Here is a 72,089-nt window from a genome sequence, read left to right on the forward strand (position 1 = left end):
TTAAAGGCAAAATGTATCAAGAGTTGTTATTTCTAATTGTATCAATCTAGACCAATCCTAGCCATTTAAAAAATAATAACTGCAATTTAGTGTATAGGCTTAGACTAAAAAGCCTGCAAAATCACTTGCCGGAAAGACATAATGAATTTATAGCATTTGTGCCTTTTTTTTCTTTGTTTCTAGTTATTCATTTACTGCTTTTTTTTTTAACTAGACCGTCCATGAAAACATTTCATAACTTGTGATATTATCATTTTAAAATAATATGATACTCACCCATGAATGATGAGATAGTTTAATTCATAAAATGTTTCAAAAATTGTAAAAATTTAGTATTCCCTTAATAAGAATCACATGACTTCGAAATAGTTCATTTGGTCCTTGCATTCATTAGCTACTGTGCTAGTGCTCTTCAGTTGAGAAGATGAATGGGATTAATTACTTTGAACTTCCCAAACTTGAATCTCTTTCTTCTTCCACTCTATTTCAAGCCTTCACCCCATCAACTTATTATCGATGGACTGTTTTTAATTTTGACCTGCACATGTGATACAGAACCTGAGGATGATAGCCAATTAGCCATGAAATAAATTACATAAGGTCGTTTGATATTAATTGCCACTAGCATTTGGAATTCATTTCCGTTTTCAGTTATCTGATCATTTTTTAGAAACACATATGCAATGTGGTTTCTGTTTTAGTTAAATTTTAAATTATTCATGGAGTAGTACTTAAAAAGAAAGTAACTTTGAGAAGAATGGACAATTATGGTAATTCTGTTATCACTCTAATTCTCAATTTATAATCACATAATTATAGGCTTAATTTGTCTCCTAGCCGTTGGAGTCAATCGTGCAGCTGTAAATGAGATAATTCACTTTCCATACAAGGTTACGATGGCTGATTTTTTGCCAGACTTGGTTATAACATTTTTCAAAATCCAGGAGTGATTGATGCAAAATTTAATATCATTGATTCTGAAAATCCTCTAGGATGTTTCTCTTTATATAGAACACTTGTATAAAATAAAAATTATTCACCTGCACTGGACACAAAGATAGTTAAAAAATGAGCATGAAATTCTTAGGTATACAAATTGCAGTAGCCATTTACATTTACGTTCTCACCTTGACCAGCAAAATTAATGGCTTTAGAATTGAGCTCACCCCAAGAACCTCCATTGATTCGGCTTTGTTTCCCAAAGACCTTTCTCCAGAAGAAATACATCACAGAATTGCTCAACTCTCCAGAGTTCGCGCTCTTCAACTCGGATCCAAGCAAGAACCCGAAACACTAAAACCACCTGTTTATCCTTCTCCTTTTGCTAACACCAATATATACATAACAAAGATATCCATCGGCTCGACACAGTTCTCACCTTACTTGGTAGTGGATACCGGTAGTGATGATACATGGCTTCAATGTGAGGGTTGCACAAGTTGCTTTCCAATCAAGGGAGGAAGCTTTCCTGTCAAGGAAGCTTTATGTCCCCAAATTGTGTAGTAAAGGTCTATGCTCATACGATTGGAAGTACAAAGAAGGCAGTGCAATTAAGGGTGTGCTTTCATCCGAAAGTTTCACTTTTCCTGGGGATAAAAATACAAGCCTAGCATTTGCAAATGTAACCTTTGGTTGTGGCTATGACAATCAGAACGTATCATTTGGTGGATACATGGGAAGTGACTGTTTAAGGAATTAAATAGAGCGACCATGATCTCCTCCAAGTGAAAGTGAGCAAATGGTTGAGCAGGTCACCTTGACCAGGTAGTATGAGCTTGAGCAGATCACCTCGACCAGGTACAATGAGGTTGAGTAGATCGCCTTGACCAGGTGGTGTGAGCTTGAGCAGATCGCCTTGACCAGGTGGTGTGAGCTTGAGCAGATGACCATGTGGTATGAGCTTGAGCAAATCACCTCGACCAGGTGCTATGAGCTTGAGCAGATCACATCGAACAGGTGCTATGAGATGGAGCAGATCACCTCGACCAGGTGCTATGAGGTGGAGCAGATCACCTCAACCAGGTGCTATGAGCCTGAGCAGATCACATCGATCAGGTGCTATGAGTTGGAGCAGACCACCTCGACCAGGTGCTATGAGCTCGAGCAGATCACCTCGACCAGGTGCTATGAGCTCGAGCAGATCACCTCGACCAGGTGTTATGAGCTCGAGCAGATCACCTCGACCATGTGCTATGAGCTTGACCAGATCACCTCGACCAGGTGATGACCAGGAATAAAGACTCAGTTAAAATAAACCACCACAAAGCTCATCCGAAAAAGCAGGGCACGAATTTGATCAATTAATGGTTATTGTCACGATCTAAGGTCGTGGGTGTGAGGTGTTTTATAAAGACCCCGAGAAAACCACGCGGAGGGGAGGGCTCTTTTTCTCTTGATCTGACTGAGAAATTCTTTCTGGAGACTCTACTTTACTTTTCTGCAAATTATTCATAAAGCTTTTGGTTTTAAGGAAATATTTATTAAGCCATATGAGAAATGGCATATTTGGTTTTTCCTATAAACCCCATAACTGACTTGAGCGTCGGAGGGTTTACGCCGGAAAAACTTTCGGCACCTCTTACCATTCTCTGTAATTTCAGGTGCTTATTGATCGTCAGCTTGAAGATTATATGCTCATGAATGTTATGCTCATAGTCAGAGAATATTCTCGGAGATCGACCAGCAGCTTCCCACCAACAAATTTAATGCTGATGCAGGGATCTGAAACTGAGTCACTAACCAATTGGTTCAGATTTCGGCATCAACAGTGACAATATAATTGCAGGGGTGTTTGGTTTAGGGGCAGGGCAACGATCAATCCTGAGGCAATTGGAGCCTGAGACCAACCTACGTTTCTCTTACTGTCTTCGCTTGTACCCCACAACAGACGGGAGTAACACTACTTACTTGTGATTTGGCCCTGATGCTCAGATAAAAGGAGACGAAAAACGAAAAGTTCAGACAATAAAAATGAACCCCAGCCTACCCGGGTATTATGTGAATGTTACAGGTATTAGCATTGAAGGAAAACGACTAGAAATAAACCCAGCTTTGTTTCAGCTGAAACAAGGAGGCTCTGGTGGATTTGCTATTGATTCAGGTGTTGGACCCACTCTTCTTGTTCCTGAGGCATATGAAGTCTTGAAACTAGAAATCCTCGAATTCTATTTGGCGCGAGGCTTTCATCCTGTAAAAGTATTGCATGTGCCGTATGATCTTTGCTATGCTATTACACCCAGTGGCGGACCTACACGTGGGCTAGACCGGGCTGTAGCCCGGTCTAGTCCTGACAAAATCTTTTATACCCCTTATTTTTTTATCAATTTAGTAAAATAATAGAGTTTTAATTTTATTTTCATATATGTCCCTAACTCAATTACCCTTATATTTTCATCAATTTAGTATAACAATAGAGTTTTTATTTTATATTCAAATATGTCCCTAACCCAATTACCCTTATGTTTTCATCAATTTTATATAACAATAGAGTTTTTATTTTATTTACAAATATGTCCCTTATTCAATTATATTATTTTCAATTGAAATTAGTGACTTATTTTATAAAATGATTAAATCATATATTTATTGAATAGATTGAAAACATTAGGGAGCTAAAATTTTATTACTACTTTAATTTATTTTAAAAAACTTCTAATTGAAAAAAAATATGTCAATGTAATATAACATTGTCACTAGTATTAAAAGTACTTACAGAAACAACATGCAGTAACAATTATTAATATTTTGTAAATTTTTATCTGAATTTTCAGATTTTATTTATTAGTTATATTAACTAAGAGAGCAAGTTAGAAAATAAAATTTGAGTATTTTAAGGAGTTTTTTTATAGAAGAATTATCAACATCTAGTTTTTTAAAGAGAGCTAGAGCGCCTAACAAAGAAACAACTGCACCAAAATACATTTTTGCTGAATTGAGTTTAGTTTATTATTGAAACTTTTGACTAATAATACCTTTACAATTTGAAAGGATGAATAAATTTTAATTGTTTAATTTATTAAGTTTGGTAAATTAGTACTTCACTTCAAATATAAAAGTTTTACTTGTAATTTTTAATTGATTGTAACTACATGTATTGATCTATTTTAATTTGAAATTCTTAATTGATTTTTAATCCTTATATAATTATATATTATTATAGGCTGCAATGTCAGATTCTATAATTGAAAAATAGTGTTTTCATATTCAAGTTGCCTTTTATTTTTTACTCTTTTTCTATAATTATTTTTGTTTATAGTTCATATTTAGAGAGATAAGATTTTTGGTATTCCTCCTTATTTAATATACTTATTTTTATATATAAATTTTTATGTTCGTTTCAAAATATAAATTTTAAAATTTAGCCCAGGATAATATTAAATCCTGGATCCGCCCCTGAATTTACACCTGCAGCTAATGTTGATGCTAGTGTTTTCTTCCCGTCAATGGTATCCATTTCGAAGGGGCTGACCTTTTTCTGGATGATACTGCTGTGATGGGGTTCGTTGCTCCTCAATTGTTCTGTTTGATTTTCTTGCCTACGCATCCATCCGGACCGAATCTTCTGGGGGCATTTCAGCAAGAAAATCAAAGGTTTTTGTTTGATGTTGGAAAATCTACTGTGTCATTTGTTTCTGAGACATGTAATGAGCAAGAATAAGATTATGTGAGTCTAAAAAAATTGCAGGCTTTTCAAATTCTTTTTTTTTTCTTTTTCATCCCAGATTGTCAGCTTCTTTGGATTCAGGTCCTGCAATTGTAAAGGCCTGATCAGTACTCAATTTTAGACATAGCAGGTGTTAAAAATGAGACTGGTGCAATATTTAATTACGAATTCTCCAAAATTTGAACCCTACGTAAGCTTGATTTAGATAATCATGATGTAAGAAACAATACGTAAAATTTTATCATTAATTCTAACAAACCAAGGGAAAAATTAGAAGAAAAAGATTTATTTTAGGGTTAACTACACCTGGATGACACACATTTTAATAAATTTCAAAATAATTACACATGTTTTAAAAATACTTGATTAGTTGACAATCCATTAACTTTTACTATAAATTCTAATGGACCAAAGATAAAATTAAAAACAATATTATTTTATTTATTTTTTCATTTTTCTCTCTCCCCTTCTTCCTTCCTCTTCTCTAGTTTTTTTTTCTCCTTTCTTCATCTTCTTCAGTTCATTTCCTTCTCTTTTTCTCCTTTCTTTCATCTTTTTCAGTTCGTCTATTTTTTCTCCCTCTTTCTCTCCTTCTTTCTTTGTCTTCTCTAAGCATCTTCTCCACAGCCATGGCACAATAGTAGCCATGAGTTCCTAAGGTTGACTCAACAAGAATTTTAAAAAAAAAAAAATAGTTTGATTTAACCCAAAAAAAATCCTTGTTAGTTAGACTGACCTAGATTCAATTATAAGTAAGTAGGTATAGAAACACCATTTTGTAACTAATTGTCGGGACAAAAATATTATTTTCTTATTAATTGACTAATTCCTTTAGTTAACAGATTACTCTCTAATAGAGTATTTTTTAATGATGTAACACGTTTTTTAAATGTCAAAACAAGTGTCACTAATGGTAATTAACTCTAAAATAAATCTTGTTTTTATTCAACTTTACCCTTGATCCGTTAGAATTAACAATAAAAATCATTAGATTGTATGATTGTATATTTTTTTAAAATGTGTCATTATTTTAAAATTTGTCAAAACATATGTCATTCAAATGTAATTAATCCTTTTATAATCATCTATTAGTTGTAATGGCTTGTCTTAATTTTCTGAGGGCACATGGGCGCCATGTTCATTCAATAGATAGAAAATTGGTCTATTGATCAGGTGTTCCGTGCCGTTTTTGTCTTGAGAACTGAAAATCAGCCTCAACCTGAAGGCGTGTTGGCTTTGAAAAAAAAAAGAAAAAAAACACATTATTTTTATTTCCATTGCTTGACTGGACAAAATATACAAGAATTTAATTTCTATTAAAATTTAATATCCATCATAATGTAGAATTTTAATTTCAACCAATGAATGAAAAATTTAAATTTCTCTTATGTTGAAAACTAAAGATTCCAAAATTACCTTTCAACTTTTTAACTTGTTTAATGCCATTAATAATTATTATTTATAATTTTATTTTATCAATGTAATACTATAAATAATTTTATATTAATAAAATTTAATAAATGATTTAAGAAATTTAACAAAATAAATGAACTTATTTATTTTATTTATTTAATGCAAAAATATAGAAATATAAATTAACTATCGCCAAAAGTCCACTGGAATTCATGTGGATTGTTGCCCTACCACCACTCGAACGCTGATGTATGTATGTATATATATAATTCTAATAAATCATGAATTGTTTTAGAACTTTTTGACATTAAAAATGTTTGGTATTGATATTAAATTATATTTCATTACTAATGTAGATAGTTTAGTATTTAAGGTAAATGATAAATTTGTCCAAAGAAAAATTTTACGATTCTCCTTCCCTAAACCCTAAACCCTAAACCCTAAACCCTAAATAATAAATTTTAATTTCACTATTCTCCTTCACTCATTTTTTCTTCCTTCCCCTCCATTCAATTCTTTTCCTCTCTTTCCTTTTCTTCAAACCAAACATGACCTTAGTATAATTTGGCTCGCATAGAAGGAAAATTGCGCAGGCAAGGGAAATTTTCTCTATTAATTTTTTTTTCTAATGAAATAAACCATCCATATTAAATTCTGAATTTGATAGTAATAACCTAACTAATTTTTTTCACAACATTTAGAAAAATATGAGAGGGTAAAATAATAATAATAATAATAATAAAAGAATCATAATCTATAATGCACAGGTTGTCGCAATGACTCGTGAGTCGTGTGTCGTTTTTCGAGGGTGGGTGACTTGGATTTGGCCACATATGTCACTGCTCGCGTCATCTGAATTTCTCTTTCATTTCCCATACATAATAACAGCGATTAATTAAGAAGCACTGAAGCACAAAGCCGCAAACCAGATTTGTCATCAAACCTAGTGATTGCAGATTACAAAGCTTGTACCAACAACCAAAAATGAGCTGGTGGTGGGCAGGGGCAATTGGCGCTGCCAAGGTAAAGACTTATAATTAGATCAGCTCTTTCAATTGCTGTGCTTGAAAATTTTATTCTTATTAGTTCATACTTTTAAAATCTTGAGTTTAATTTTCATTTTAAATTACAGAAGAAATTCGAAGAAAATGAGCGACCACCGCAACCTCAAGACTACCAGCACGTGGGACTCCTGATAGGCGTAACGGGAATTGTGGGAAACAGCCTAGCTGAGATTTTGCCCCGACAGGATACTCCCGGGGGCCCGTGGAAGGTCTACGGAGTGGCCCGACGCCCCAGGCCCGACTGGAACGCCGATCACCCGATCGAATACATCCAATGCGACGTTTCCGACCAGGACGACACGCAGGCCAAGCTCACAAAACTCACCGACGTCACCCACATCTTCTACGTGACGTGGGCCAGCCGTCCCACGGAAGCCGAGAACTGCGAGGTCAACGGCGCCATGCTTCGCAACGTGCTCCGTTCCGTTATCCCGAATGCGCCAAATCTCCGCCACGTCTGCCTCCAAACAGGAGCGAAACACTACTTGGGACCGTCCGAGTCGTTCGGCAAGGTACGGCCTCACGACACGCCTTTCAGCGAAGACCTGCCAAGACTGAATGTGCCAAACTTTTATTACACTCAAGAAGACATACTGTTTGAAGAAGTTGAAAAAAGAAAGGGGCCGTTGCCATTGACTTGGTCCGTACACCGGCCTCATTTAATATTTGGGTTTTCACCGTACAGTTTGATGAATGTTGGGGGCACTCTGTGTGTGTATGCGGCTATATGTAAGCATGAAGGGGTTCGTTTACTGTTTCCAGGGAGTAAAGATTGTTGGGAGGGCTACTCGGTTGCTTCGGACGCGGATTTGATTGCGGAGCAACAGATTTGGGCGGCGGTGGATCCGTATGCCAGAAACGAAGCTTTTAACTGCAGCAATGGGGATGTTTTTAAGTGGAAGCATTTGTGGAAAGTGTTGGCTGAGCAGTTTGAGATTGAGAATTATGGGTTACCACAGGAGGGCGAGAGAGTGAGATTGGAGGAAATTATGAAAGGTAAAGAAGGCGTGTGGGAGGAGATTGTGAGAGAGAATCAGCTGCAGCCCACAAAGTTGAGTGAGGTGGCTGTCTGGGGGTTTGCAGATATGATGTTAGATGGAGGGTTTTTGTGGTTGGGTAGTATGAATAAGAGCAAGGAGCACGGATTCTTGGGCTTCAGGAATTCTAAGAATTCTTTCGTTAATTGGATTGACAAGATGAAAACTTACAGGATTGTGCCTTAGAGGAGTGATATTCTGTGAAGGTTGTAATTGTTATTTGGTGAGTATATGGTTATTATGTTTCCTTATCATGATTCATGTAACTATTTGAAAAATCAATAGTTTTTGGTCTGAGGATGGAAAATCTGCAGTCTGTTGTCGCATCTGTTTAATAAAAATAAATCGGAGGCTTTTTAATTTCTGTTTCTTTGTGTTCATTAGTTCATCCCAGCTTTTCTTTCATCTTCCTTGGTATCACCAACCAGTTGTAATAATTGCACAACAAAACTGATAGTGTTACAGAGATCTATTTATGGCTATGCTTTGGTTAATGAAAAAACTAATGTATACGTCATAATTTGTGGCAGTGGGGGCCTGCGTTCGCGCGGCCCCCTCCCCAACTCATTTAAAAGTTTTAACTATTTTTGTGCGCAATTGTCTCAACGGCTGTCTCTCAACTGACAATTATTGTAAGCGAGTTTCATTAATCCTGATCAGAACTGAAAATCCATTGTACATTGTCGTCTGCTGAAGTCAAGGCGTATCTTACTATACTTACCTAATAAGATCCTAATTAAGGTTTATTTTATTATTTAAAAAAAACTGAATAATTATATTTGCTCACCTAAACGTTAGGCCCCATCTTAATATATAGTTCCACTAAAAAATTAGTTTTTCTTTATTTTCTTGTTTAAAATGTAGGATTTTAATATTTTTCAATTATTTAACATTAAATCTTGATCGAATTTAGACCTCACTGAGATTTAGTTAATGACACAGGAGTGTTTAGGGACCTATCATGTTTGGAGGTTAACAATGAAGATGAATGTGGACATTTGGAAAGGATAGTCAAAGTGGGAAGCAATGGTCAAAATTAACAGCTCACTTGTTCGAATTAACTGTACCGTTCTAGAAATAGATAAATTATGTATAATATATGATTGTAAAGATAATTTTGTCTAGTTTTTAAGGAATTTTACGGAATCAAATTTGAATTTCTCTTCTTAAAGAAATTCAAGATTTAGTCAGCCAAAGTCACAGCTGTCAGAGTTCTGCACAAGGCCGCAAGTTGTGAATTTACTGGCATCAATGCGTCCAGTTATATCCAGCAAGTCTCATATCACTGGAAAGCTTTTTGAGTCAGGAGTTTAATAAATTTTATGGTATTCGATTTGGAATTTTCTACATCAAGATATGATTAAATGAGTGTTGACTGCTCATATTTGCTGATCAAACTGACCTAGTAGTCAAATTGAGATTTGCTTTGTTCTCTTCACAACTATGACTTTTAATTCAGGTTTGATTTGAATTCTAAATAAAAGAAATCTTATCCTAAGCTTGGAGGGATCTTCCAAGTTACCTATATAAATATATTAGGTTGTAACTTTTAAGAAGAGAGAGTGAGTGACTGAGAATATAGCCTAGAAGAGTTCTCTTTTGAGTTCCTTCTTTAAACTCTATATCTTTTGGGTGGATTCCTTCGAGTGGTGAGTTGAGAGGCCCTGTATCTCTTGTAGGATATCATTGTCGTTAGGTGGTGAATGTCTATATCCCTTTGTAACCCTCTTGAGTGGTGAGCTTTGTTAGATAATAATAAAAAGTTTACTTTAAAATTCTGCCGGTATCAGTTAAGGATTATTCTCTATTTTGAAAGTTAAATTTCCATCAAATAAGGTTGTTTAATGATTTCTACTTTTAAAAAAAATCAAGGCACTTAAAAATTATTATGTAGAAAATTTGTTAAGGATTTATATTTTAAAAAAAATCATACATATTTATCATAAAAATTTCAATCAATCTCATGTTAACTTTTTTTTAAAAATAAAAAATTTACCTAAGACCTAAAATTTAATTGCGCTGACCCTAACCCACAGTTTAGGATGGATAGATTATGTTGATTTTTTTTACCATATGACGGTATTAAGATTGTGGATACATGCCTTAACTGGACTTAGACCCTTATTACCCTACGACGTGTATCGCCTAAATTGACTATAAATAAAATAAGGCTGGAAATGTATTTAATATTCTAAAAGCTTGTCCGAAATTGGCTAGAAATAAAATAAGAGCAGAAATGTAGTTAACATACTGAAGTTGGTAGCAGCATCTAACACTTTCCAACGGCTAGTCTTCTATGTCTAACATTCAAGACCCTGCTCAAGAATGATAGCATTTACCAATCACACGCTCATTCAATAAATCATCTTACCAAATGCACTTTCATTTTTGTAATAATACAATTTTATTATTGTATATTAAATTAAGTGCAAAAACTAAAAAAATATCAGTTATTGGGAGATTATGGACCCTTGGAGATCCATTGTTATTATTCAGAGAGAGGATGAAAATCCCTCAAGCAATTCTGACGGAGACAGGAACATATGCGGAATATTGGGAACGGGTACATGGATTTCGATATCATCTTCTCCTCTCCCCATTACCATTTAAGGTTTAAACGATAAAGGAAGCATGTTGATTTTATCATGATTAAGTAAGTACGCGTGTCACACGTGCAATCAAGCTTTGAAAAATCAATTGTAATGGTTTGATGTTGGAAAACCTTCGTTCTGCCATCTCTTTTGTTACTTGTTATGAGCAAAAATTACTTGGAAACCCTTGTACTACCCAAATAGAAGTCATGTTTGTTGGTTAGATTTCCAGCGATGTATTACTTTGTTGTTTGTTAATAGCAAATAAATAATTAAACGTGTTTGGGGAATTAAATAAGGTGACCATGATCTCCTCCAATTAAAAGTGAGCAAATGGATGAGCAGAACACCTCAATCAGGTGGTAATTCTTGAGACTATGAGCAGACCACCCCAACCAGATGGTAATTCTTGAGACCATGAGCAGACCACCCCGACTAGACAGTAATTCTTGAGATCATGAGTTGACCATCTCGACCAGGAGGCCATTCAAGTGACTGTGAGCAGATGGGTTTGAGGAGACCAGAAACAGGTCGGTCCACAGACCTCAATTAAGTTTTACTGACGAGTTCCTTTTGAAAAGTCGGGCATAACGTCCATGCATGCCCAGTTGTTATAATTACAGCTCAATAACTACTATGTAACGGGCACATTAACTCATGATTCAAGCGCCGCATTCAACCCAGTAACACCAACGCATTGAAGATGGTACGATAATTTTGAATGCCTATAAAAGTACTAAAAAATCCAAAGGGAGGGGGACTTTTTTCTCTCTATGATATTTTTTACTCTTTTCAGAGTCTTCATTCATCTTTAGAGAAAAATAAAAAACAGTTTATTTTATTTATTTTTATTCTGGTAAACCCATAAATTGACTTGAGCATTGGAGGGTTCATGCTGTAAAAGCTTATGGTGCCTCTTACCGTTCTCTGTGTTTTCAGGTGTTCGCGGATTATTTACGAGTGGTTGCAATGCATTCTTGATAATTGACCAGCCGATTTTCCACCTAATAAATTTAATGCTAGTGTAAAAGTCTAGTATTTAGTCGCTATTCAACTCAATTGGATTTCAACATCAACAAAACGATTTTACGTCATTCTCAAACTTCAATAAAATTGAGCACCTATACAAAATAAAACTGACCAATATTTCAAATTTCGAGGATCAACATTATCTATCATAGACAGCAGCTAGCAATACATAAAGGCAGCTACCAATGTATAAGAGGATGAGATCGATCAACTAAGATTTAAAAATCAGAAGGGTGGGGTTCCACGAGGGCCAGGTCTCCCGCCGACCATTGGTCCACAGCAGCTCTAAAACATGCAGCAGTAGCGCAACACATAAATACTACCACAATAATTAATAATGCCCTAAATAAGTACCCAAAAAAAATAAAGACTTTTTTTGTAGGGATAGCGAGGGCTCGGTTCGATTTGGTTTGCTTCTGGATCGAACTAAACTGATCAATTGTTGTCCAATCTAACAATAATTAATAATGCCCTAAATAAGTACCCAAAAAAAATAAAGACTTTTTTTGTAGGGATAGCGAGGGCTCGGTTCGATTTGGTTTGCTTCTGGATCGAACTAAACTGATCAATTTTTGTCCAAACTATAAACCAAATTGAATTGATTCGGTTTGATTTTTATAGTTTTGAACCGTAAATTCTTTTCCATTTTGTAGTTTTTTCAGTTTCGATTTTTTTAACCAATAGGTTTTTCTTAATTTTTTAAATCAAACCGAATTAGAACCAAATCACGGTTTGATTCAATTTTTATTGGCATCAGTTTTTATACCCGCCCCTAATTTTTTGTATCACCCAATTCAATTAAAGTTACCATAAAGAAATAAAACGGAAAATACCACCAAAAAAAAAATATTCAAAGTAACCATACTCGGCCCTCCTAACAGCGAACCCCAGCTTAGCGGCATCTTCTTATCTCTCCCTAATTAGAAATGCAATGGCAAGGATATATATACGCTGATGGTTATTGATCAAGCTGATGTAGAAAATATATAGTGATGTGTGTGCGCGCGCGTGCGTGCGCGTGTAGATTCAAAAAAGCTTAATGGTTATGGATTAGAACTGTGGACTAGCAAATGGGGAAGGTAAATGGAATTTGTTTAAATGTATATGCTAGAGAACTTTAATTTATACAGCCTGATGTTCCACATCGATAATGAAAGACTAGTAAGTAGAAAGAACCATTTATATATATAACCTAGTGCTCGAAGTTCAAATTGTTCATGACACTTCGATAGGAACAGGTGAGTCAAGTTGATGAAAAGGTGAACGAAAGAATGTAAAACAAAATGTAAATTCAAATTTCTCGGTTTTCGCTTCATATATGCATTAAACACAGAACACTTCTATGTTGATTGTATGTTAATATTTGCAACCAATCACTTTGTCAACAATTAAATGGCTCTTTATATATATTAATATTATTCGAAGAATTCAAGTTTCTCTGTTGCAAACAATAATGTTTGGCAAACCTAGGATTAATTAGAATGCTCTATTTATATTTATTTGTGGGATGATTTATAATAAGAGATTTATTATATATATTTTAGCTTTCCTTTTGCTATTGTAGCTGTCTAAATATGTTGAGGGGTAAGGCTCACTATGTCTCCGCTAACTAGGTAGAAAATATTTTTGGTTTTTAGTAAGATTACCTCGCTAGCCAAGTTTCATTAAGAAAAAAATTATCCATTTGTTTATTTTTTAATGTTAGGAGGTCCCTCAAAAGTTAAATCGATCTTTTTAACCCCTATCTCTCCAAACAATTTAAAAGTTCAGGACTTTAATTCTAACATATCTTGATAATATAATATGAGTAATAAATTGACACTTCCTTGACAATTTATTTAATTATTAAAAGATGTCACACGATTAGCATTTTGATGATTGATAAACCACAAAGTTAAACAACACTATACACATCATAATTAATGATATGTGAAACAATGATTTGAGACAAACTACATAAACCCTAGTTACGTAAATGTAATAGAATAAATTATTATTGTACATTATATTTCGAATCCATCCTTTACACGTTAAGATTGAATTAAAAAGTATCAAATAAATTAATGGTTAATTAGCATAATTTTCATCCGATTAAACTTTCATACAATAACAATGAACAAAACCATCCAATAACTCATAGATAATAAATCATAATTAACTATCTCAAACAAATTCCTTAACAATTAAAACTACCGTCTTCATTACATAAACAACATCGGGGTAAAAGTAAAGCAGCAAACAGAATTCTTATGACAAGTGGCAACTGGCATGCAAGATGATCACGGAGGTGGTGGGCCGAGATCAGTTGGACCAGGAGGTCCAGGCGGGCCCATTGGACCACCAAAGCAGCCTTGTAGCAACCAGCAGCGGCACAGAAAGCTCAAGCTGTCATAACAATTAACAAACCCAACGACAAGCAATCAAAAACCAGTATTAGCTTTTCCGCCACTGAGAATTTTTTTTGTCAATGTGTCAATTTTTTTGTGATTGTTCAGTTGCATCTTAAGTTCCCATTTTAACACGTGCAACTGTATCTTACACTACATGATGTGTCAACGATGCTTACTTGGAGCACTTCAACAATGAATGGGACTAACAGAACAACACATGGAGAATTTTGAAACCCTCAACACCTAAATTCGATGTTTAATTACTTACCATGAACCGATGACGTCACAAAAGCCACCGAAAAAGTCCGGCGGTCCAAGCAGTGGTGGACCCCAACGAGGTGGCCCTCCAGGTCCTCCCGGTGCCATTGCTATTTGCTAATTACTGTTACCCGCTCTTTAAGCAAAATTAGTATACGCCAAGGAAATTACCAAGAGACTTTCACAATGTTTTCATGTTATATTGACGTGGTACAAGTGCCAGAAGGTTTCTTGTGTTTATAGAAAGTGCATGCTTAGGATTTAAGCATCCATCTTTGTTGTCACATTTGCATATAACACTTTCCAACTGGCTAGTCTTCTATATCTAACATTCAAGACCCTGCTCAAGAGTGATTGCATTTACCAATCACACGCTCATTCAATAAATCATCTTACCAAATGCACTTTCATTTTTGTAATTAACAATCGCAACAGTGATTTTGATAATTCAAGTGATAATCTCTGTAGTTAAAACCCATTTAACAACCTATGGAGGATTTGTGCCCACAAATGTGACCGAATGGTTTTTAAATAATTTTATTTAATTGGCTACCCAACTTCAAATCTTAATAGAAATAAGGGATTTAAACAAAATGAATATGGGCTTTGCTCACCGCATTGAAAAAAAAAAAAAACTACAGAAGGTTTATCGACATGAGTCTTCAGTGATAAGCAATTAGATCATATTTTACTTTCCAAAAAATGGCATGTCTCAAAGAAGTTTAAGCCAAGAAATTTCCAAAACGCAACAACAGATGAACGGGTGTGATTAGAAAGTGCCACAGAGAAATGAAAAGAATACTATAACTAATACATCTATAAGTCTCATTTCCATGATGATATTATAGCAGTGGGTTACCAAACCCAATTGAATTATATATATATATATATATATTTACTCGAAAATTAGGTTAGAGGGCAAAATGATTACACAAATTCTATAGAAAAATGGCCAAGAAAGCTGCCTTTTGCCTCTGTATATGTGAGCTAACTGTTAACTAGTATTGTCTTCCAGATTATTCATCCATATACAACTCTGCAAATCACAAGAATCCTTCACAAAATGGCCGCCAGTCCAATAGATTCCCCCTCTTCAGTTCTGTTTTCTGGGGCATTATCTGAGCTGCGTGGCCTTGCTGAAAAGAGAATGCAACAGACTAGTAAGTAGACTGCATTTGGAGAATTGCAGATTCGCTTGAATTGAAAATAAAAATTAAGAATGGCTCCTAGAACCGCTTAAGGGCTAGTATGGCCAGATTAGTAAAAGGATGGAAGAGAAATTATGCAAGAATGCTTACTTGAAACATTTGTGATAACATTAACTCTTTTCTGAGCAGCAAGAGCTTTCAACTTGTTCTCAGTACCTAATACAAGCAAGCTCCTCATATGTTGCTTTTGTACCCTAGGACTAGTTGTCTTTGTTATTTGGATATTCTCACTTCCTCTCTTTTGAAAAAGGGAAAAAAGAAAACTTGATTAGCGAAGCTCAATTACTGCTGTTAATAGTCTAGCCATTTAACAAACTTATGCCCATCGTTTGGAAAACCAAAAAAATACAATTATTTTTCCAAGAATATAAGCATGAAGAAAACTGAAATTAAGAATGAAATTAGAGAGGTTCGAAAGGCATATACACGAATTAAACTGAAGCTGATTATAATAAGGGCTAATATCACCATTTGCAAAGCAAAATAACCAAAATAAGAAGCCAATTTAAAGTTTCTTAACAACTAGCTCTAAAGAAAGACAAGTGCAGCAAATTAAAGATGTTTAATTAAGCCTCTCTAATCTTAAACATAAGTAGTTGAGGTGCCGAATATGCTTGGATCGATCCAGTACCGTAAGTAACAAGGCAGCTTCTTCTAATTAAGCATATCGACCCGTCTGGTTATTTCCGTTTGCCAGAACGTAACCTCACCCATGATCACATGATTATCCTCAATGAAACAATCGTTGTGAAGGTCATAATCAAGCCATCATCAGACAGTCCGTGCTCTCCACGGACGGCAGCAGCTATAACCTCGTGATAAATCCATAACATTGCAACAACATTTTCCATCAAGAAACGATGTGCGGGACGCAAATCTGCACTACGAAAAGCATCACGAAAGAAGTTGAGCAGCAAAGGTATGTAAATCGAGAGAATAAAATAATACACATTGATGCTTAAAGAGAGCAGAACGCCGGCCCGCCTGCTTTGTGTGCAGAGATGAGATAAAGCTACTACGTATTGTGCCCAGTAAAAGATCGAAGAAGCTGAGTCGATTCTGATGCTGAATCCCCAGACCAAGACTAAGGTTGGAGCAAGGGTTGCTATGCCTGCATATTCAGAGCCCAACACCTCCGCGAACAAGATCATCCAGCTGTTTAAGTTTGTGATGAGCATCATTGTTAACAAAGATGACATGTCGGGAAGAAGCTCATGATTGTGGGTTGGCCAAATGGGCATTTTCCCTCTCTTTTGTAATTTTTTTTCTCGGTATTGTATGTAACTTGTCTGTTTGGCTTCTGGGAAAACAAATATGAGAGGAGAAAGTGATTGGAGAAAATTAAGCTGAATTACGGGATGAGGGTTGAGGCAGTCCAAACCATGTGCTTCTACTCTGTTAGTGCATTTACCTATCACATATAACAAATGGAAATGGCAGAGAATTCAAATTAAAGCTTCACAAAATGGGAAACTTAGGTATAAAGTGCTGGGTGGAAGTGACAAATTAAGGAATTTTGAAGGTCATAGTCATCTCAATTTATAGACTTCATTAATGCCAATATCTTATTAATTTCTGAAGTTGAAAATTAACATATCGTTGACTATGTTGAGCTGTACAAAGCTCGTTACTCATTCCAGTCACTTTATTTCTCAAATTTATGATCTTTCAAAATCTTCTCAACTCCCACTGTTATTGCTGGCTTTTCTGTTGATCAATTAACATTCATGTCTTCTGTTTGTATGCAGGCACGTTTATTTTTCATCAATTTTTTTTTTATTTACGCATATCTATATTTGAGTACTTGTAAAAAATTATGTATCATACATAGGAATTAAGAATTATTGTTACGTTATTAACCAAATTCTCAGTATTTTAAATGCAGTGGAAAGTTTTGTACGTTTCAATATTATTTTTATCAATATTTTTTGGAGAAATAATTGTTGAAAAAATAAAATAAAATCAGAGAGCGAGAAACTTTTGCCAAAAATTGAAAGGAAACTTGTACTCCAAGTTATTGCTGTACGCCCACACATAACACAAGCATAACATATATCTCCATAATGAAATGATGAATGAGTGAGTATTCACGTCTCTTGTAGAAGATGAAAAATTCAAGAACAGACAAATAAGTCTGAAAGAAGAAATATTAATTAGATATGAAGATGATTAGTGTGAACTTAACGTGTTATTGAATTGTTTGAAATCTTGTGCTGCGAAGATGGATAAAATATTGAAGCTAATCACATCGATGAGTGAACATGATAAAATAATCAACGTTCAAGACCATTTGAGCATAAAATAATCAGCGTTCAAGACCATTTGAGCATTTTACAGTTTAAATGCATAGTGAAATTGTATGATGGATGGAGTGATGTTGCGACAGAGGCATTGATTAATAAATTAAGGTTACTTAATTTTAACCTAAAAAATACTTACTTGCCTTTTGAACTTTGTAACACGCTAATATTTACATTTAATTTTCTCCAATATTTTAATAGTACATTTGTCTATATTGTTTATCATGAATATGGATTTTAAAATCGTAACAACCATGCTTTTATAATGAAAAAAAGAGAGAAAATAAAGAAAACAACAAACAACAGAAATAGATAATGAACACATATTCTTTAAAAAAAATAAATAATTTATTTCTAAAACAATATCTATCTTAACAAGATTATGTTCTTTTTACCTACTCACAATCAATAATTTTATGCATTCTAATAAAATAGTAATAATTAAATGAAATAAAAATAATATAAGTTTATGATCAACACCAACTACCAACAGATACAACAAATATTTTGTGACAGACTGTGGACAAAATAACGTATATCATAAAAGCATGCGCACTCGTGATGGAATTACAGTTTATGAAGGATTAATGACCAACTTTGTGATAGAATTATTGACAATCATGAACTTAAGATATGGTCAAGACAAAAAATTATATTAACTATTATTTAAAAATAAGAAATGAAACGGTGCGTTTACAAAGTGCTTGAGTAAAGACACTCCGGCATTTTCCAAGTCTAAACACAGTCATCCTCACGGTAACGTGTCACAGCCTCACCGTTAAATCAGAAAATCAAACCCTCACTCGATCATTCAAATTTCTACGACGTCACTGCGTATATTACAAAGCAAAGAGAGTTACCATATTGCTATCGTTCAGACCTCACGTTGCCGCCGTTGTCCCAATAATCTATCGGAGTTCTTGGCGAAGAGTAGTCGGGATTTTCTCCCCGGTCGCTGGAGGCCCCAACGCTGGTGAGATTCGATGTGACACAGTGGAATTAGCTGTGAAGCGATGAGTTAGTGGTGGCCAGGGTTTCACTTTCGTTTCCCCAAAACCAGTTTTCTTCCCAATTCCCCATGCGCCTCATGTAGTATCATATTATTAATCTATGGTTCATGCTCTTTCATTTCTATTTCATAAAAAATTGCTTTTAAATTTATAATTTAACTTGGTAATTAAATATTTATTCGTTTAATTGTTGCAAGTTGAGCAGGATTATGAGCTGATGTGTTCCCTCGATGAGAATTCAACTCAGTCTCTTGATCAACTATGGGACCTCACAGTAATGCCAACTATTCAACCTTTTTTTTTGTCCATAATTTATGACATTTCTGCTAACCTCCCCGTTCAATTTGACATTTCTGTTAAAACCTGGATTTTATTAATTTTTATTATTTGTATATGTGCCCTATGGTAGAGTTACTAAAGTGCTGAAAGGCAGTTGTTAGAAAACAAAAAATTAATATTCAATTCGTTAGTTCATCCTTGACTTGGCTTCCATGGCTTTTTGCACAAACCATGCTTGACTGTTGAAATCAAGGAATTAGCTTGGATAATGCTTAAACAGTCAATAATTAGCCAAATAAGACGAGTAATATCCGTTGATGGATGATGATTGATTACCGGGTGGGTTATTTTAATAATAGTGCCTTTGATATTAGGTGTACTTTCTTATTTGTTTTGGACTCATCCAGGGACCAGAAAGCAGAGGCTGAGACTCAGCCCTTATGAAACACTCTCTCTCCTAGGTTAATATTGGCACTATTGTGCCGAGTAAGTAGCATTAGTTTCTTTCACCCTTTGTGTTTTTGATCCCTTGATCAGTTTTCGATTATGCAAAGCACTGACCTTAAATTTCTGTGATTGTGTGGTACACTTAAAGGAGGTTGACTTGAGTGGAAATTTGCTTTCAAATTAGAAGGTTTGCGTTCGTACATTTTACAATTTGTAAGAGCTGCTTCAAAAATGTTTTGATCTGTACTCTCTCTTTCGCCTTTGTCTTTCTTGTCATACATAAGCACAAAAGTTATTATCATCTATGTGCATTAAAGGAGCTTTAGCTTTAAATTTATTAGCTACAAAACCTGCATTTGCTGCTAGATAACCTTTTAAAATCACGGTCATACTTAGCATGGCATGGATGCACATAATTGGCTTTATCTTTCAATAAATTCTAAATTTCTCAAAGTTAAATGCAATAGGTGATCTTTTGTTTGTTTGATTTTCTCTGATCAAACTTACTCTCTTTTTTACTGTAAAGTGGAAATGGAAAATCTCTGAGTGCATTGAGATTTCCTATAATTGGGCTCTTAGGTCAAAGCTTTTTGAATGAAATGAAATTTGCTACTGCTGCAGTGCATGCCAGAACAAATAATCCTACTTTTACTCTTTCGTGGTGTATCTGCTGAAGTTTCATTATTAATTATAGTGGAGAGTTGAGACAAATTGGCTGAAAATATATCTATAATTTCTCAGCAACGTTTTGGTTCATGCATTGATATTTTCATTTGTTTGGTATATTTCATGAGATTACTATTATTAATATATTATTAAATCATGTTGATTATTGCTATAAACTACTATTTGAGTATACATTAAGGGGTTAATGCTATAAAAGTGTTTTTTGTTTAAAAGAAATGATAGTTTATACAAGCATTTTTTTAATTAAAAAATTGTATATGATCATTATGGTTTAATTATGAATTTTTTGGATGATGATACTCTGATGGTTTTTGGAGTTACAATTTTTAATTTGTATTATGTTTTTTTTAGGTACTGTGAATTTGGATTGTCTTGCTGCACGAGAATTTTAGTGTTGGAATAATGGAATTTGGTGGACATTGATTTTTGGCACAGGTACTTCGCTCCTGGTGATTACTTATATTAGGAAATGGGGTTGATGTATTTTGAAAATACTTCAAAATACATGTATTTTGTTGTTTATTTTTATAGGGGGCAACACCATAATATAAAAAAAAAATTATAAGATTTTGCATAATATCAAACTTTGTTTATAAAATTAATCCACCAAAGATAATTTTTCCAAAAATTAATAGGAAATTTATTTTTAAGTGGGTTCAATTGCCCCTGCACCCTTAAATATAGATCCATCCTGGTGACAATGATGTAGACGAAGGATAGATTGTTTGTCACGCACCCCATTTTATGATAATTATTTTCCGTCATCTAATGTCTATTTTCTTGTAATGCTTGTTAATTTAAGAATCATACAACTAACTTTGAATGTGCCCGTTTGCATCTGTGCAAAATTTTTGCTATTTCATGGCTTAGCTAGAGAAAAAAAATTTATTGACTTTTTTTTTTAATTTCCCTTAAATTCATCCATCGTTTTCATTAGACTCCATTTGGTATAGCTTTATAAATAGAGCTTATTTACCCTTAAGTATAACTTTTGTTAGTAGAGCTTTCACCAAAACAATTTTAGTTGTTTGGTTATTAATGAGAACTTTTATTAAAAAATATAAAATTACTTTAATATGTAAGTTTTTTTAAAGTTATATTATGAAATGAATGAAATAAGATTATCAAAAGCCTAAAATTTGAGCTATGCGAGTAAAGACAAAGTAGCTTATTTCATCTTTGAAAGTTCTACCCTTAAATAAGCAATATCAAACAGACACTTAGAATTTTATTCATTATAAGAAGTCATAACATTAAAATTAAAAGTCCTGAAATTCCCTTGAACCCGCCCTCGATACACATTATTTGTTGTGGTTCGATTATCGAAATATTACATTGATTTTGACTTAGGGACGGTTCAAATTAAACAATGTGATAGCAGGAATATTTGGTTTAGGAGATAAATGATTTGGAAAATTGCAAAAAAAATTATTACACTTTCAAGTAGTTTTTTTTTTTAATTTTTAACTGTTCAGCAATTAATTCTGACCTTTTGGACTTTCCAGAAAGTTGAATGCTTTTTAACTCTTCCATTCTATAAATTTCCTTAACCAATGCACATGCACTGGCCATCACTCTCTATAAATCACAAGGCTGTTTTCATGGGAATTAATTCCATGGAATTTGTATGCTTCTGTCAACATGATGAATTGTATTTTTTTCTACGAGTATGATGAGTTTCTTGTCTGCTTGAACGCGGCCATGCTCCCTACTCTAAACCAAGGCTCAATGGGAGACTGCATCGTTTACTTTCCTATCTTTCGTAACAGTAGCAATGTTTCTTGGAATGCAAGCTATCCTTTTGAAATCAGTAGCTATGTTTTGGATTATGATTTAGTTTCTGGTTTCATTTTTATAATGAAGAATACGAAACATTGGAAAAGCTTGCTTGTTGAGGTCACTGATAGAGATAGTACTCTTATTGGACGGCCTTCGTGGCTTTTTGATTGGCACAAAGACAACAAATGCGGTGTCTGGTTTACCTCTGGAGGAAATCACACTATAGATGATGTTTCTGTTCCTTAAATTGTTGGAGCGGCCATTTCCGAATATAATCACGAGTCTTGGCTTATTGACTGGACTTATTACCGTTTGGTTGTGCTTAATTTTGACCTGCAGACAAGGTTCACAGCCCTGAGGATGATAGACATGATTTAATTTGCATTAGGTTGTTTGACGTTTCCATTAGCATTTGGATTATTTTTCTGTTTTCGTTATGTGGTCAATTTTGAGAAGCATATCTACAAAATCTGCTCTAATGAAAAATGCATGCTTTCAATTTTGGTTTCTTCTTTTGATCAGGGATTTTAAGCTTATTGTGTGTTCTGGTCAAAATGTAATTATCATTCCTTGGAAGATGCATTTGAGGAAGATAGAAAAATGGATCTGACTTGCAATCCCGTTCATTTTATTATTAAATGGGAATAGGTCCTCATTCATGAAAGAAAAGATAATTGAATATATTTAGTTAAATTTAAGATTCAACCACAACGATGGTGTACCTGTACAGATTGCCTTGAGACGTCCTAAGTAAAGCTAAGAATGAAAGTGTTCGAAGTGGCGACATGTTGGATGAAATGCCGCAGAGAGATGAAAGGTGAGTAATGCCGAAATAGGAGAGGATTTCTTCATGATCTAATTTTCTCTTGAACAAAATGTAGATATATAATCGGTAATTAATAAATATAAATATAAATATAAATATAATTAAATCTTAACCATAAACTATAAATTAATACTAAAAAACATGCGATGCAAGATTTTTAAAAATTTAGAAGAGCTCAGTTAAGAGAGGATCATAACTCAAGAAAAGAATTGTAAGGCAACTTTCAAAGAATTGTGAGGCACCATTTGATGATAAATCTAATTATATGATCCATAAATACCAAGCCACTATCATCAACTTTTTTTTTTTTTTTTCAATTAAGAAATTAATGAATTCCAGCTGCCATCCAGAGTTCCCCAAAACACTTCAGTGAAGGATTGTAAGAGAACCCTAGTGAAGTGGTTAGGGGAACTCGAGGGGACAGCTAAAGAAATAAAACTACTCCTCTCTCTTGTTCTCTACTTGCACGTTGGCATTGAGATTATTCAGCAGGCCCTGCTACTTATACAGTATTCGCAATAGTGGCCTTTGCTTTGCCCGTAAGCATCAGAGATTCGAGTGAACAAGTTCACAGTTCACTATAAGTTGCCGTGAGTTGAACCTGGTCAGAATTTGGAAAAGCTCTTTAACCTCTACTCCCAAAAACTCAAATTTTGGGCTTTTCCTAGTAGAGGTAAATTAGCTTATTTAAGCTAAAAAAACTCTACTAAAAAAATAACCAAACACCATAAAAAAATTTAAAAAATGCTTATGAAATTAAATAAGCATTTATGGCTCTTAAATAAGCCATACCAAACAGGCTCTAAGATCTCTATATAACTATCCAAATTTTGGACGTAGGGAATTAGCAAAAGGATCAGGTAATAGAAGTTATCATGTAAAGGTAAATGCGTCAATGAATTTGAGTGGTCAATGTTGGTGTCATAATTCATTAGGAATCAATCTTAGGAGCCAGCGGAGTTATTCTCAGAGATTTCAGTGTGGATGGTAGAAATTGAAATAGGTGTGGCCCAGTTATTGAGATTATATTCTAGTACCACCTGTGCAACATAATAAGATCCTTTGGTTTTCATCCCTGAAGAAATTTGAAAATGAGAGGCTTGATCCATTCAAACATTAAAGCTTGAATCTGCACATGGCCAATCATCTACACGGCTACACCATCATTTTATTCTCCTTATGCATATCACCCGAAGTTGCATCTATTTTCACTGCCATAATTTTATAACTGTAACAAGGCAATCAGGAAACTCAACACATGATGCAATTCTCATACAAGAGAGGGCTGGTGGTAGTCTTAACATACACATGCCCGAGAATTCCTTTAAACAGTTCACTGGGTACTCATTTTAGAGTATTTTTACCTCCTGCAGGCCTTAACATGGTTTCGCCACTGTCAAAACCTGAAATTTTGCATTCTATTGCGGTATTTTTTTTTAAAGATAATTTTTTGAATTCTTTTCTGCATAAATCCAACTCAGCTTCTTTATTTGGGTAATTTTTAGGGACCTCCCCTGAGGTTTAGCGTATTAACACATAGAGAGAATGTATTCATGTAATTACAAGTACCTCCCCTGCTGTTAGTATCTAAATACATATGGTATCAGTATATGAGGGTAAATATGTAAAAATATATTTAAAATTAAAAAAAAAATCAAAAGTGCAGCTTTATGTTTCTTGATGTTCGAGAAAATCTAGAAAACTGTAAGGATTTACTCCATTAACCAATGCTATGTAATTACCATTGGACAAAAGCAAACTAAAATTTTCACAAATATTGCACTTGGCTTTCTCTTTCACGCAAACATCACCCAACACCGTCTTCATCTTTATGGAGCTGCACTTCACAGCCCTTCAAAGGAGCCAAGATCACCGATTCACTCCACATGACCATTCAAACCGCCGACCTCATCGAGACCCTCACCGCTCTGGGCGCCGAAGTCCGCTAGTGCTCCTGCAACATCTTCTCAACCCAAGAGCACGCGGCTACCGCCATCGCACGTGACTCCGCCTTCGTCTTCGCCTGGAAGGGCGAGACCCTCCAGGAGTACTGGTGGTGCACAAAGAAAGCCCTAGACTGGGGTCCCGGCGACGGCCCAGATCTCATCGTCAATGACGATGGTGATGCCACGTTGTTGATCCATGAGGGAGTCAAAGTCGTTGTTGTTTGCGATTATTGTGATGTTGGCAAGGGTTGTGCTACTGCTTTGAAGTAAGTCGGTGCTCATGTAATTGTTACCGAGATTGATTTGTACTAGGATGATCTGTACGAGGATGTTAGGTTTAAATTTCGTAGGAGTGTGTGTTTGGGTGGTGGGAAAGTTGGAGGAAAGAAACAGATTAGTTTCAGTTGATTGAAGACCATTTGGGATTTGAATATTGTTTTGGATGGGGCTATGTGGATTATTTTGTATTTGATGCAATTTTAAAGTTCTGCTTGCTTTGCTACATCTTGTTATCTTATTGTTTACTGATGAATGATTAAAAAAATAAAAGAATTTTTTTCCCGATTTCATATCTACATCAAAAATCATTATGAAAAATTAAGGCCAGTTCGACCATTTATGATCATTTTACAATATAAGGCTCTAAGCTCTTTGCTTGGGATATTTTACGATCATTTTACCATTACAATTCACAGTCTAATCAGTACTTAAAGTCCTATTTTATAATTTATTATTCTGATGGAAAGGGTATTTTTGTAATTTCAATAATCTGTTAACATTCAAATTAACTGAATACTAACGGCAGGGGAGGTGCTTGTAATTACGTGGATACATTCTCTCTATATGTTAATACGTTAAACCTCAGGGGAGGTCCCTAAAAATTACCCTTCTTTATTTTACCAGTAAATATAATAAAAAAATAAGGTAAAAGAAATGTGTATTCGGACTAATTAACTAGCTACAATCTGCCCCGCTGTAACTAATAATTTCTTGTAGACGCATGATTGCTGCAACTTCAAAATCTAACTAACACTTTGCTTTTTATTGTCAACAAAGTGATGAACAGAAATTAAGTGTCAACGGGGTGACACATTTGAAAGAGTAACCTCATTAACAGAGCAAACTTCGGCACCCGATGAGAATTGACCTGGCCTTGCAACATTTCGGCCTACAGAAAATGCAGGTTCGGTTGGTTGAGGAAGTGTTACAGTATCGCTTGCTAACATGACAACCACAGAAGACATGGTAGGTCTGTCTGCTGAGTCTGCTTGAACACACAATAATCCAATATGGATAAATTTCAAAAGTTCAGCTGCAACGCATGACTGCTTGAGTACTGGATCCATCAGCTCCAGTGCTTCTCCTTCACACCATAGTTTCCATGTCTATAGTATTGTTATTCAAGTCATAAACAAAGATGAGACTCAAAATCATTGGAAATTATTCTCCAGAAAGAAAGGATAGAGAAAGTTACTCACATAAGAAAGGAGCCTTTGACCAAGTTCTGATAGATAAAATCCACTGTTCTTTTTTCCACTGATGATTTCTAGCAGAAGAACTCCAAAACTGAAAACATCTGATTTTACGGAAAATAATCCTTCCATAGCATACTCTGGAGCCATGTATCCACTGTTTGAAAATAGAACAACATAAGATGAAATGCCATAGAAAAGCTAATGACCTATGTGACCTCCGTATTTTGAATCTGGTGACATGATCATAAGGTCACATGTTCAAACCAAATGCAATAGAATACTGTTAGCGCATTTAATTATTGGAAACAGAGAAAACAGAGAGAGATGGGAATGAAATGGACTTACTATGTTCCAACAATTCGGTTGGTGTTAGCTTCACTTTGGTTTCCACCAAATATCCTAGCCATCCCAAAGTCTGATATCTTCGGGTTCATCTCGTGATCGAGTAAAACATTACTAGCTTTGAGATCACGATGAATAATTCTGAGTCGAGAATCCTCGTGTAAATACAAAAGACCCCGAGCAATTCCATGAATGATGCTTATGCGTCATTTCCAGTCCAGTTGTACACTTCTCGCTGAATCTGATAATGAATTGGACACAACGTTTAACTTGATTAGCTACTTTGTCATCCACTCTTCTATGGCAAGGAAGCAGGGAAAATAATAGGAAATGGAAAGACTTGGGTACAATTGCCATAGTGCCCAGTCGTGGGCACACAATGTGCAAACCATATAACAGGGCCACTCAATTATACAAGCTGGAATTAAACCAAAACAACCAGAGGTTCTGTTTTTATTTGCACAACTTAACAACTAGCAATTAAGGAAATAGAATGTCTGAGAAACAAACCAAAGAGGAAGACATCAAGGCTTTTATTGGGCATGTACTCATATATAAGCAGTGATTCATTTTCCTCTAAGCAGCAGCCCAACAGCCTCACAAGATTTTTATGTTGCAATTTGGCGATTAGAGTAACTTCATTCTTGAACTCTTGTAGGCCTTGCCCAGATGTTCTTGAGAGTCTCTTCACTGCTATTTCCTTCCCATCTGCTAATTTACCCTGCAAGCAACTTTCCATTTATTGTTACCACGAAAGTTTTGTATGCGTACGGAAAACGCAATTTTCCGCTGACATGAACTCATTTCCAAATACTGCATTCGGTGAATACTTGGATATATTTAAACAAGCGTACACTAAAAATGGATTGGTATGATTAATAATTACTTAAACAGCGCTAAAGTATTTAGTAAATACTAACTTCGATGACTGGGAAACTAAGTTAATTTAATCTCATACTTATATGATGAAAAAATTATAATTTCTTTTACAATTTTTGTCAAAATTATTATTTAAAAGTCATTTATACTTTTTAAAACTTATAATTTTTTTTCTTTTTACAGTAGTTATAACTTCAATAATATAACACCTTGATACCAAATAGGACCTTAAGTATCCCTTTATAATTACCTTGTAAACAGGGCCAAATCCGCCTTCTCCAAGCTTATTTTCATCAGAGAAATGCTGCGTAGCCTGAACTGCGAGATGTAACGGAAACAAAGGGAACTCTTGAGATTCTTCCTGCTGCTTCTGTCCTCGTAAAACGTCATACGAATAGTCGTTGGCAATTCTACCATCTGCTAGATGTAGCAATTGTGTCTCTTGACTATTTGCTTTCTCCTCTGCAAAACAACTGATTAACTAACTTCGTAAACTATGAATAAGAACAAGGAAGTGGTCGAGTATATATAGCTTTTTAATGCCAAACATTACCTTTGACTCTTTCCTTTCTTCTCTTTATACGCCAAAGTAAAAAACTAGATAGCACAAGTACTATAATTGATGATGCCGTGGCGCCGATTGCAATCCATGTTCTGCTTTCCTTCGTTTTCTTCTTTCCCGAACCTAAAATATAGCCAAGTTAAAGAATCTCTGAGGAAAATTCTTTCTATATCTTATGCTATGTTTATATAGAATTAAGGAACCTGAGATTTACAAACTCACCATCGGAGCTACCATTCTTCTTATTAGGTGGAGAGATGGGAGCTGTAGCGGAGCTACCATTCTTCTTATTAGGTGGAGAGATGGGAGCAAAGAAAGGGTACCGCTCGTATCTTATGTTACAACTTGGCGTAAGAACTCTACCACCTTGCTTTCCGGAGCAACAAGCTGGAATTTGAGCAAGAGCCCCGGGCAGGCAAACATTGCAGTCTGGTTTAGACAGGTATGGTATGCACTGCACCAGAGTATAAAGTTTAACAAAGCTAGAGGCGTTAACCGTTTGGGCTGCAGCTGGATACTTAGAGTTAGAATGCCTTGAGGTTACATTTTGAATTAGATCACTGAAGGACTGACCCACAATATTAGAGAACTTATAACGGTCAGTAACGTTCATTATGTTCCATGCGTATACAGTTGGCGCTGTCTCGAGCGAAAGGGCAAAAGAACTGTTAGAGAAGCGCACCATACATTGATCATACCATACAATAGCCTCCTTGGCGCCAGTACAATTTGTCACAATGGTATTGATTGCAACTGTTATGCAATTTTGGCAGACCTCATTAGAAACGCGGAAATAACAATGATAAAGACCACAAACTTTGTTCGGGTCAACCCCTTCAGTTGCGTTGTAGTATAAGTAGCGGCCAGCTTCATTGTAGAGCTTTCCTCTGAAGAGAGCGCCAACATTATACATGAATAAGCCGCCGGCAGCGGGATTGTTTTCTGGTGGACAGAAATGGTAGACATAATTGGAGTCACTTTTAGCCGCCTCTGACGAATTTTGTAACAAAACTAAAGATAGAAATGAAAAATAGTGAAGCAAGCTAACTATGTTTCTAGTTCTAGGGCCAAATAATATGAGCAGAATCGGCATCGGCCCCCTTGCTCTTCAACTCTGAAAATTTTGAGTTCCAATGTGAAGGGACTGAACTAACACACAAGTATCCAACTAGAAGTAAACAGTATTAAGGGTGAATACAAGACGAGTTAAGATAATAGAAAAATCGTGGGTTCCAACCCCATTCACATAACTCGTATTGGGATTGGATTTTCATTAAGCTACATAATTAAAAAGGATAATACAAAAATCAATGAAATTGAAAGTCAAACAAAGGATCATTAATGAAGTCTAGAAAACCCCTATGAAGTCTGTACAACGCGGACCATCGACAGTTTCCAGGCATGTTCACATCGGAGACTAATAACAGGTGACGTTTTTTTTTTTTAAATAAATCCTTAAAAATGAATATTTTCTAACTTAAAAAAGGTTTGAAAACTAATTGAATACAACTTTTTAATATTCTAAATTAGTATATATTAATTAATTTTATTGTAATTTATAATATTTTTGTATAAAAAATATTCATAAAAAATTATACAGATAAATAATGAAACAAGCATAATAGAGTCTTGCGCCGCATGCATGCCTGTGGAGGAAGTCGTCTACTTAACTATTTGATGAGAAATATCAATGAAAATGAAAGGAGTACCATTTCAAGGCTGCTCAACGCGGACCAATCAGGCTTTTCGAAGACGCGAAACAGCACGGAACTAGTCTGAGGAAGTCGTCCGCCGTTAATGCATGTATGACGTATGCTTTTATTGATTTAATTCAGGCATAGCGCAAGCTGATTTACTAGAGCCGTGGGGATAAAAGTAGACGTGACCAGGTCACAATATAATTTTAGTATTTAAATAGGATATGAATAGACCAACAAAGTGTTGGCTCCACTGCCAATAGGGTCCCTTAAGTGGTTTGACTGGGTTTGCTCTCCAGTTCGAGTCGCAGAGAAGTCGTCTTTGTTGGGAGAACTTATGCATCTCGGTTCGAGTAGGGACTTCTCATTTGGGTTGTGGTATGGACTTAAAGGTGCCTCCCACAGTTGGAGCTCTCCTCAAGATACCTCGTGGTTAAGACAAAAAAAAAAAAAAAGATATGAATAGAAAGGGTTTTCGGAAGGATAGTAGATTGAACTTGAAAAGGGCTTGTAAAGTGAGTCCAAGAGAAAGAAGGGCGTGGGCTGAATTGAATATCCAATTAGCTTCATTCTCTTCTAATTGACTGAGTCCACTCGAAGCTTATTATATACACCCGATTAGTTGTTTACAAACATGTAGCCCTGTACTAGGGATGACAAAATCCGGGTCCGGGTCCGAGTTTAGCCTTTCCAGATCCGGACCTGGATGCCATTTTCTCCTCCCGGATCCAGATTTTAACCGTGCTTTTTTCACCCGGGTCCGGGTATGGGTTCAACTCGGAAAAATTTGGGTTTCCAGATTCTGGGTTTTAAACTCGGATTAATGAATCAGTTTCTAAAATTCTAAAAATAAAAAATTAATACATTTCCAAGTGTAACAACAATCTATTAAAGCATAAACCATTTCGAATCTTTTAACTATAACAACAATAATTCAAGCATAAATAAAATCAAATAACAGAGTACAATGAAATCAAAACGAAAGGATAGCAACCTGGATCGTTGTTTGGAGTTGCAAGAACCCGAGGCTGCGACGGTCGTGAACCCGAGAGTACGAGTTGTAACAGCGACAGTGGCGAACCCAAGCTTGTGACGGTGGCGAACCGCGAACCCGAGCTTGCGACGGTAAAAACCTAGATCGTTGTTTGGAGCTGCAATAAGCCAAGGCTGCGACGGTCATGAATGGCGAACCTGAGAGTACGAGTTGCGACGAACGACGGTGGCAAACCCAAGCTTCTGAGTTCTGTCGGTGGCGAATCGCGAAGGCTGCAAGAAGCTAAGTAACCTAGATAAAATTAGGGTTTTTTTAATGTTTGTATTTATATTAATCAATAAAATTAATTAAAAAATAATATTAAAATAAGAAATTTGGGTCTGGGTTCCCGATATCCGGGTTAGCCTAAACCCGGAACCGGGCCCGGATATATCCGGGTTATAAAAATCCATTTCGGATCCGGATTATTTTACACTCCAGTATGGGTTCAACCCGCCCCAGATTATTTGGGTTCATCCGAGTCTGGATAAATCTGCCATCCCTACTAAATTCGATCAAGATTTAATGTTAAATAATTGAAAATTATTAAAATCCTACATCTTAAACAAGAAAATAAAGAAAAACTAATTTTTTAATGGAACTATATATTAAGATGGGGCACAATGTTTAGGTGAGCAAATATAATTATTTAGTTTTTTTTTCAATTTTTAAATAATAAAATAAACCTGAATTAGGATCTTATTAGGTAAGTACACTAAGATACGCCTTGACTTTGGCCAGAGATCTGATTGTGACACCCTTAGGGCACTAGTCACAACCAGACGACAATGTACAATCGATTTTTAGGCTGATCAGGATTATGAAACTCGCTTAGAATATAATTGTAAGTTGACAGACAGCCGTTGAGACAATGTCACACAAAGGTAGTTAAATTTTGACTTGAGTTGGGGAGGGGGCCGCGCGTGTGTTTTCAACCATGAATTTCTAAACTTCTCTTCTTTCTCTGCAAATGAAGTTCTAAAGAAAGAAAAAGAATAAAGAATTAAATTTGTTCATTTTGAAACCTAAGGAAGTATGCTCTGCACTTGCCTTATTGCAAGGATCCTGTGCATCAGAAAACTTTTGATCGTTTTCTTATCTGGTTTGGTACCATGTTTTAGACTAAAGGAAAGTCTGTTTTGGGTTATATAACCCGAGATGAAAAATGTTTTAGAAGTTTTTCTGATTCCCCATTTGAGTATATCGACGGGAAACCGACGACGTAAATTCCATAGGTGATCCTGAATAGGCACTAGTCTGGTCTGCACTGTCGGATAACAAGTCACGTACCCTAAACGCAGGCCCCACTGCCACAAATTATGACGTAGGCTCAACCACTTTGGGCTGACCTTAGGCGAGTGCACCTCCCAACCATCATTATTTATAGCTGTTGTCGTAGCTGCAATCCCATACTGCTCCGATGTGGGATGAATTCGATTTTTCATTAACCAACACCAAGCCATAAATAGATCTCTGTAACACTATCAAGTGGATCAAATCATACAAGATGGCAACAATTGTTCATCAGTCAATGTCATCACGATGAGCTCTGTCCTGACAGATATTTATACTATTGTTTCCATGAAAGCAAATAAAAACCTGAGAAATTCAACCAACAAAATATACCATGTAAATCGACTGATGAAAACCTTGAGTAGTTCCTTTAATAAAAATAAAAGAGTGGCAGTTATTTCCAACCATCTGACCATTCAGCTTCATCAGCAAGACGTGGTGGAGTTTCCGTAACCTCTTTAGCTTGAAATGATTGGCCCCACGAACCTGAGTTCGAGGAATACGTATCATCTGCTCAGTCTTGTCTGTCAGGACCAGGAAGAGTTATTGTCACAACAATGCCACAAAGGCTTGTTCCAATAAGGTTCCTTCATTCAAAAAAACCATAAATCATTAATTTTCTCAACTGCCGAATGTATCATGCATACCTCGGCAAGATTAATATTTCAGAAAATCTGAAAGACATCTCTTCAAGACTTCAAGTAGTTGTGGAATGGTGATCAATAAAATATGGCAATCCCTAAGTTACGTTTAACGTAACATACAATCAGCTAATTTTAAACTATCAGATATCTTGAATTTGAATCCAACGGATATTATTAAATTTATGCAAAAATAGTTGGAAATGGCAAACTGGCTGAATTGGTTAATTGAAGAGACGAGCTACCGGATGAAACGATTTGAATGTTTTTTTGCAAACCCAGGCGATTGATTGCTCTGCTGCCATTGAATTACAGAAGGGCTCTGCTGTCGTTGAATTACAGAAGGGCAGGAAAGCCAGAGAAAAGGAGAAGAGTGAGAGGGGGATGCAATTACAAGGGTAGAAAGTGGAAGAATTGTCGATAGCAGGCCACGAGACTTGCATTATTTCCCCTCTCTCGATTTATCATTCGATATTGGACAATGCCATTCTCGAGCCATCTCTCAAAATTTCCTCTTTATCTCCCACGCCCACATGGATCACGTTCTTAGTTCTCTTTCTCGTTTCTTTTTATTATTTTTATTTTTTTAATTAACTTTGTTTGGTCAATAAATTATTTCATACAAGTAAAGTAATAGCTCTTGAACACTTTTGATTACTTGTTGTCAGATTGATTAATAAGTAGTTTTAAAATATTATTAGCTTTAAGATAGTCGGTCAATGGAAGTTCACTTAGCTACGTTCTTAAAATTTGCATTTGAGTAGTTATACATGGAATTTTTCTTTTCGACAATTGTTCAATTTTTTTCCTTTTATTTTATTTTTAATTTGCTGGGACTGCCTTCTTAATTATTATTGAAAAATTCATTTAATGCCTACATTTACAGGGAGGATTGCCCATGTATGTTGCTACTAGAGGCCTGTACCGCATGAAGCCCCCCACTATTATTGTTCCCTCTTGTATTAAAGAAGATGTGGAACAACTCTTTGAGATTCATAGAAGGTTGGATCATTCTGAGCTGAGGCATACACTGGTTGGCTTGGATGTGGGCAATGTTTAACCTTTACTTCGAATAAAAATTGTATGACCTTGTTTGATACTTTCGCTTCTCCTTTGTTTAATTCAACTTCACATTTTTGCACGGGAAGAGTTTTGCTTGAGAAAGGACCTTTTTGAGCTTTCAAAACTCACCATGTTATAGATAGCCAGGTAAACTTCATTCTGTTGTCATATTTTTTTTACGTTGGTTTCCCATGAAGACTTGTTTGATTTAATTATATGGCTTTGTTAGAATCTACTTTGAGCTGTGTTATACTTTCCTGACTGGCTTCATTCCTGACACATTGCAGGGTTATGTAATTTACTCTGTGAAGTAGAAACTTAAGCAAGAGCAGCTTGGCCTTCCTAGTGATGAGATTAAGAAATTGAAGTCGCCAGACATGGAGATCTTGTATTTTGTCTGCAAATCGTTTATGTTTTTCTCCCCACAGTTTCGTCCTCGATGCATAATTCATTCTTTTCCTTTTTTTTCAAAATTTTATTTACATCTACTTCATTTTCTATGCCATCTAGAGGATGTTTGTTGGTTTAAAATGACATTATATTTTAGGTCAAATCTTGAAGTTTTTTGGGATTTTGGATTATATTTTAACTTTGTATCTTTTAATTTCCGTTTATTGCTTCCTCAAGGTTGAGTTTTCATGTTGGTAGATTACATATACTATGCGAAACCTGAAATTGCTTTTACGGGAGACCCAATGTCTGACTTTATCTTGGATAGGGATGGCAATGGGGAGGGGACCAATCTTCCCGTACCCATCCCCGATATTTTGCGTATGTCCCCGTCCCCTCCCCGTCCCCGTCAGAATTACTTGAGAGAATTCTCATCCCCTCCCCGAATAATAACAGGGGATCCCCGAGGGTCCCCGATCCCCGAATAACTAATACATTTTTTTTGTTTTTGATTTTGAGTTAATCATATTAAAATAAAAAATTCAAATAAAAGTAAAGTTCAAAATATATCTTACATTAATATCCATTACAAAAGTCATATACATTAAATTAGTAAGTAACGCATCATGCAAAGGATACAAACTTCTTTTACAAACTATCATGAACAAATTAATAGTCTAATACAAAATTGTTACAAATAAAATCGAATTTAGATTCAAAATTAACTTTTTCAATGGTGGCGTGGGCACTTTATAAATGTGGACTATTCCATTTACAACACAATAGTTAAATCGGAGCAAATCAAGAGCAAATATTAGATTAGATTAGATTAGATATTAAAATTGTGATTCGCTGTGGGCAATTATAACATCTAAAAATAAATAAAAAATAGATTTAAGTTTAAAATATTTAAAGAATATTAAAATTAAAAAATTTTTGGGCTAATAGAATCTACTCGGTCTTTTTAATGTCCTAAATAAAAATTTAGGACTTTAATTAGTTAATTAGGCCTAAAAGTTTAATAATATAAATATTTTGACATTTTTTATTTTTACCAATATTTATAATTTTATAATTTAAATTTTATTATTTATTTACTAGTAATTTTAAAAAATTAAAATAAAATTAAAAATTAAAATAGAGAAATGGGTAGGGGATGGGGATTCCACCTCATCCCTGTCCCCTCTCCGAATAAGAAATTGGGTAAAAAAATTTCCCGTCCCTTCCCCGAATAAGAAATTGGGTATGAAATTATCCTCATACCCTCTCCGAATGAGAAAAATCCCCAAAGGTACCCGTCCCTGTGGGGATTTTTGCCATCCCTAATCTTGGATGAAGCTAATATTGATGTTTTGAGGGCAAGAATTCTAGTTATGGAGGTGAAAACCTCATTTTGTTGGAAATTACAACTTTGGAAATGGTTATCTTGGCTTTTTATGTTGAATGCAATGCTATCAAATATAGATATTATGAGCCACTCGGCCTTTGGCCGAGTTGGAGGGCAGCAGTTCGAACCCCCACAAAAGCATTGTGGGGGTATTTCCTTCCTCAATTAAAAATTGAGTGAAGGCAGTCCTCTTCTTTACCCATGAGTGAGGAGTGGACATCTCTCGAATATTTGTGAGGGTTAAAATCTGGGCAGAGCTCCATTAGCATTGATGTAAGTTGGTCCCAGTAATAGTCTGATTTGTAAATATCAGTTATACTCTCATGTAATATGAGTTATAATCTGAGCAATAGTCTGATGTAATAAATATATATATATATATTATGACTGGTTTTCTATCTTGTTTCTTGTCTTCTCTCATGCAAAGCGCCTATAATGAAAAAATTCTGATTAATAATATATAAAATCATGAAAACATAGGTCCAGTTGTTTTGCTGGTTCTAACAGTATATTGTATTTAAACAATAGATATTCTCATAATAGCCTATGATAATTTTTTTTGTTTTTTTTATACCAGCTTTTAAGAATAGGCTGGGACACTTGTTTAATTTTAAATCGTTCAGTAACTTGTCTGGATCAGTTAAAATTGATGCTTCGTAGTATAATAACATATATTTGCTAAACTCTCCCTGATAAGATTATCAGTGTGTAGCTTTAATTAATCTCAAAAATGTTTTGCCCTGTTCACATTGAATGGATTTGTTGTACTCCATCAATATGTCTATTGAAATTAACTTTTTAATTTTATTACTGGAGGCTCTTACAATTGTTAGGGCCGCACAAGAGTTTAGAAGATTTGTTTTACTGAATAGTTGTTGCGTGTGTATGCTATTGTCCACGGTTAAAAGGCAACAAAAATTTTTGCAAGTAAAGTATGGTGGCATTGAAGATGAGATGCATGATGATGAGGAAGATGATAAGGAAGGAAAAAATACAGATTTATGGGGTGGGATAAAGGACCAGTATTATGTTTTATTGGCCACAGATTGTTCAATTTGTTTGATGTTTTTCCTTATTACAATATGTATTCAAATTATAATTATTTGTATTTTTAGGGTCATTTTTTTTTTGCTTGGATGAATTCGTTTCCTTTTTTTCATCAAGGGGGGAAGTGTGAGTTCAATTTCAATGGTGGAGGATTGAATTTTGAGGACGATTAAGTTGGATGCGATGGGTAATTTGATGGTGAAAACGACGTCGTTACGCCAGTTAAGACCGGCTGTAGAAGGGAATATCTCGCGTTGCTTGTTTTTGGTGACCGGTTTCAACCGCTTAAACCAATTTAATTTTATCACTTATATATCCACTTGGCAAGCGTTTATTGACCAACCGGTTATTTCACTGATTGTATGTTACAATAAAAGTAACTTTGAGGGATCCATAAAATATTGGTTAATGGGTGGACAACGTAAATGGCCTCAATAGACTCTTATTATGGCAAAAAGTGGAATGCGCTTCAAAGAATCGGCTGATAAAGAACGTACAGCATTTAATGCCGCAGATCTGCTTCTTTCATATATTCTTCTGAAATTTTTCCAAACCACTTCATAATTTAAATGATCTGGCAATTGTAATAGTTCGATAAGCAAGCATATTAAATTATGCATTAGCAAAGAATGTGTAACTACCGGACAGACTATGTGAGGTTCCCAACAATATTAACCAGTGATGTGGCGCGAGTAATTGCAACATTAAATCTCCTTGGATTGCTAAGAAATCCGAGACATGAAGTTTTGTCAAATTCATTATGATTGACTGTTGATCTGACAGTCGACACACTCATATCATTGAAATTGTTCAACAGTCCCTACCTTAACATCCGACATATCCCATGTTTCAAGTACTTTCTTGATTTTGAGGACCTGCTGGCGGTAAGGTGTTGTAACCCCAATGTCTGTCTCATCAAGCTCTGTATTTTCAAGTACTTAATAAGTTATACTACGTATTCTATATTTTTTCATCTTCTCAAACGAAAAAAGCAGAATATTTTGTCACAAGAATACCACAAAAGCTTGATTCTGCCTTATTGATCATTCGGTTATGCAATTGAATAGCTAGATTCATTGTAATTAAATAATTATGCATGCCACACACATCTGAGAGTTTCTATCAACGATCAATGATGTATATATCTTTGATTAGAAACATTTTTCAAGCATAGGACGACATGTCTCCATTATTTGTTTCATTTATTTAGGGCCTTGGTATACATAGTAGGAGAGATGTAAAATATAGAGCTAGAAAGCTAGGGGTAGGGATGAATTGTACACCTGTCCGATAAAAGTATTTTTCTAAAATCTCAGTTTTGTTGTGCAATTATTACAAGTGATTGGTGATGCCAAGGAAGATGAAAGAAAAGCCGGGATGAACCGATGAACACAAAGAAACAGAAATTAACAAGTCCCCCAATTTTATTTTTATAAAACAGATGTGACAAGAGACTGTAGATTTTCCAATGTCAGACAAAAAAACCATTGATTCATGATTGAGGAAACATAATAACCATTTTACTCACCAAACAACAATTACAACCTTCACAGAATATCACTCCTCTAAGGGACAATCCTGTAAGTTTTCATCTTGTCAATCCAATTAACGAAAGAATTCTTAGAATTCCTGAACCCCAAGAATCCGTGCTCCTTGCTCTTATTCATACTATCCAACAACAAAAACCCTCCATCTAACATCAAATCTGCAAACCACCAGACAGCCACCTCACTCAACTTTGTGGGCTGCAGCTGATTCTCTCTCACAATCTCCTCCCACACACCTTCTTTACCTTTCATAATTTCCTCCAATCTCACTCTGTCGCCCTCCTCTGGTAACCCATAATTCTCAATCTCAAACTGCTCAGCCAATACTTTCCACAAATGCTTCCACTTAAAAACATCCCCATTGCTGCAGTTAAAAGCTTCGTTTCTGGCATACGGATCCACCGCCGCCCAAATCTGTTGCTCCGCAATCAAATCCGCGTCCGAAGCAACCGAGTAGCCCTCCCAACAATCTTTACTCCCTGGAAACAGTAAACGAACCCCTTCATGCTTACATATAGCCGCATACACACACAGAGTGCCCCCAACATTCATCAAACTGTACGGTGAAAACCCAAATATTAAATGAGGCCGGTGTACGGACCAAGTCAATGGCAACGGCCCCTTTCTTTTTTCAACTTCTTCAAACAGTATGTCTTCTTGAGTGTAATAAAAGTTTGGCACATTCAGTCTTGGCAGGTCTTCGCTGAAAGGCGTGTCGTGAGGCCGTACCTTGCCGAACGACTCGGACGGTCCCAAGTAGTGTTTCGCTCCTGTTTGGAGGCAGACGTGGCGGAGATTTGGCGCGTTCGGGATAACGGAACGGAGCACGTTGCGAAGCATGGCGCCGTTAACCTCGCAGTTCTCGGCTTCCGTGGGACGGCTGGCCCACGTCACGTAGAAGATGTGGGTGACGTCGGTGAGTTTTGTGAGCTTGGCTTGCGTGTCGTCTTCGTCGGAAACGTCGCATTGGATGTACTCGATCGGGTGATCGGCGTTCCAGTCGGGCCGGGGGCGTCGGGCCACTCCGTAGACCTTCCACGGGCCCCCGGGAGTATCCTGTCGGGGCAAAATCTCAGCTAGGCTGTTTCCCACAATTCCCGTAACGCCTATCACGAGTCCCACGTGCTGGTAGTCTTGAGGTTGCGGTGGTCGCTCATTTTCTTCGAATTTCTTCTGTAATTTAAAATGAAAATTAAACTCAAGATTTTAAAAGTATGAACTAATAAGAATAAAATTTTCAAGCACAGCAATTGAAAGAGCTGATCTAATTATAAGTCTTTACCTTGTCAGCGCCAATTGCCCCTGCCCACCACCAGCTCATTTTTGGTTGTTGGTACAAGCTTTGTAATCTGCAATTACTAGGTTTGAGGACAAATCTGGTTCGCGGCTTTCTGCTTCAGTGCTTCTAAATTAATCGCTGTTATTATGTATGGGAAATGAAAGAGAAATGAAAGAGAAATTCAGATGACGCGAGCAGTGACATATGAGGCTAAATCCAAGTCAACCACCCACGAAAAACGACACGACTCACGAGTCATTGAGATAACCTGTGCAATATAGATTATGATTATTTTATTATTATTATTATTGTTGTTGTTGTTATTGTTGTTGTATTTATTATTTTACTCTCTCATATTTTTCTAAATGTAGTGAAAAAATTAATTAAGTTATTAATATCAAATTCAAAATTTAATGCCGATAATTTAATTTATTAGAAAAAAATTAATAGAGAAAAACCATTTTGTTGGGGGGGGGGGGGGGGGATAATCCATTTGCAATATTCCTTTTGCGCTCTAAGAGCCAAATTATAGCAAGGCCTTGTTTGGTTTAAAGAAAGGGGAATAGAGAAAAATAATAGAATGGAGGGTAAGGGATAAGAAATGAGTGAATGAGAATAGTAAAATTAAATTTCATTATTAAGTTTGACATAAAATTTAATAAGAAGAGGAATTACAATTCTTTTTTTTGCACAAATTTATCTTTTACTTTAAATATTAAACTACCTTATATTAGTAATGAAATATAATTTAATAGCAATACCAAACTTTTTTAATGTCAAAAAATCCTAAAACAATTTATGATTTATTAGAATTACGCACACACACACAACGGCGTTCCGGCGACAGTCAACGGCAATAGTTCACATGAATTCCAGTAAAATTTCAGCGATAATTAATTTGTATTTCTATATTTTTACATTAAATAAACAAAATAAATAAGTTCATTTATTTTATTAAGTTTCTTAAATCACTCATTAAATTTTATTAATATAAAATTATTTATAATATTACATTGATAAAATAAAATTATAAATAATGATTATTAATGGCATTAAACAAGTTAAAAAGTTGAAGGGTAATTTTAAAAACTTTAGTTTCCAACATAAGAGAAATTTAAATTATTTACCCCTTGGTATGAAATTCAAATTTTTCATTACGATGGATATTAAATTTTAATAAAAATTAATTTTTTATATATTTTATCTAAATAAATAATAAAAACAAAAATAAAATCAGCTTGAAAATGATGTGCCGTTTTTCTCGGTTTTTGTTTTTTTAAGCTAACTCCTTCCGGTTGAGGCTGATTTTCAATTCTCAAGACAAAAACGGAACGGAACACCTGATCCGACTATTCTTGTCACTTTGTCAACCTTCAGCCTGATCATGATATTTTTTTATACAATATTCGCTTAGAAGTTAGAAAATAGACCAATTTTCTATCAATTGAATGAACATGACGTCTTTTTTATACAATATTCGGTTAGTAGTTAGAGAATTGATCAAATTTCTATCAATTGAATGAACATGGCGCCCATGTGCCTTCAGAAAATTAAGACAAGCCATTACAACTAATAGATGATTATAAAAGGGTTAATTACATTTGAATGACATATGTTTTGATAAATTTTATAATAATGACACATTTTTTAAAAATATTTGATTATATAATCTATTAATTTTTATTGTTAATTCTAACAGATCAAGGGTAAAATTGAAAAAAAAATATTTTATAATTAATTACCATCAATGACACTTATTTTGACGTATTTAAAAAAAAGTGATATATATTTAAAAAATACGCGATTAGAGAATAATCCATTAACTTAGAGGTTATTTGTTTTGGAACTTATGTCTGATTTTCAGACATTTACATCTGAATAAAAAAAGTAAACTTTTATGACTTTTATCTGAATGGAAAAATATCTGAATGACAAGTAAATATTATATTCTAAAAATATCTCTGTAAAATAACTTATTTCCTAAACTATAAAATCTAATCCTCTTTTTTTGTTTTAATTTATAAGGACATAAATGTCAAATAACCAAATTTAAGGTTTTTTTATTATAAAAACAAACAAGATGCCACATATATTCAGATATTAAAAAAAAACATGTCATTTAAATTTTTGTATTCAGACCCATTCAAACTTTAGATAAATTCAAATCCATTTAGATTTCAGACAAAAAAACAAACGCTACTTTATATTGTTAACTAACGGAAGAAGTCAATTAATAAGAAAATAATATTTTTGTACCTATTTACGTATAATTGAATTTAGGTCAGTCGAACTAACAATGATTTTTTTGGATTAAATCAAACGAGTTTTTTTTAAAAAAATTCTTATTGAGTCAACCTTAGGAACTCATGGCTACTATTGTGCCATGGCTGTTGAGAAGACACTTAGAGAAGACAAAGAAAGGAGAGAAAGAGGGAGAAAAAAAAATGAACTGAAAAGGATGAAAAAAAGGAGAAAATGAGATGAAAATGAACTGAAGAAGATGAAGAAAGACGAAAAAAACTAGAGAAGAGGAAGGAAGAAGGGGAGAGAGAAAAATGAAAAAATAAATAAAATAATTTTTTTTTTAATTTTATCTTTGGTCCATTAGAATTAATAGTAAAATTTAATGGATTGTCACCTAATCAAGTATTTTTAAAACATGTGTAATTATTTTGAAATTTATTAAAATGTGTGTCATCCAGGTATAGTTAACCCTAAAATAAATCTTTTTCTTCTAATTTTTTCCTTGGTTTGTTAGAATTAATGATAAAATTTTATGTATTGTTACTTGATCGAGTATTTTTAAATTGTGTCACTATTTTAAAATTTATCAAAATATATATCACCCAAATATAATTAACTCGATCATAAAAAACCCCATTGATGTTTTTTTATTTCTTCTTCCCATATGCCTTACTACTAGTCCACACTTCTTTATTTTCTTTTGAATCATACTAGTCCACAATTTTTCCCCTTTTCCTTTTAAAATTTAGTAGTCCTCACTTCTAATCCTTAACCATTAAGCTCTCTTGAATCTACATATTACACCCCACTTTGGCCCCGTTACGTTTAAGTGCACCAATCAAGAAAACTGTGGTGACGGTACACCAACAGTGACAAGAAGATAGGTTGCTCAAAATTTCAATCATTATTTGATGGTAAAACAAAAACTCATATGATGATGATGACAGTATTGTTGCATAGTTAAGACGAGCGAGAATTTTAATGGTCACGTAACTGTGTAAATGATGTGTTTTATGAATTATAATTTTAATAATGAAATATATCTACATAAATATATTTGTAAGTATGTTTCATTTAATTAATGTTCAATTTACTAAATTGCCCCTCTCGTAGTCCAAGAATTTTACAAATATATGATGGAATGCTGTGGAGTTGGATAAATTATTGATTCAACCTCAACCGAAATATTGTAGTCTAAGAGTTAGCCTCTGGAATTTTGTCATACATATCTTATATATGTTCATGCAGATAACTCTAATTATTCTGTTTGATAACCTTGTAATCTACCTAGCCATTACATTTGTCAGGAATAAATGACAAAATAAATTGCTAACATCAAACAAGAAATGGTTGTTTGCCCGCTGAAAAGCCCCTAATAGATTTGGTCCATTGGGATGGCTGGAGATAACATTCATTCATAAGGGATCACCAACTTTCTGAGACACAGCATTAGGCTCCAGAACAAGATCAGCTTCTTCAAAATGGATTGTCATTGATGGTTTTGAATCATTAATGCCAGTTGGTGTGACCCAAAAGCAGAAGTCATATGGAATTTTCTTTGAATTCTCTGCCTCTACGAGATGCCAGCCATTTTATATAACAACATGCTTGATCATCTCAGCTTTCAAACTTTATATGCAGCAGGAACCTGAATTATCAGTCCAACGCGTGAATCAATAGCAAACCCCCCCTGAACTGCCACGGTTTAGCTCAAACAATGCCAGTCAATGTCTAATCAATCTTTCAGATTTAAGCTACATATAGCCCACTATCAGTATCCATAACCAGGTAAGGTGAGAATTGTCTTGAACCAATTAACTCGATCCTTTGTTACATATATATTAGCAAAAGGAAAAGAAAATTTTGGTGGTTGCATCCACTGATCAGGCTCGGGTGTGCTTTGTTTTGGGGAGGATTTGGCAGAATTCATGGAACTGAGATGATGAGTATGAGTTCTCGAAAGTGAGGCAATTCTATGATGTGTTTCTTCATGAGTAAGGTGTTTGGGGAAAAGATTTGAATCAATGGAGGTTCTTGGAATGAGGTCAATTCTGAAGCTATAAGTTGTACTGATGAACTTGGTGAGGATGTAAATGTAAAGGGCAGCTACAGCCACCCCTTGTAACTGTAAATCAAAGGGTTTCATGGCCATTATCTCTTTGTTTTGTGAGTAGCAAGAACATTGTCGCATCGTTCGTAATTCTGTATGGATATACAGAAGAACAAATGGCTTTTGAGGAATTGGTGCAGATTTTGCATTTAAATGCTCTCTACTCCTTTTGAAATTGCATTCACGTTTTACTATTTAAGATATTGTACAACTAATCATGTTATCAGTGTTTCAAGTTTCAATATTATTGCACAAATGATAAATGTTTATACACCACCAATCATGTATCTTGTTACTGTTTTCATTTCAAAAGGATTTTTTTTAAAATGTAATAATTGTACATTTATTATTATTATTATTAGGCTTAATAGTAATTTACTCCCTTTCCCACTCATGTGAGCGGCAATCAAATCTATACCTTTTGATTTAAATGCTTTTTATTCTATAGAATTTCATTAATGTTTTATCATTAAAAGTATCGTACAACTAATCATGATGAGAATAACAACTCTCTTTTGTAAGTAACAAACCCATGGTCCATTTTGAAGTATAACAATAATCGGACGGCAAAATTACTCATTAGAGAATTGCATGGGTGATGAGTCGGGTGCCCGGCTAGCAGCTAACTTCCCCATCACTTATGTTTAGGGGCGGGATCCATTTTGAATCTTAATTTTTACCTCTCAAATATGCGCAATCAAACTGTCATCCACCGTCAGATTCATCAGTGAAATACATATAACGAAACTTTTCAAAGTAGTCATCTTAATCCGTGGATAAGTACGCACTATGTAGTAGGCTTTGATAATTTGATAGTTGATAATTAATTTTAATACTGAAAAATGTATTGTATAATTATTACTAAAGGGGAATTTCATTTGATTGAGTTTCTTTGCCTTGTTTTGAATCTGTTCATTTGATTAAGTTTCGCCGGTGAATAATTTAAAAATCTTGAGCACTAGAATGGTCAATGGGTTTTTTCTGTCACATAACTATTTAATCAAGTAGGGACTCCACAGACATGCAGCTCCACATATGTGACATCAATGTTATTATTTAGCACTGCAGGTATTTAATACTCTCCCCACCTATGTGACAGACTGACAGGGATTTGAACTCGAACTTTATATATATATATATATATATATATATATATATATATGAACACAAAAGAATTTTACAATCTTAATTAGATGGCAGTCATCCATCACTATAACTCACCATTTTGATGAAATTATTTATTTATATTAGAATGCTATATTCCAATTTTTTTTCCAGAAATTCGTGTTTAATTAATCTAACGTATGTTAAAGTTGCATGATATTTCATAACGATGACTAATCTTCGATGTGAAGAATGAAGATGCCTAGAAACTGCCAGTTATGACTGGAGGAATAATCTTAGGAACTGCCAATTAAGAATTGTTAAAGATATTTTTTGGAGATTTTGAGTGAAACCCTAACCCCAAGTGTAAAGAGAACTTAAAGAGTTAAAAAAAAAAAAAATTGAACAATTGTAAAGAGGAAGAAGAATAAAGCTCTGTCTATGTGTCGCAGAAACGACAGCGTCTTTTCTATGTGTTGTTTTGTTTCGTCTCGTGCGTGCGACAGTGAGAGTTATTCGTGAGCGGAAGAGCGACCACCAGAGAGTGAAGGACAGCTCAGGGCTGACAAGATTGACCACGATTCATGTATATAATTACAATCTGTGCCCGTACAGGCCGACCTCACTGAGATTTAGTTAAGGGTTATTCTCTATTTTGAAAGTTAAATTTCCATCAAATAATAAGGAATTGTTTGATGATTTCTACTTCAAAAAAAAAAAAAAATTCAAGGCAATTAAAAATTATTATGTAGAAAATCTGTTAACGGTTTATATATGAAAAAAATTAATCATACATATTTATCATAAAAATTTCAACCAATCTCATGTTAACTTTCTTTTAAATAAAAATTTTGCCTAAGACCTAAAATTTTATTGCGCCAACCTTAACCCATAGTTTAGGATGGATAGATTTTGTTGACTTTTTAACCATAGGTACAATATGAGTGTCTTAACTGACTTGGATCCTTATTATCCTACTACGTGTATGGCCTAAATTGACTATAAATAAAATGAGACTGGAAATGTATTTAATATTCTAAAAGCTTGTCCGAAATTGGCTACACATAAAATAAGAGCAGAAATGTAGTTAATATTCTGAAGTTGGTACCAACAAAGTGTTGGCTCCACTGGCAATGGAGTTCCCTTAAGTGATTTGACTGGGTTTGCTCCCCAGTTCGAGTCGCAGGGAAGTCACCTTTGTTGGGAGAACTCGTGCCTCTCGATTCGAGCGGGGACTTCTGTTGGGAAAATATGCTCTTTAAAAGCATATGTGTTTATTTAATTGTAATAAACTATTTTTCTGATTAATAAAATAAATGAGATATTTTATTCAAATATCTTAATTGCATTAATACTTGTATTAAAGTCCATTTAATCATATTATATGTATTTATGTGATCACCGTGTGGATTCACAGAAGACATAAATACAAGTTATCTTATGATTAAATAAATTTAGTTCGCAGTTGATAAATAAAGTTGGGCACTTTATTTAGGTATAGACTGTAATAAATTCATTGAATGATTTGTCTTAATCATGTATGAATTTATTGATGTAGTACGACTACATTGAACAGGATCACATATGAGATTTAATTAACTTTGTAATAACTGTCAGACTTATTAAATCTCATAGGCGTTGATTTTACTGTAATCTTAATCTTGAGTTAATTATGATTTCATGATTGTAATTGTTATTCCATTTGAGTTACCAATGGGCACGACACAGCCTTGTGGTCAAGATTACCCGGTATCTTGGTGGGAGCAATTATGAGTATTGGAGTTATGGATTAACAATATAGAATTTGTACAACACATCTCTTGATGGGTTTTCGGCACTTGATCATAGAATTCTCTGGCCAGAGTGTGTCAACATATTTAGTATGTTGAAAATGATCATTAGAGAAAACCAGTAAGGTTCAAGGAATAAGATGTTATTAAATTGATTGGACAGTTGAGATATCAATTTAATTAACGATGTGGTACAAAGGATTGTGCAGTAAAGAAATCAATGTGGCTTGGGGCGAATTATTATTCGAGCATACAATTATGGAAGTCAGTTCCAATCTTTTAGTGGAGTAGATTTGGAATTAAATAATTGGGCTAGTTTAATTACAGGCCTAATTATTGTAGCCACTATTGTATGTTCCCAAATGATCCCCGGGTTAGCTCATTTAATTGATTGCACCACTACTGGACTAATAAGTAAGATAACTAGCAATTTGGGTCAAAAGCCTAAATATATCATTTAGTGGGAGGCTCCATTTAATTAGTTTTTGTATAAGGGGCCTTATGTTATTTTACAAGGTGGGTCCCCTATTGAAAAAGCAAATAACGTGGGTTTTGATTTTTCATTATTTGGAGCCTAGGGTTTTCACTAAAGGGAGATATATAAGGCTTATTTTTCTCAACAGAAAAAAACGGAAGCCACTTTATACAGATCAGAGAAAAAGATTTTTCTCTCTATTTATTGAGAGAAAAATTTTCTCGTGCTAGTTGTTTTGGTAGTGATAAAGGCGCCCACACGTCAAGTGCAGATCGAACCTGAGTCATAACCTGGAAGATCATTGGTGACAGTTCGTGATCTAGCAAGCGTGGTGGCGACGGATCGTGATCTAACAGGAGTGGTGGTGGCAGATCGTGATCTAGGAGCCTAAATCACTTCAGCGGAAAAAGCCAACTCGGATTTTCAAGGTACGATTTCTAGAATACGAATTCTTATATATTATATGAGAGCGATCTTCAAAAGGTTTTATAAAAATTTTAAAAACCTAATTTTTCCCCAACAACTTCTAGTCTGGGTTGTGGTACGGGCTTAAAGGTGCCTCCCACAGTTGGGGCCCTCCCCAGGATACCTCGTGGTCAAAACAAAAATATATATATATATATATTCTGAAGTTGGTAGTTGATTACAATTTTAATCAATCATTGTTCTCTTTATTATCATAATTTCTCTCGCCCAATGAAAAAAGAATGTATAATCGGGTCCATTTAGGTGATGTCGGGATTCAGGAAAGATATTTTATATTTTATCTCAAACGATGTGTTATTTATTAAATAGTTAATAAATTAATGAATATCACATTAATTATAATAATTTTTGGGATAAAAAATTTAAAATATATAACATTAATCTTTTTATGCGGAGATGGAAGCTTGCAATTTATTATGTTCCAATCTTGAAGACCATGGAAGAACGTGGACAAAGATTGAAAAAACAATTGTCACTTTGTACCCAAAAAATAATTCTAAAGTTTGTTTAAATGATCATACAACACTTAGTTTCATAAATGGTTACATAAATATTTTATTATTATTATGTATTATACTTTTTTGCAACTATACCCAAAATTGGTATAGTAAATACAAAATGTCATTTTCTATGGGGAGATATTTGAGGATCGCAAAAAAAATGATGCCGACCTGTCGACCACCTAAAAAATATAGGTACGAAAACTATATTTATTAGAATACTATATTTAATTATTTTTAATTTGTATTTTAATCTTTGTATATAGTATATTGGCTTTTCAATTCAACCAGTCTACGAGTTTCTTTGAGATTGAGGATGAGTGCTATAAGTAGCTTATTTTATAAGTTTTTACAAAAATAATATTTGGTAAATTTTCTAAAAACTGCTCATTTAAGAAGTTTCTATATTTTAACAACAGCTTTTAAAAGTATATATGAGATTGCACATAAACTTTTCCTGTTTTGATTTCTTATCTTTTTTATAAGTAACTTATTAGACAAGTCATCACAACTAATATTAATATTTTAACAAAATAACAATTCTGTCTTGTTTTTAAATAAATCCTAATATATAAATAAAAGACAGTTTAAACTAACATTTATTTCAATCTTTATATAATAAAACAATCGTTTCACAATAAAATTTAACAATTACATATATTCTACTTTTCAATCTTATAGCAACTACAACAATACAGTAAATTAAACACGAAACTACTTAATCAGCAACTTATTTCTAGTTGCTTATCAGCCACTGCAATCTCATAACTGGTGCTAAGCCATTGTAATAATTCACCTACAACAATCAAAACTCTGATAGGAACTAGGCAACAACATCGTTTATTAATTAGTATATATTAACAATCAATGAAAATAATAAGTCTTGGGTCATGACTGATAACCCGCTTTAAACAATTTTCATAAAACCCCCAAAAGTCAAAACATAGAGGCATGAGTGTTGTTGAATCGTGGAGTGAAAAAAACTATCGAATTCATCTTTTCGAGCTAAAAATCCAAACAAATGCCGAGGGCAGAACTAAGAATTTATGGTGCGTTTACTTCAATGAGGTGGAATAATAATGAGAATGGACTAGAATGAAAATGAGAAATGTGAATGAATTCAAATGTTTACGTGGCAAAAATAAATGGGAATGAGAATGTGCTGGAATGTCATTAATGTATTCCCTTGACAAAATAAATGAGAATGAGGAATGAGAATAAGAAATGAAAATGAGGAATGGGGATGAAAATTAATTTACCAGAATACCCATAACATTAAATAATGTAATTTTCATTAACTAAATACATGTATAAATATTATTATAAAAATAATATTAATAAAAAAATAAAATTAATAATAATAAATGTTAATAACGATAATATTAATAATAATTATTATTATTATTAACTAAAATAATAAAGTTAATAAAATCTGATAATAATAATGACATTTAAAATAATAAAATTAATTGTGATTTGAACGAAAGTAATTCAAGAAATATGAAAAAAAATTAGAAGGTTACAAAAGTCAGTTCAAGGAATGAGAGTCCACATTACCAACCCCCCATGAGAATGAGATTTTTATTTCTTATTTTCAAAATGTGTGGGACCTACACATTTTATTCTCATTCTCAAATTACATTTTGCCAAGTAATACATAAGTTTCATTTCTATTCCTTCATTCTCATTCTCTAAACTCTCAAGTAAACACACTATTAATTTAACCGGAGTCATAATAGAGGAATTAAAAAATTGACTAGGTTATAGCATAAAATTTATAAAATTGAATAGGCATTAAAATGGAGATTACAATAGTTAAATTTAAATCATAAAATTTAGTATACCATAAAAAAAAGGTCTAAGATATATATTTTTTTAAAACATGCATGCATCCATGGTTCCGCCACGGTCATACCCTAACGCAAACTTAAGACAGGTCTTAACAACGCCAAGTTTTTAAAGGGAGATGGAGGAAAGAAAGAAATACTCACTTGACTTGACTCATGAATCAATAGTTGCAAGTGATCGCGTGGAAATTGTCAACTTGCTGGGCTAATTATGCAATAATCGTTACGTGTTGTTATAAACTTATAGTCAACGCAAATAGCCAAATATGTTGTTGTTTCAGTTAACAAATTATTCTAATTAATTTTAAGAAAATATTTACATCCGAAATTGTTTCATAATTTGAATGGGTCATCATCAACTAGCAAATAATTAAGAGTCATCAATATTTGAAATGGTAAGATGTTAATAGCGATAAAACCGAGCACGGTTAATATTAAAAAAAAAAGCACATAACATGATGGACAATAATGCCAGCGAGAAAGATCAATTATCTCAGATTATTATAATAAAATCAGGAAGGTGGTGGCCCAGCAGGCCCAATTGGCCGACCGAACTTTGGACCGCAGCAGGTCAGCTCGGTTGAAGGATAAAGACGGGAGTATCAAAATGAAGTGACTGCCCGAGATTTCATTTAGCCATGATCCTGATTAGGGAGACAATTAAATATAATTAAGTGGGATATGTATAAATGGTTAAGGATTAGAAAGTATGGACTGGTAAGCAAAGGCAAATGAAAAGAAGAAATTGAGAAGAAACATCAACGTCGATGTACAATTATGTATTAATTGTCGTAGATGGCTTATCTTTATTTCTTTTTTCTCTCCCCCACCTCCTAAAGTCGGAAAACGCCAACATTATGCATGGTGTGCACATGGACTCCATGTCTCTTTCATGTTTTGTTTAAGAAAGAAACTCAAATGAGGACATCCACATGAGTATGACAAGTTATTTATGAGATAATCGAGACATTGTCAAGTCAGTATCTTTCATGCCGGTTAAGTCAGATATTGAACGGTACGACATCAATTATTTGTAAGGCTATAGTTATCTTTGAGTTAGCTCCATCGTGGAGTATTCCTTCACAATCACATAATTAAAATAATAAATAATAAAAAGCGCATAATAATTTAGTTGTGTGGTCGTGAAAGAGTGCTTTACGGTAGAGTAACTCCAACATAATCAGAACCTATTTGTAAATATCATGTGTAAATAATATTTTTTAAATTTAACATATTTGTGTTAAATGTATGAAATTTAAAATTTTATTAATTTTAGAATTTTTTCTAAAAAAAATTATTTATTTTTCATAACTTATGTTTGATTTTTAGACATTTGTATCTAAATATAAAAAAAAACTTTTGTGACTTTTATTTGAATAGAAAAATATTTAAACGAGAAGTAAATATTATATTTTAAAAATATTTTTATAAAATATGATTAAATTAAGTGCGAAAACAAAAAATGATATTAGTTATTTAGGGACCATAAACCCTTAGAGATCCCTTGTTATTATTTATGAAAGGGACGTATATTTCTCGAGCAATTCTGACAGGGACGGAAACATATACAAGATATCAGGAATGGGTACGAAAATATCGATTTTCTCTTCTCCTCTCCCCATTACAATTTTAAGGTTTATACGATAAAGGAAGCATGCCGTTTTTATCATGATTAAGTAAGGACGCGTGTCACACGCGCGATCAAGCTTTGGAAAATCAAATGTGTTGGTTTGGTCTTGGAAAACCTTCGTTCTACCCTCTCTTTTGTTTCAAAGACTTGTAACGAGCAAAAATTACTTGGAAACCCTTGCACTACAAAAATAGAAGTCATGTTTGTTGGTTAGATTTCCAGCTATGTATTGAAATGTTGTTTGTTAATAGCAAATAAATAATTAAACGACTTTACGTCATTCTCAAACTTCAATAAAATTGAGCACGTATACAAAATAAAACTAATCAATATTTCAAATTTCGAAAATCAACATGATCTATAATACATAGCAACTAGCAATACATAAAGGTCCTCAAGGGTGTGGTTGGGTTGGTTGCAGTGCAGCTGTAACCTCTATCAAAACCCGAGTTTCAATTCTTGGGGGTGGTAAGGAGGGTAAAGCATTGTATTTGGACTTGCCCACCCTCTTTACCTTTTTTTTTTAAAAAAAAAGCAATACATACAGGCAACTACCAATACATAAGAGATCGATGAACTAAGATTTAAAAATCAGAAGGGTGGGGTTCCACTTGGGCTAGGTGGCCCACCGACCATTGGTCCGCAGTAGCTCTAAAAAATGCTACACATAAATACTACCACAATAATTAATAATGCCCAAAATAAGTACCAAAAAAAATCAAAACTTCTTTTTGTAGGGATAGCAACGGATCGGTTCGGTTTGGTTTGCTTCTGTATTGAACTAAACCGATCAGTTTTTGCCCAATATATAAACCAAATTGAATTGGTTCGGTTTGATTTTTACAATTCTTTTATATTTTTAGTTTTTTTAGCTTTTGATTTTTTTTAACCAATAAGTTTTTATTAATTTTTTAAATCAAACCAAATCGGATTGAACCAAATCACTGATTCGATTCAATTTTTTCTTGGCATCAGTTTTTATACCCACCCCTAATTTTTTGTATCACCCAATTCAATTAAAGTTACCATAAAGAAATAAGACGGGGAATACCACCAAAAAATAAAAATAAAAAAGCAAAGTCTCGGCCCTCCTGACAACCTAGAGCTTTCTTTCTTTAATTGTATGATTATGAAGGAGTGTTCTACCATGGAGCAGTTCCAACATAGCCGGACTCATCTTGATAATATAATTAGAAAATAGAACTGTGTTTCACGCGGCTTTAAAAAAAGAATTTAGTATTATCATTTTTTCTTACTTTACACTTGATGAAATTGATAAAAAATATGAATTGATTTTTTTTAAGATGAGGCAGCCTTATAAAAAATAAAAAAAAAGTTATTAGCAAACAATACAAATAAAAAAGCAACGCAAGATAAATAATAAAATGAGAGAATATATTATAGAGTGATTTTATTCATTCCAATTGTGTGTTTACAAAACAAAAAGAGGAGCTCTCCTTTTATAGTTGCATAATCACTCCATGAAATTAATGAAAAATTATGGATCATAATTTCTTGTGAGATAGTGGGAGTTATAGGGAAATTAAAGGTTGCTAATGGGAGATAGTAGGGAGACTAAGAGATATATGTTATGAACATCTACATTTATTTTAATAAATTCATAACACCCTTGGATGTTGATTATAAAGAATATGCCTCATTAAAAATTTACATAATTGTTATAATAACAATCAAATTAATTATGAGAAGATGAAAAGCCAAATTTAAAAGAAAATTTATCTATTTATTAGATAATAGAGAATATACAAAGATGAGAAATGGTGATGCCACATCACCTCCTCAAGTCCCAGCTTTATATATATACTAGGAAATAGAACCGCACTTCGTGCGGCTTTAAAAAAAATTAGTATTATTTTTTTATTACTTTACAATTGATGAAACTAATAAAAAATATGAATTATTTTTTTTAAAGATGACGCAGTCTTATAAAACTAATGTTATTTATGAAAGTTAATTATTTTTTTGTTAACATTAAAAATATATATTAATGTGTATAGTTAAGTGTACACAACCTTTTCATCAATAAAAATTATGTTCACACTAATCAACTCTCCATTTTTTTTAGTATTAACAGACTCTCACATCTTACAAAGTCTAACCTTTATTATCCAACTATTTTTATCATTGTTTAACTCATGAAGAAAATAGTACTCCATGAAGCATACAATACTAAAAATTTAAATAAGTCAAAAAATAAAAACACAAAAACATTTCTAAAGAGGATGTTGGTTAAATAAAAAAAAACTCAAATATAACAAATCTTAAATGCTTAATATTTATAGAGCTTGAAGAAGCCAAAAGATACTAAATAAAATGTTGCATAATTAAATATAAGATTATGACATTAAAATTAGGTCATAAGGCATTGGTGAGGGAAGAGGAAGGAACATTCCTTCCTATATTAATTAGTTGATGTATTTTAAACACTAAAGTTTATTTGTTGGCTTAATAAAATAAATGAATGTTTCAAAACTTATAATTAATTTATTATTAATGGTTATATATTGTTAAATTTAAATAGAAAGAGGGAGAGACATGTAATCTTTTGTAATCTATTAATTATTTTATATTTTTAATATTTTGTAATGTAATTATTTTTTAATCTCAACCAATATATTAGATAATAGATAATATAAAAAGATGAGAAATAATAATACCACAAATCTTAACTACTTAATATTTATAGAGTTTGAAGAAGTCAAAAGGTACTAAACAAAAGGTTGCATAATTAAATATGAGATTATGGCATTAAAATTAGACCCTAATGGCATTATTGAGGGAAGATGAAGGAACATTCCTTCCTATATTAATTAATTGATATATTTAAGCCACTAAAATTTAATTGTTGGCATAATAAAATAAATAAATGTTTCAAGATTTATAATTAATTATTATTAATGGTTACATATTATTGAATTTAAATAGAAAGAGGAAGAGACATGTAATCTTTTATAATCTAATAATTATTTTTATTTTTAATATTTTATAATATAATTATTTTTTTAATATCAACCAATTTATTAGATAATAGAGAATACAAGAAAGATGAGAAATAGTGATGTCACATCACCTCGTCTAGTCCCAACTTTATATATATATATAGATTTTTAATATTTTGTAATGTAATTATTTTTTAATCTCAACCAATATATTAGATAATAGAGAATAAAAAAAGATGAGAAATAATGATGCCACAAATCTTAAATATTTAATGTTTATGGAGTTTGAAGAAGCCAAAAGGTACTAAACAAAAGATTGAATAATTAAATATGAGATTATGACATTAAAATTAGACTCTAATGACATTGTTGAGGGAAGATGAAGGAACCTTCCTTCCTATATTAATTAATTAATGTATTTTAAGCCACTAAAATTTAATTGTTGGCATAATAAAATAAATGAATGTTTAAGACTTATAATTAATTATTATTAATGGTTACATATTGTTGAATTTAAATAGAAAGAGGAAAAGACATGTAATCATTTATAATATAATAATTATTTTCTACTTTAATATTTTGTAATGTAATTATTTTTTAATTTCAACCAATTTATTAGATAATAGAGAATATGAAATGATGAGAAATGGTGATGCCACATCACCTCTTGTAGTCCCAACTTTATATATATATATATATAATTCATGTATTTTATGCCACTAAAGTTTAATTGCTAGCATAATAATGCCACATCACCTCTTGTAGTCCCAACTTTATATATATAATTCATGTATTTTATGCCACTAAAGTTTAATTGCTAGCATAATAAAATAAATAAATGTTTCAAAAGACTTATAATTAATATTATTAATGATTACATATTGTTGAATTTAAATAGAAAGAGAAAAAATTACAAAAAATATTTACCAATATTTTAGATATTTTAAATAATAGAAAATATAAAAAGATGAGGAATGATATATATTAATAAAGTTACTATTTATTAAATGAGTTAAATACAATTAAATTAATTATGAGAAGATGAAAAGCCAAATCTAAAAAAAAAACTCTATTTATTAGATAATAGAGAATATACAAAGAAGTAAAATGGTGATGTCACATCACCTCCTCAAGTCCCAGCTTTATATATATACTAGGAAATAGAACCGCACTTCGTGCGGCTTTAAAAAAATAATTTAGTATTATCTTTTTTTATTACTTTACACTTGATGAAACTGATAAAAAAATATTAATTATTTCTTTTAAGATGACGCAGCCTTATAAAACTAATGTTATTTATGAAAGTTAATTATTTTTTTGTTAACATTAAAAATATATATTAATGTGTATAGTTTAGTGTACACAACCTTTTCATTAATAAAAATTATGTTCACACTAATCAACTCTCTATTTTTCTTGGTATTAACAGACTCCCACATCTTACAAAACCTAACCCTTATCATCCAATTATCTTTATCATTATTTAACTCATGAAGAAAAGAGTACTCCATGAAGCACACAATACTAAAAATTTAAATAAGTCAAAAAATAAAAACACAAGAACATTTCTAAAAAGGATGTTGGTTAAATAAAAAAAAATCCAAACATAATAAATCTTAAATGCTTAATATTTATAGAGTTTGAAGAAGCCAAAAGACACTAAATAAAAGGTTGCATAATTAAATTTGGGATTATGACATTAAAATTAGGTCCTAGTGGCATTGGTTAGGGAAGACGAATGAACCTTCCTTCCTATATTAATTAGTTGATGTATTTTAAACCACTAAAGTTTAGATGTTGACTTAATAAAATAAGTGAATGTTTCAAAACTTATAATTAATTTATTATTAATGGTTACATATTGTTGAATTTAAATAGAAAGAGGAAGGGACATGTAATCTTTTGTAATCTATTAATTATTTTCTATTTTTAATATTTTGTAATGTAATTATTTTTTAATCTCAACCAATATATTAGATAATAGAGAATATAAAAATATGAAAAATAATAATGCCACAAATCTTAACTACTTAATATTTAGAGAGTTTGAAGAAGCCAAAAGGCACTAAACAAAAGGTTGCATAATTAAATATGAGATTATAGCATTAAAATTAGACCCTAATGGCATTGTTGGGGGAAGATGAAGGAACATTCATTCCTATATTAATTAATTGATATATTTAAGCCACTAAAGTTTAATTGTTGGCATAATAAAATAAATAAATTTTTCAAGATTTATAATTAATTATTATTAATGGTTAAATATTATTGAATTTAAATAGAAAGAGGAAGAGACATGTAATCTTTTATAATCTAATAATTATTTTTTTATTTTTAATATTTTGTAATGTAATTATTTTTTTAATATCAACCAATTATTAGATAATAGAGAATACAAGAAGATGAGAAATAGTGATGCCACATCACCTCTTCTAGTCCCAACTTTATATATAGATAGATAGATTAGGTGATGTATTTTAAGGCACTAAAGTTTAATTGATAGTATAATAAATTTTGAAGAAGTCAAAAGACACTCAACAAAAGGTTGCATAATTAAATATGGGATTATGGCATTAAAATTAGGCCTTAGTGGCATTGTTGAGGGAAAATGAAAGAACCTCTCTTCTTATGTTAATTAATTCATGTATTTTAATCCACTAAAGTTTAATTGCTAGCATAATAAAATAAATAAATGTTTCAAAAGGCTTATAATTAATTATTATTAATGATTACATATTGTTGAATTTAAATAGAAAGAGAAAAAAAGTACAAAGAATATCCACCAATATTTTAGATATTTTAGATAATAGAAAATATAAAAAGATGATGAATGATATATATTAATAAAGTTACTATTTATTAAATGTGTTAAATACAATCAAATTAATTATAAGAAGATGAAAAGCCAAATCTAAAAAAAAAAATCTCTATTTATTAGATAATAGAGAATATACAAAGAAGCAAAATGGTGATGCCACATCACCTCCTCAAGTCCTAGCTTTATATATATATATAGATTGTTGAATTTAAATAGAAAGAGAAAAAAAGTACAAAGAATATCCACCAATATTTTAGATATTTTAGATAATAGAAAATATAAAAAGATGATGAATGATATATATTAATATAGTTACTATTTATTAAATGTGTTAAATACAATCAAATTAATTATAAGAAGATGAAAAGCCAAATCTAAAAAAAAAATCTCTATTTATTAGATAATAGAGAATATACAAAGAAGCAAAATGGTGATGCCACATCACATCCTCAAGTCCTAGCTTTATATATATATATAGATATATATATAGATATAGATATGAGTAATAAATTGACACTTACTTGGCAATTAATTTAATTATTAAAAGATGTCACACGATTAGCATTTTGATGATTGACAAACCACAAAGTTAAACAACACTATACACATCATAATTAATGACACGTGAAACAATGATTTGAGACAAACTATATAAACCCCAGTTACGTAAATGTAATATGATGAATTATTATTGTGGGAGTGCCTAAGTTACGATCAATGTATCTTACGCTTTTCGTCTTTTTCTTCTTTGGTTAATTTCTTTTGGGTCCTTTTATTTTTTAACTTTTACAATTGTGGATGTATTTGACTTCTTCCATCCCTTCTACACCTATTTCTCATTCTTTCTAAGGTTTTGTTTATTTCTTTAAATAACATTAAATGGTTATCAAATTCATATAAATCTATAATTTCAGAGTAGATTTCTGGTCCTAAATTTATTATTCCTATTCTTTCTTGTTCTAGTAATTCTATTTTCTGATTTATTAGATTTATGTATGTATTTAATATGTTTTCCCATCCTAAAATCATATGATCTATACAATCTGCTAATTCATTTATTATATTAAATGCATGTTGATTATGATTCATAATGCTTCCTTCTTATACCAATATACTAGAAATTTTATAAGTTCATCTATAAACTTCATTTTCTTTTCTATCAATATTTCTCCTCCTGTTGTGTCTATATGCCTTTCTCTAAATTCTTCTGTTAATTAGAGTTCTATGTTTCTTATATTATTTTTATCAATTTTTAAAGCCATTATGAGATTTTTTATTTCTTCTTTGTTATATACTTTTAAAGTATATAAGCTGTTAACTATTGTTTGTATCGGATCCATTGATTAATTTTATATGAAATAAAATATTATCAAGATTTTAATTCGTAAGAGTTATGATTCTGGTTATGGCTCTGATACCATCTTGTTTCGGTGAAACTAAAATTTAAACTAAATATAATAATTGAACAATGACTGAATATTACTAAAAGATATATTTCACTTATTATGTATATGTCAAAACTATTTATAGTATATATCTATCATATCCTGTACCACTATTATTTTTTAAAAATACGGCTATAACTTGTCTCCATCAATTATTCTAGGGATTGGATTAGGAAGAGTAGGAACATATAAGTCATAATAACTATTATTAGTTTCTAAAATATATGTAGGATTAAGTGTTTGATTTAAACTTCCTGTTTTATCTTCTGAATAAAATATTTCCACTTTTATAAAATATATATTATTGTTTATTATACTAGTGTAATATCTGATTTCATTATAAGTTTCCATGATTACGAGTTATATTGATTATAGGTACGTGGCTTGTTATCCCAAAGTACAGAGGATACTAACGCCCAGTCGGGATCGTCTATCCAATTTACGTCATGGGTTGCTCGCCTATATACCTTATAATCCTTATAGTATATATTTTATAGTTCAAGTTCTTCATTATCTGAATTTTCTAAGTAATTTATGTATGATGGTCCGATTTCTCTACTTCCATGTTTTACATATGCCATGGCTATATCAATTCCTTGTTCTACAGTTAACATAATTATGTTATGCTTTAAAGTGTCTATTTCTATATGGTTTATAATTTTTCTTTTTATTTCCTTTGGTAATTCAAGCTTATATACTGCTTGTAGTTCTTATGTTCTAACAAGTTCGTCTTTATTTAAAAGATAAGAGCTTTGTTTAAATGATCCTAGATTGAAATCTATTATCATTGTATAATCATTATATGTTATCCTAGTTGTTGGGTTTATCATATGTTCCTTAGAACTTCCTAATAAGATATCGTTATTCATTAAAATATTTCACTTCAAGAAATTAGCTCTTCCTCCATAAATCTCCTCATCATTAATCATCAACAAACTCCCACCAACAGATAAGAATTGAGAATTAGTACCCAAGTTATTCTTGTTCCTTTGCCTTTCAATCTTCTCCAGTGACCTGCAACCTGGTTGTCCTTATTCCCTCAACGGCCTCCTTGCCTCAACAGGATCAGCGGACTCGAGTGGCCTTACTGTATGGAATACGATTGTTGTGCTTAGGAATGTTGAATAAATTTAGGTTTCTCTTTCCTTTCTATGGTGATTTTTTGTTTTTGATTAGTGATGTATTGATTTAGGATTCTGAGCTGAGAAGGGGTTTAGCTGTTCATTTGAGAATGAAGATAATGAAAGATAATGGAGTTATGGCTGAATGATAAGCCCTTAGAGCTTATTGCATTTATTTATATTCGAAGTTACTTCGAGTTTATGATTACATTTTTGCCCTTCTATTATTGGGCTTTTACATTATTGTTACATTTTTGCCCTTGTATTATTGGGCTTTTACATCACTCATTCATCTTGTCAAGCATCTTCTTGTAGCTTTATCATGCTCCTTATCCTGCCAAGCATCTTTATCTTGTTTTGTCTTGTTGTAGCTTTATCACATGCCTTATCTTGCCAAGCATCTTTATCTTGTTTTGTCTTGTTGTAGCTTTATCACGCTTTATCACATGCCTTATCTTGCCAAGCATCTTTATCTTATATTGTCGGCCACAGCTTGTCTATTATTGCTTTATGATGTCGGCCACAGCTTGTCTATCATTGCTTTATGTCCATGAGTTGGTAAGCCTGCTCCATGGTTTTACCGCTACTGGAGAAACGCATAGTACTTATTTCGTTGATGAAGTCTAGTAACATATTAGAAGGTGTATGGCCATCCTCAGAAGTTATAAGGATGTAATTCTGAAATTTAATAATGGATCTAAAATTTCTTTTATACAAATCCTTAGCTATGCTCCATATGGCCTTTATTCCTCTAGCTCTTCGTGTTCTGATCCAAGATTCATTTATGTGAGGAACATTTGTATATTCTGTTCCTACTTCGACTTTAAAATTTTTTGTAAGATGGCCTACAGAAATCATATAGAAAGCCTGGTATTCTACATTCTGATAGTATTCTGGGTTTATGGTGTAAAATTTCAAGTATATGAGTCTTTTTTGGGCAAACCTTGAGACTTCTTTTATTAGTAAATCATTAAGGCTGCCTATTTCTCGAAGGTCTATATCGGGATATACTAAGTCTAAATAGCCATATTTTGCTATTTTCCCAACAAGGAGTGGGTCTGCTCCTTTTGTAACAATCATCCTGGGGTACATATTTTTTCCAGGTGCTTTAAAAATTGTACCATTATGAGAACAAGTGGAATATACCCATGTAGAGAATTGTTTATATTCTTCTTCTTTTGGATTTAAGGGTTTCTCCTCTTCTTCCATGTAAGGATTGTTTATTTGAATAAACTTTTTTGGAGGATCTGATTTTGGTGACTCAACTTCTATAGATATGGTTTTATTTAAGACTGGGTCAAAGATTGGTTTATCTTCTCTGAAGGGTCCACTACTGCTTCCTATATTTGGGTTTATTTCTATTGGGCTCGTTTTTATAGATAGCGCATTTGTTAAGTCATCTATGTATGACTCTAACAAATTTACTCCTTTCTCATGAGCCTCAGAAGCCTCTTTTATGTATTGTATTGCATCAATTATGTCAGATGCTTCAACCTTGAGTCTTTGTATCTCGGCTTTTATTTTTCCAATAATTCTATTTGCTTCGCGATTCATTCTCCAAATTCTATGTTCCTGCTTAAAAAGTCTGCAAGGAAATTGTTAGTCCCTTTTATATGTACTATCTTAAAATTGTAATAAGACAGATAAACTTGCCATCTATGTAATCTTCTATACTGAGGTTCATTTGGTAAAATTTTATTAATAAGAGAACTTACTTGAGAATTGTCTGTTTCTACAATAAATTGTTTTTGAAGTAAAAATAATGAGAATTTTTTAATTCCTTTGTATATTGCAAGGAGTTCTTTTTCATGTACTGGATAATTGATTTGTGCCTGATTAAATGTTCCACTTGTATATCGGCAGATTTCATTTATATCAGTTTTCAGAATTGCTCCCCAATATAAATCTGATGCATCTGTTTGGATTATTAATTTATCTTTTTCATTAGGTAATCTTAATGCTGGGAGGTTTTTACATTCTTGTTTTAAATTTTTTACAGTTTCTGTATGTTCTTCACTCCATCCTCTAGTATTATTTTTTCTTAGTAATTTCTTAAGTATATTTCTCTTTTTTGCTAGATCTTTTATAAATCCTTCTGCATAATTTAAACAACCTAAAATTTTTTGTATTTGTTGTTTATTTTCTAATTTATCTGGAAATTCGATTATTTTTCTTCCTATATGGCTCTGAAGTCTAATACCTTGTTTGTCGAGTATCATTCCTAAAAATTCTATTTTCTTATGTTCTATAACTGCTTTCTTACTAGATAATACTATACCTTCCTTAATACATATATTAACAAATTCCTTTAAATGGTGCCTATGTTCTTCTACTGTTTCTGATGCTATTAATATATCATCAACATATACTATAATATAGTGATAATTTCTAAATATTTTATCCATTCTACTTTGGAAAATTTGTGGGGCATTTTTTAGTCCAAAAGGCATTACTAACCATTCATAATGTCCTTGTGGGGTGCTAAAAGTTGTATAAGGAATACTATTTTCTTCCATTTGTATTTGCCAAAATCCTGATTTACAGTCGAATTTTGAATAATAGGTCTTATTTTTTACAAGATTTATCAATACCTCTTTATTAGGGAGAAAATATCCATCAAATTTTGTATATTTATTTAGTTATTTATAATTTATTACCATTCTTGCTTTTCCTCTAACTTGTTTTGCTCTTTTCCTGACCATAAATGCTGAGCTGTTATGTGGGCTATTGCTACTCTTAATGAGTTTTAAATTTAATAACTCTTTTATTTGGATTTTGAATTCTTCTCTATCTTCTTCTGTATACATCATGGGTTTTAATCTTATGATTCTATTTTCAATTAATTCTATTTTTGCTTTAGGATGATCTGGTTTCCATAATGCTAACGGATTTTCTCTATAAACTTGTTCAAGTTGTGACTTTATTGTTTCGAGTTATATATTGTAACTCTGACCTTTTTGTATTAAATAATATTTTTCATAAATGTACTTATCACCACGCTGGGCTGGCTGAACTCTGTAGGGTCGAAATTCACAAGGGATTCGTAAAATATGATTACAAGGGGTTTTTAAGGTGATCATATATGTAGTCTGTTGGTAATATTGGAATTGTTGTAGAAAGTCATTTCCTAAAAGTATATCACAATCTAGATTATTATATTGAAAGATTTGGTTAATACGAATTATTTTACTGCCTAACAATATTTCAAAGTTTAATATAGATTGATTTACCTGTTGTTTATCGCCGGTGATTCCTACAATTTTTAATTTTTCATTTGATTCTCATTTATTGGATAAAAAGGATTTCATAATAGTTATTTCACTACCTGTGTCAATTAAAGCACAAGTATCTATGTCTTTTTCTGCTATATTTATTTGTATATAGACAGACATAGAATATTTTACATAAGCTTGTTTCAACATGTGTCACAAACTATTCTTTGACCTTGTATAAGGAAAGTTATTTTATTTGGTTCAATTTTTTAATATTCTAAATCACTTAAAAAACTATTTCCTAGTACTATATGTTTTTCTGGATCTGTAGTCATAAATGAATCTATATAACAAGGTACTATTATTCTAAGTCATTCTATTATTACAGGGACTTTGACTTCTTGTTTACAAATATGTTTATTACCATTGAAATCAGTATATTCATAAGAAATTTCTTTTTCTTTTACTAGAAGTCCTTTATTTTTAGTATGGTTCATATAATTATGGCTGGTACCCGTATCTATTAATATAGGTATTTTTGTTGTATAGTCTATTCCATTAAAGTATTGGCCTAGTATTTTTATTACACTATTAGTAGGTATGGATCTAACTATCTGTTTATCAGTGCTTAATCTTCTAGTTGTACTTCCTCTTATTAGAGTTCTTCCTGCAAAACTTATAGGAATTATAGAGTTTTCATTATTATTATCTAAAAATGATTTTCTATCATCTATTTTTAATTCATAATTAATGGGAATTTTATAATCTTGAATTACAGGTTCTATAAACGTTGCTTCTATAAACGTTGCTATATCTTCACAATCCTTATTTATTTCTATATAAGGTTTATTCCCATATATTTCTCCATAATTCGAATTAGATTTTTCTTTAGTAATTTAAAATGTAAACTTAATGTTTCATCTATATTTTTATCTTTTATATGTACACAGTATCTAAGGTGGCAGGTAAATAATAATTTAGTGTAACATAAATTCCCTTCTATTGTCCCTAAATGTCCTATGCTAGGGTCTGTAAATCTTTGGTCATGTAATGATAGAACTATGGGGCTATCTATTCCTTCTTTGAAAATGGATTTTATTAAGATTTGGATTTCTACTAAATATACGTAATGAATTTTTTCTTTGATTGATTCACTTTTTATTTTTCTTAATGCCAAGTCTATTGACCTTTTATTAAGCAAACTAAATCTAATATTTCCTTCAGCCTGTGTAATTGTTACAGCTTTTTCTTGTTCATAATATTCATGTAGTATGATTCTCCTTCTTTTAAATAGATCTCTAAATCTATGTAATATTCCATATTCTGGTTTTTCCATATTTAATTTTAAAAGTTTATTATATTTTTCTTTATTAAAAGTGGCTACAAGACTATATCCACTTTTATTTTCTTCTTTTTCTATCTCTTCTATTTCTTCTACTTCCTCATTTTCCATTATTTCTTCTTTATTCGGATTCATCTTCTGATTTTTCTACCATGTAAACTTCTTTTCCATCATATTCTAAGAGATTACTTATTTCTTCTAAATCACTTTCTATATTTTCAAAATCTTCTTTTAAAAGCCTAACTTTCTTTTTTGTACAATCTGTACTGATGTGTCCCATTTCTCCACAATTCCAACATTTACATTTGGATTTATCTAATATTTTTCTTTGGTTTTTATATTTTCTTCCTGCTTTTTTATATTTTCGTTTAAAATTATTATATTTCTTATATCTTTTTTCTTTTTTATAAGATTTTCTGTGCCGTTTATGAGGTGTATAACACCCCCACTGAGTAGGCATTTCTGTTTTTTCACAACATATTTTTGTAATATTTTTACTCTTTTTTATTAGATTTCTTTGAATACATATTTCACTTAATCTTGTATTTAAAAATCTTATTCTAGATCCTAATGTGTCTGGGAGTCTATTTTCATTATTACTAGTATATTTTTCATATTCATTAATAAAATATCCATTCCAAGGGTAAGGAAGTTTCGAATAGTATAAATTTTTATAAATATTTTGGTCTTCATGACTCATAAATTGGGTATAATAATATTTAGAAAATTCACAAGTATATTCTTTGACAAAACACATATTACAAATTGTTAAATTTATTAATTTCATTCTTGCTTCTAACTTATCACGTTTTGATTCATTTTCTGTGTTTTGTAACTAATCTTCTCCTAAGAATTCACTAGCAATATATTCAATTATTCTTTCAATTCCTAATCCTTTATTTCTTCCTAAAGCTATCTTGGTTGAATCCTTTATTAATCCTTGTGTATCCTCACTTAATCCTTTCCACCAATTAAATACATTTCCTGAGAAGCTTGCTATTAAAATATCAGCAAATATATTTATTTTTTCTTCTTCTGTTTCAACATTCCAATCTTCTCTTGATCCATTAAACAGAAAAAATAATTTCATCTGCATTCCCCATTCTGCTAAGGCCTTTCGGGGATCTATTTTGCAGTCTAAATCTAGAAATGTGCCTGCATTGCTTATTGGTATTAAATGGTCATTGTTAGGTTGGTATTCTTTTTTCCATTGGTGATTTTTGGTAGGTGGATAATATTCAAAAAATGGTCTATTTTTTTTTTTATGTGTTTCATACCTATGGCTTGGTTCTGCTACATTAGGTTTCATTTCTGGTCCTCCAGCAACATTCATTTTTATACAATATTCTCTTTCAAATTCTTCCAAATCACTTAGATTTATATCACTGAATTTTTCAGTTAATTCTTCTAATGTTTCATCCATCAATTTGTATCACTAAGTGATGTTTCTTTTATTTCTAGTTTTTCTTTACCTTTTTCTTTAGTTTTTAGTTCTGCTTTCAATTTTTCTGTTTCTTCTAGTATTTTTGGGTATTGAGTCTTTACGAACCAGTCATCATAACTTCCTGGTTGAGGTTTTTGTATGGGTTCTTTAAAGCTTGTTCCAATTATTCCAGATTTTAATATTTCAAATTTTTCTACTCTTTTGTTTTTCTTCTGACTTAATTGGATTACAGATAATTCTATTTTTATTTTTCTTATTTCTTGTTTAATTTCTTTTATTTCTTCTTTAAGGTTTAAAAGTATTTCTTTTAATTCAAATAGTGTAGTTTCCATAAAAATTAGGGGTACTTATTGATATTGTCTCTATTGAATGTCAACGTAACATAGAGTTAGCCTATTATTGTATATTATAATTCGAATCCATCCTTTACACCGTGAGATTGAATTAATAAATATTAAATAGATTAATGGTTAATTAGCATCATTTTCATGCGATTACATAATTAAACTAACAATGAACAAAACCATCCAATAACTCATAAATAATAAATCATAGTTAACTATCTTAAACAAATTCCTTAACAATTAAAACTACCATCTTCATTGCATAAACAACATCGGAGTAAAAGTAAAGCAACACACAAAACTTTATGACAAGGTGGCAACCGGCGTGCAAGATGATCACGGAGGTGGTGGGCCGAAATCAGTTGGACCAGGAGGTCCAGGTGGGCCCATTGGACCACCAAAGCAGCCTTGTAGCAACCAGCAGCAGCACAGGAAGCTCAATCAAAAACCAGTATTAGCTTTTGCAGCCACTGAGATTTTTTTTGTCAATGTCAATTTTTTCGTGATTGTTCAGCTGCATCTAAAGTTCCCATTTTGACACGTGTTAGTGTATCTTACACTACATGATGTATCGACGAAGTTTACTTGGAACACTTCAGTAATGGGAATGGGACTAAAAGTCTAAAAGAACAGCACATGGAGAATTTTGAAACCCTCATCTAAATTTGATGTTTAATTACTTTCCATGAAGCGATAACTTCACAAAAGCCACCGAAAGAGTCCGGCGGTCCGAGTAGTGGTGGATCCCACATAGGTGGCCCTCCAGGTCCTCCCGGTCCCATTGCTATTTGCTGATCACTGTTGCCGGCTCTTTAAGCAAAGTTAGCATGCACCAAGGGAATTAACAAGAGACTTTCAGAAGTCCAAACTTGCTCTTGCTTGTGTATACAGAGATGCAAAATGTTTTCATGTTAAATGGAAAGTGGTACAAATGCCAGAAGGTTTCTTGTGTTTATAGAAAGTGCATGCTTAGGATTTAAGCATCCATCTTTGTTGTCACATTTGCATATAACACTTTCCAACTGGCTAGTCTTCTATATCTAACATTGAGAATGATAGCATTTACCCATCAAATGCTGATTCAATAAATCATCTTACCACATGCACTTTCATTTTTATAATTAACAATCACAATAGTGATTTTGATAATGCAAGTGCTAATCTCTACAGTTAAAATCTACTAACAACCTATGAAAGATTTGTGCCTCATAGGCATGACCGAGTAATTTTTAAAAAATTTTAGTTGATTGGCTAGCCGGCTTCAAATTTTAAAGAGAAATAAAGGACTTAAACAAAATGAATTTGATCAAAATGAATCTGGACTTTACTCACCGCATTGGAAAAAAAAAACTACAAAAGGTTTATCGACATAAATCTTCAGTGATAAGCAATTAGATCATGTTTTACTTTTCGAAAAATGGCATGTCTCAAAGAGGTTTAAGCCAAAAAATTTCCAAAATGCAACAGATGAACGGGTGTGATTAGAAAGTGCCACAAAGAAATGAAAAGAATACTATAACTAATACATCTATAAATCTCATTTCCATGATGACAATAGCAGTGGGTTACCAAACCCAATTGAATTATATATATATTTACTCGAAAATTAGGTTAGAGGGAAAACTAATTATACAAATTCTATAGAAAAATGGCCAAAAAAGCCGCCTTTTGCCTCTGTATATGTCCTGTTAACTAGTATTCTCTTCCAGATAATTCATCCCTATACAACTCTGCAAATCACAAGAATCCTTCACGAAATGGCCGCCAATCCAATAGATTCCCCCTCTTCAGTTCTATTTTCTGGGGCATTATCTGAGCTGCGTGGCCTTGCTGAAAAGAGAATGCAACAGACTAATAAGTAGACTGCATTTGAAGAATTGCAGATTCGCTTGAATTTAAAATAAAAATTAAGGCATTTATTAAAATGGCTCTTAGAACAGCTTAAGGGCTAGTATGGGCAGATTAGTAAAAGGATGGAAGAGAAATTATGCAAGAATGCTTACTTGAAACATTTGTGATAACATTAACACTTTTCTGAGCAGCAAGAGCTTTCAAATTGTTCCCAGTACCTGATACAAGCAAGCTCCTCATATGTTGCTTTTGTTCCCTAGGACTAGCTGTCTTTGTTAAAGCATCTTCAAAAGCTAGCAAATCTTGTGGGGTAATACAAGGGAGAGAGAGTAGAACCTGAAAAAACCCAGGGGGGTTGGGGGGGGGGGGGGGGGGTGGGGGGGGGAAGAATACTTCCATCAACAGGTTGTTGAGCAACTACAGCAATAAAAGCTTATCCCAGACTCACAATCCGCGAGGCGCAAGTTATACAAACTTTTAATTAAAACATGGTGAATTATAGAACTAACCTGTCTCGGAGCAGGATCTCTATCACACATATATATGAATATCTCACGACAAAGACCAACCAGATCAGCACTAATAACAGCATTTGACTCAAGGGCGAGACCTCGGATAATAGCAGAAAACAGATCTTTCGAAACAAACTGCTGGAGTTCTATATTATTTGATTGTATCGCTAGAAGAACCACAGCAGAACAAAAGGAAGAAACTTTTGTCACAGCTTCACCGTCTGTCCACGTGAAAGCTTCTAAAGAAATCTGCAATGCTGGAAGGGCAAGGTCTTTGTGCTTCAAGAGGAAACTGTAAATGAATTACAATTTTCAGCCAATAACGCAATATGACAACATAGATGTAAAAATACTCCAATAAATACAAAGAAAAGGCTATTCTTGTAAGAAACAGTATGTATGCCACATACCCAACCATAGATTTTGATGCGAAAGCGTCTAGATCTTTCAGAAACAAAACGTCCACACGGTTAAAATGCCCTGACTGTTCTATTGGAGGAATCCCATTATTTAATCCTGATGAGGCCATAGTAGAGAGAAGTGAACATATCTCACGAGTCAGATCCCGAAGCAGTTTCTCTTCCATTACTTCTACTTTCAAGTCAGACCCAGCAACTATGCCATGGATATCTGGAACCTTTGCTCGACCTTCATGCATAAGACTGGACCAAGAGCTGCTAAGAACTTGTTGACAGTGGATAAATAATGGGTTCAGGAGCTTTTCCAGCCAGACCTCCCACATATCTGGGGGGCAAAATTTAACCATATGGATTAAAACTGAATGAACAAGCTGCCTTATATGCCTGAACTCCATCGACTGTATGTTCTCCATCAGTGCCACGACAACTGAACCGGAGTCCAAAGATTTAAAAAATGGATCTCCAACGGTTGCTGATAGTCCAAGTACATTGTACCTGTGTGAGCAAATTAATGATAAAAAAGGTAATCGGGGAACAAGAAGGCTAAGGAGTTAATAGTGAATATCCAATAACGTGCTTCATATTTTTTCTTCAACTCTTTTAAGACTATACTTTGCTTCTTACATTGTAAACTGATCAAGCATCGCTTACATACAGCCAATACATCAATACATCTATGATATTCACACTGTTAAAGTTTAGGAGATTATAATTAAACCCAGTCGTTAACTCATTGCAGAGAAAGAGATTTTCCTCCCAGAAGTATTAAACAAACTAATAACTAACTGTTTTTTTTTCTTATGCAGTTTTTCTCTTTGGAAGAAAGTAAATTACAAAAGGGTTTTCTTAGTATATAAATGGCTTGGGTGGAATGTATGATGGTAAATTTCTTTTAATTGATCTGCACCAAAATACCTACAAAACAACACTTCTAGTTTCCAAGCTAAAACCATACTTACCCACTATCTCTGACACCTTTTAACCAATTACGTATATCAGATTCATTAGGCTCTCCATATCCTTCCTTACTTGTGTCCAACTGGGAACCATCTGCAAAAGCTACTGCACCCCTTGAAAATTTTGGGTTACCTTCCCCAAGAAGACTGAACTGCTCAGCATCGCTCATGGTCATAGCTGCTTTTATCTCTCCAGGCAATAATTGTGATATAGATGGAGACCAGATGGAATGTATAGCGCGAAGCAGCTACAGATGAAAATAAAAGTAAAAAATGCTTACTACATTGTGTTCATCAAGAAATGTTGTCACTTCAGAAGGCTTCTTGGTAATTTTAAAGCACTATGGAGATAAGGAAATTCCAAATGTCCGAAATAAGAAGGAATTACTTACTTTTAGGAGAGGAGGTAGCATCCATGAAAGATGGGAAGCCATTGGATGGATAACAGCAGTATTTTCTGCAGAGCTGCTCTGTAAATTCAAATTGGCTTTTCTAATTCCACTTCTCTTGAGTGCCCTTTCAAAGAATGTCACGGTGTGAAAAAGTGACCACATAAATGAAGTATCAGAGCACAAACGGACAAGTCCAAGTGGTTCAGACAAATAATTATTTTGCCACTCAAGCTGCATCCATTGTTGGCTCAAAGGTTCAAGTAACCAGGCCAAAACTTCTTGTTGCTGTTGAATCCTGCACCAAGTTGAAAATTTAACAGGAATCAAGAGAACTGCCATAGACATAGATAAAATGTCAGCTTATGATAAATAAGTAATTACCCAGCAGCAGAAGCCATAACAAGAAATGCTTCACCTAGAAGATTATGTTCACCACGAAGTAAACGACCTTCTCTTTGCAAATAAGCCATAGTGTCAGCAATATCCTGTATAGAAAACAATTAAGATAATGTTAACCAGATATCTCGCAGAAAATCTTCTGTCACACTTTTGATGACTATAGGTTTTCATGACATTACACATTTATGGGACGGCACATTATTATAGCTATTAGTCATTTCACAATAATGTATTTACAGTAATTTCCTATTTTGGAACTATTTTATCTCCAGTCCTCCAAATCTTCTTTAGGTGCTGTTCTACCAGTTTCTGTTTAAGATAGTAGATCCTGTAGAAAAGTTATCTATCAATTGCCAATGAATCTTTGGATAGCATAAGAGAGGATCGGTATTAGCATATCAGAATCTAGTTGCAATTGAAAACCTTATATCCGGTCACATATGCATGAATAAGTTCCATGGGTTTTGTTTGGTCCCACTAGATTAGGATAAATGCTATCTAAGTAATCAGACTGATGAGCATAATCAGATGTCATATAAGAAAACAAAAACTTACCTTCATATGAGGTAGGATGCTTTTATCAGATGTTTTGGCTATTCTAATAAATGATGTACATATCTGTAACCTTGCATGTCGTGCACTATTCGTTGAAGGATCCTGCCAAGCAAACAAAAGGTTGGTAATGGAAAGAAAATTTAGATCATCAATAAATAGAAATGAAGACAAAAATTGAAGCTCATTGAAAGAGAGAAAGAGAGAGAGAGAGAGAGAGAGATGACCTTGAAAACAAAAGGAAGTGAGGTTAGAAGCTCAAATAATTTGCTGATGACACCACCGACAGCATCAGGATAGTATTTCAAAAAGGGACCCAATGCATCTAAATAGTGCCCTAGAGCGACGACAAGGGGTGGCTCAGTCCATTTCAGAGAAAGAAGTTGACGAAGTAAACCTTCAAATCAGAGCAACCAAACTATTTTCAGCAGAACCATAAAAGTAAAAGTCTGAAATTTTTTATCAGATACATAGAAATCACAAAGAAACCTTCAAATATTCTGGACAGCGAAAGTTGAACCTCAGAATTGGCCCCACCAAATTGATTTGACCCATCAAAAACTGCACTGACAACA

The 72,089-nt window shown here is 33.0% G+C and overlaps 4 protein-coding genes, 3 long non-coding RNA genes and 2 pseudogenes across 13 annotated transcripts in view; 3 read left to right on the forward strand and 6 right to left on the reverse strand.

Annotated features, from left to right (window-relative positions):
• The first annotated feature begins 6,923 nt into the window (after window positions 1–6,923).
• LOC102624001 (3-oxo-Delta(4,5)-steroid 5-beta-reductase-like) lies at window positions 6,924–8,647 on the forward strand. 2 transcript variants are annotated; one of them, XM_052441995.1, is made up of 2 exons: window positions 6,924–7,099; window positions 7,212–8,647. In XM_052441995.1, exons 1-2 carry the CDS (start codon window positions 7,061–7,063, stop codon window positions 8,361–8,363), a joined length of 1,191 nt encoding a protein of 396 aa, XP_052297955.1. In that variant the 5' UTR covers window positions 6,924–7,060; the 3' UTR covers window positions 8,364–8,647. The 2 variants fall into 2 exon arrangements, with proteins under 2 accessions (XP_052297955.1, XP_052297954.1); XM_052441994.1 differs by having other exon boundaries at window positions 6,929–7,099; window positions 7,209–8,647.
• Window positions 8,648–15,162: 6,515 nt separating this feature from the next.
• Window positions 15,163–17,268, reverse strand: LOC127902558 (uncharacterized). The gene is made up of 3 exons (XR_008054945.1): window positions 16,285–17,268; window positions 15,744–15,891; window positions 15,163–15,581 (listed from the first exon to the last, which is right to left on the reverse strand). It is a non-coding gene; the product is annotated as an uncharacterized LOC127902558 (long non-coding RNA).
• Window positions 17,269–18,661: 1,393 nt separating this feature from the next.
• On the forward strand, window positions 18,662–22,654 carry LOC127902557 (uncharacterized). Of its 2 annotated transcripts, none has more exons than XR_008054943.1 (3): window positions 18,662–19,902; window positions 20,728–20,811; window positions 22,240–22,654. It is a non-coding gene; the product is annotated as an uncharacterized LOC127902557 (long non-coding RNA). The 2 variants fall into 2 exon arrangements; XR_008054944.1 differs by having other exon boundaries at window positions 18,662–19,876.
• A 3,349-nt stretch (window positions 22,655–26,003) lies between these two features.
• On the reverse strand, window positions 26,004–28,092 carry LOC127902367 (G-type lectin S-receptor-like serine/threonine-protein kinase B120; annotated as a pseudogene).
• On the reverse strand, window positions 28,040–29,419 carry LOC127902553 (cysteine-rich repeat secretory protein 38-like). Its single transcript, XM_052441996.1, has 2 exons — window positions 28,408–29,419; window positions 28,040–28,308 (listed from the first exon to the last, which is right to left on the reverse strand). Exons 1-2 carry the CDS (start codon window positions 29,276–29,278, stop codon window positions 28,160–28,162), a joined length of 1,020 nt encoding a protein of 339 aa, XP_052297956.1. The 5' UTR covers window positions 29,279–29,419; the 3' UTR covers window positions 28,040–28,159.
• Window positions 29,420–30,849: 1,430 nt separating this feature from the next.
• LOC127902368 (nuclear ribonuclease Z-like) lies at window positions 30,850–35,774 on the forward strand (annotated as a pseudogene).
• A 1,747-nt stretch (window positions 35,775–37,521) lies between these two features.
• Window positions 37,522–39,731, reverse strand: LOC102624573 (3-oxo-Delta(4,5)-steroid 5-beta-reductase-like). 2 transcript variants are annotated; one of them, XM_006471728.3, is made up of 3 exons: window positions 39,565–39,731; window positions 38,264–39,455; window positions 37,522–37,657 (listed from the first exon to the last, which is right to left on the reverse strand). In XM_006471728.3, exons 1-2 carry the CDS (start codon window positions 39,601–39,603, stop codon window positions 38,301–38,303), a joined length of 1,194 nt encoding a protein of 397 aa, XP_006471791.2. In that variant the 5' UTR covers window positions 39,604–39,731; the 3' UTR covers window positions 37,522–37,657; window positions 38,264–38,300. The 2 variants fall into 2 exon arrangements, with proteins under 2 accessions (XP_006471791.2, XP_006471790.2); XM_006471727.4 differs by lacking the exon at window positions 37,522–37,657 and having other exon boundaries at window positions 38,138–39,455.
• A 12,275-nt stretch (window positions 39,732–52,006) lies between these two features.
• On the reverse strand, window positions 52,007–60,359 carry LOC127902556 (uncharacterized). Its single transcript, XR_008054942.1, has 2 exons — window positions 57,971–60,359; window positions 52,007–57,690 (listed from the first exon to the last, which is right to left on the reverse strand). It is a non-coding gene; the product is annotated as an uncharacterized LOC127902556 (long non-coding RNA).
• A 7,576-nt stretch (window positions 60,360–67,935) lies between these two features.
• Window positions 67,936–72,089, reverse strand: part of LOC102625247 (protein HASTY 1) — a 9,871-nt gene continuing 5,717 nt past the window's right edge. For 3 of the 4 annotated variants that reach the window (XM_025096240.2, XM_025096237.2, XM_025096241.2), the window contains 10 exons: window positions 72,004–72,089; window positions 71,742–71,911; window positions 71,518–71,619; window positions 70,979–71,048; window positions 70,564–70,895; window positions 70,175–70,419; window positions 69,207–69,710; window positions 68,794–69,088; window positions 68,437–68,620; window positions 67,936–68,263 (listed from right to left, as the gene is read on the reverse strand). The exon at window positions 72,004–72,089 is cut by the window's right edge and continues 41 nt beyond it. In XM_025096240.2, coding sequence (XP_024952008.2) covers window positions 68,184–68,263; window positions 68,437–68,620; window positions 68,794–69,088; window positions 69,207–69,710; window positions 70,175–70,419; window positions 70,564–70,895; window positions 70,979–71,048; window positions 71,518–71,619; window positions 71,742–71,911; window positions 72,004–72,089 — 2,068 coding nt within the window. In that variant the 3' untranslated portion in view covers window positions 67,936–68,183. Of the gene's footprint in view, window positions 68,264–68,436; window positions 68,621–68,793; window positions 69,089–69,206; window positions 69,711–70,174; window positions 70,420–70,563; window positions 70,896–70,944; window positions 71,049–71,517; window positions 71,620–71,741; window positions 71,912–72,003 lie in introns of all 4 variants that reach the window. The other variant, XM_006471730.4, reaches the window with a different exon arrangement.

This window comes from Citrus sinensis, chromosome 5, assembly GCF_022201045.2.
Source record: "Citrus sinensis cultivar Valencia sweet orange chromosome 5, DVS_A1.0, whole genome shotgun sequence".
NCBI lineage: Eukaryota > Viridiplantae > Streptophyta > Magnoliopsida > Sapindales > Rutaceae > Citrus > Citrus sinensis.

Excerpts from the sequence above, each read along its gene's own strand:
- LOC102624001 (XM_052441994.1), top strand. The coding sequence starts at position 7,061 with ATGAGCTGGTGGTGGGCAGGGGCAATTGGCGCTGCCAAG. Across the intron at positions 7,100-7,208 it reads GGGCAATTGGCGCTGCCAAG|AAGAAATTCGAAGAAAATGA; the intron begins GTAAAGACTTAT and ends TTTAAATTACAG.
- LOC127902553 (XM_052441996.1), bottom strand. The coding sequence starts at position 29,278 with ATGCCGATTCTGCTCATATTATTTGGCCCTAGAACTAGAAACATAGTT. Across the intron at positions 28,309-28,407 it reads GAAGAATGGTAGCTCCGATG|GTTCGGGAAAGAAGAAAACG; the intron begins GTGAGTTTGTAA and ends GCTATATTTTAG.
- LOC102624573 (XM_006471728.3), bottom strand. The coding sequence starts at position 39,603 with ATGAGCTGGTGGTGGGCAGGGGCAATTGGCGCTGACAAG. Across the intron at positions 39,456-39,564 it reads GGGCAATTGGCGCTGACAAG|AAGAAATTCGAAGAAAATGA; the intron begins GTAAAGACTTAT and ends TTTAAATTACAG.